General features: G+C 35.8%; 7 protein-coding genes across 10 annotated transcripts in view; 4 read left to right on the top strand and 3 right to left on the bottom strand.

Moving 5' to 3' along the window:
- Positions 1–8,308, bottom strand: part of LOC111371549 (protein GFS12) — an 11,989-nt gene extending 3,681 nt beyond the window's left edge. The window contains exons 1-12 of one of the 2 annotated variants that reach the window (XM_022993601.1): positions 7,903–7,986; positions 7,125–7,320; positions 6,341–6,431; positions 4,290–6,266; positions 3,819–4,146; positions 3,504–3,719; positions 3,312–3,384; positions 3,023–3,228; positions 2,870–2,932; positions 1,715–1,923; positions 1,435–1,546; positions 341–862 (exon numbers count right to left, since the gene is read on the bottom strand). In XM_022993601.1, coding sequence (XP_022849369.1) covers positions 341–862; positions 1,435–1,546; positions 1,715–1,923; positions 2,870–2,932; positions 3,023–3,228; positions 3,312–3,384; positions 3,504–3,719; positions 3,819–4,146; positions 4,290–6,266; positions 6,341–6,348 — 3,714 coding nt within the window. In that variant the 5' untranslated portion in view covers positions 6,349–6,431; positions 7,125–7,320; positions 7,903–7,986. Of the gene's footprint in view, positions 1–340; positions 863–1,434; positions 1,547–1,714; positions 1,924–2,869; positions 2,933–3,022; positions 3,229–3,311; positions 3,385–3,503; positions 3,720–3,818; positions 4,147–4,289; positions 6,432–7,124; positions 7,321–7,902; positions 7,989–8,066 lie in introns of those variants that run through there. The other variant, XM_022993600.1, reaches the window with a different exon arrangement.
- Positions 8,309–24,406: 16,098 nt separating this feature from the next.
- On the top strand, positions 24,407–26,430 carry LOC111371223 (probable E3 ubiquitin-protein ligase RHA4A). Its single transcript, XM_022993117.1, has 3 exons — positions 24,407–24,767; positions 24,942–25,027; positions 26,108–26,430. The coding sequence occupies exons 1-3, from the start codon at positions 24,549–24,551 to the stop codon at positions 26,259–26,261; spliced, it is 459 nt and encodes a 152-aa protein (XP_022848885.1). The 5' UTR covers positions 24,407–24,548; the 3' UTR covers positions 26,262–26,430.
- A 3,592-nt stretch (positions 26,431–30,022) lies between these two features.
- On the top strand, positions 30,023–32,012 carry LOC111371093 (zinc finger MYM-type protein 1-like). Its single transcript, XM_022993005.1, has 5 exons — positions 30,023–30,233; positions 30,352–30,534; positions 30,647–30,766; positions 30,868–31,149; positions 31,243–32,012. The coding sequence occupies exons 1-5, from the start codon at positions 30,023–30,025 to the stop codon at positions 32,010–32,012; spliced, it is 1,566 nt and encodes a 521-aa protein (XP_022848773.1).
- A 1,112-nt stretch (positions 32,013–33,124) lies between these two features.
- On the bottom strand, positions 33,125–35,025 carry LOC111371548. Its single transcript, XM_022993599.1, has 2 exons — positions 34,135–35,025; positions 33,125–34,040 (listed from the first exon to the last, which is right to left on the bottom strand). Exons 1-2 carry the CDS (start codon positions 34,904–34,906, stop codon positions 33,937–33,939), a joined length of 876 nt encoding a protein of 291 aa, XP_022849367.1. The 5' UTR covers positions 34,907–35,025; the 3' UTR covers positions 33,125–33,936.
- Positions 35,026–36,425: 1,400 nt separating this feature from the next.
- On the bottom strand, positions 36,426–40,404 carry LOC111371547 (solute carrier family 25 member 44-like). Of its 2 annotated transcripts, XM_022993598.1 has the most exons (7): positions 40,109–40,173; positions 39,353–39,433; positions 38,847–39,228; positions 37,856–38,052; positions 37,556–37,697; positions 37,297–37,456; positions 36,426–36,745 (listed from the first exon to the last, which is right to left on the bottom strand). In XM_022993598.1, exons 3-7 carry the CDS (start codon positions 39,135–39,137, stop codon positions 36,720–36,722), a joined length of 816 nt encoding a protein of 271 aa, XP_022849366.1. In that variant the 5' UTR covers positions 39,138–39,228; positions 39,353–39,433; positions 40,109–40,173; the 3' UTR covers positions 36,426–36,719. The 2 variants fall into 2 exon arrangements, with proteins under 2 accessions (XP_022849366.1, XP_022849365.1); XM_022993597.1 differs by lacking the exon at positions 39,353–39,433 and having other exon boundaries at positions 40,109–40,404.
- An 18,273-nt stretch (positions 40,405–58,677) lies between these two features.
- On the top strand, positions 58,678–61,379 carry LOC111371546 (zinc finger BED domain-containing protein RICESLEEPER 1-like). Its single transcript, XM_022993596.1, has 2 exons — positions 58,678–58,742; positions 59,263–61,379. Exon 2 carries the CDS (start codon positions 59,263–59,265, stop codon positions 61,108–61,110), a length of 1,848 nt encoding a protein of 615 aa, XP_022849364.1. The 5' UTR covers positions 58,678–58,742; the 3' UTR covers positions 61,111–61,379.
- Positions 61,380–67,934: 6,555 nt separating this feature from the next.
- The window catches only part of LOC111371545 (uncharacterized GPI-anchored protein At1g61900-like), a 9,085-nt gene continuing 5,935 nt past the window's right edge, over positions 67,935–71,084 (top strand). The window contains exons 1-3 of one of the 2 annotated variants that reach the window (XR_002698602.1): positions 67,935–68,317; positions 69,566–69,696; positions 70,908–71,084. The exon at positions 70,908–71,084 is cut by the window's right edge and continues 678 nt beyond it. Coding sequence is in view for 1 of the 2 variants with exons in the window: in XM_022993595.1 (XP_022849363.1) it covers positions 69,663–69,696; positions 70,908–71,084 (211 nt within the window). In the remaining variant the exon portion in view is untranslated. The remainder of the gene's footprint in view (positions 68,318–69,565; positions 69,697–70,907) is intronic. The other variant, XM_022993595.1, reaches the window with a different exon arrangement.

Genomic DNA, 71,084 nt, shown 5'->3' with positions numbered 1-71,084 from the left:
TGTTGCATCTTCTGTACCAAATAAGAATTTTCCTTCCACCATTTAGTTTTTATCCCATCCCTCCTATGAGAGATGCTTTTAATGGTTGAGTGGGTTCAGGCTTCATTATTTTTGTGCTACGTACTTCACATTATACATTATACAATTCAGTTTTACATTTTTTATCCATATGCGTTTAAAAAAAAAGTAAAAACCACGATGATTATGATAGAGAAAACAAATAAAGTCATCCTTCATTGCTGTTTCACTATTGCAAAAAACTACTTATTAAGTCTTGAAATTCAAAAAGGTCAATTATTAGACAGAAAATCTGATTCAACCATGGAGAACAGAAGCAAACCTCTTCATGGCCATTATAGCCAGAGACACATTCAACTCTTGACAGCTCCCACTTCTGAATGGTTCCTTTAAATCCTGGTCCAATTCCTGCAGTGAAAACTGTACACTCGTCTTGGCAAACAGCAAAAGATCTCAGAGCTCCGTGATGAGCACGTATGGATTGTATGATAGATGCTCTTATCTTCCATGGAAGTTCGTCCTTAGGGCCACCAGCACGGCCAGTGAAGTTGAGTTCATTCCAACTAGCTGCTGGACTAGGGAACCAATACCAAGGTTCCTGAATTCCTGAATTTGAGCTTGTGATACTGCTCTCAGTTAGATTTTGATGGTGTGCAGACAAATGTTTATTTGGTAGGAAGTTTTTGGTGCCTCTTTTTCCTTGAGATTGTGATGTTGACCATCCAACCCCATTGAGCAAGAGTTTAGCAGGTGTGTTATTGGCAGATAGGCCCTTGTTAAAAGTGGGTCTTCTACCATTTACATTTTCCGAACTACTTTGAGATGGCTCCCCTGCATGCTCCCACTGAACCACAACAGGTTTCAGAAGATGTGCACATGTACAGAGTTAAAAAGGGGAAAATAGAGTTCAAAAGTAGCACTCTTACTTGAGGGTCAATAATTGAATTATTACTCATCAAGTTCAAAATAAGAGATAACTTAACTTTGAGATTCATTTTTCTCTTTTATTTGAGGTATCACATACTTTCGCAAATAAAGTTTTCATGCATAATTTACGGTTGTTTACTTGAGATTTATTTGGAATCTTGATCCCAAATGATGAAGTGTCAAGACTCTACAGGTCATTCCATTCGCCGTCATTTTAGAAAAATTTATCAATTCATAAAACACAAGCAATTTTTCCAGCATTTTATAGTTCTTAAGCAAACTTTAATAGTGATTCTCTGAAATTCTAGATTCAGTTCTTACTTTTTCCTCTTCATTGTTTTCATACAATTTGACAGGCACTCCATTTTAGTCCAAAAATTGTAAGAGTGCTACTGCAATTAAAATGCAACTGTGCATATAAGAATTAGTATTCACATAATGAAAAAAAAAAAAACCAAATTCTTGGAAGCATAAAATAAGCATTTACACCTTCCAATTGTGATGCCGTAAAAGGAATTTCTCAAGAAGTAACCATGTGGCACAACACTGGCGAAGTTTCTCTATTCCAAGTAGAGAAGCAAATGTAGGATACAGAAGTAACCTGAAAACATTTCCGAATTCATATGAGCACGTAATTTCTTATGTGATTAAAATCTAGAGAAAGGTCCTAATCAAGTTGGTTTTACCTGGTCAATCCTAAAATTTAATATATATCAAAATATTTAATATAATTCCATATAGAACATGGTGTTAAGCAAGAGAGACTCACACAAGGTCCATGCGGCTTTCAATACATTCTTCCTCGTCCACTTTCGTTCCAGGTCCCTTTAGGCTTTCTCTGAATTGAATAGAATGGTTATCTTTTCCCTGTGAAAAAGCAAGCTCATCAAATAATTCCTTGAGTTTTGGAAGGACATGCAATGCTGTTAGATCTGGCCCAATCTGCAGACAAACCCTGATAAGACTCTTAGCAGCACCCTGGCAAATAAAGTAATTCAGCATTAATGAACTTTTTTGTAAGTTGCTTGACTGTATTAAAATGTTCAGAAGAGAAACAAAAGCATATGATTAGGCCTCGAAAACGAAATAACATAAATAGAGGGTAAAACGTATTCTAGGACTGTTGTTTTCCATATATAATGATTCAACAGAAGATGTAACCATCTCATGAAAGATTTGCATAAGCTATGCTCATCAAGAACTTCCTAATAAGACCATATCTAATTCCGTATATATAATACTGGTTGCAAAGCAATAAATTCCAAGTGTAGCTCATAACTCCACAACGTCAACTTATAAGATGTGTCAATTTAAACAGTCTTTCACCAATTTGTATGTCAATATCCGCACTAACTTTTTTCTCACAATTTATTGATGAAAACTGTCTCCTAATTATTTCACATTAATCTCTGAATTCTTATTTTATGATTTTCACTTTTTCTAAATATCCTTTAATTCCAGCATAAACATAATCATCATTATTATCAAATTTAATATCGCATATGAACCTGACTAGGAATTAGCAAACACATTTTTACGAGTAGAAGCATATGCATATGTATGAAAGGATGTGCCTGAATTTCAAGCTACTCTCAAGTTTATGAACGTCATTTTCTCTTCATTTACATATAAAATAGGGATATAACAAAGGAGGGAGGGGATTCTGATGGTTGGTAGACTCCTTGCAATTTGCAAGTCTGCAAATTTCTTGTCTCATAGCCACATCTTCCATAAATAATTTCATTTCTGCATGCAATCATATATGGTCTTTTTACATCCAAGACAGGCATAAAAGAAAAAAATGATTTGTCATGATGTATAAGGAGAAATAGGAAATGAAAATGAAAGAACCGCTCAAAGAAATCTTTAAATTTTGGTAAGAGTATGATCACATTGAGTTGAGAACCCAAAAAATTATGAGTACCTGAAGCACCCGATTTTCCGCATCCTTGCTCATGAGAATCTTGACATATAGGCAATTTCCTTCCTGCACAAGTATGTTAGCAAATTCAATGTTATATTAGTTATTCAACCAATGGGGAACTACACAATCCAAAATAGATGTCTAATGTTATACTTCAATCAGCTCCTTGACAATCATGTCGTTTGGCAACACTGAAACAAGGCCATCCAATGCTGCCAGACAATCTATTAACGCCAAAGAACCCCAGCTCTGCACAGGTTCGGTCTTATTTGCATGTGAATTAAAGATGCAAGAAAGAATGAAGTTTCGTAATAGAGGAAGAATATGTTTCACGATGAAGTTTTCTCCAAAAAGACCACCTGAAAATTATATAGAATCAAGTTAGAAGTGGAAGTAAAACATTATTAGAACAGTACCAGTTTGCTCAATACACAGAACATACCAATTCTAATCACTACATCAACTCCATCGTTGCATATGCCTTTCCCAAAATAGAGTATCAGAGGCAAAATTGTCTGGAAGATTAAAATACGTAAGGGAATAAATCTTGGATAAGAAGTATATTTCTACAATCGAGAAATGAAAGTATTTTTCTTTTCAATAACATAATATAAAACATGAGATACAATTAGACCTGATAAACTGTAATTGGTACACCAAGTTCTTCACTTGATCCAATCAGTAGGACAGCAGCAGCAGCAGCTGAATTCTTATGAGGAGCAACACAAAGGTTTGATATTATAAGTGGATGTATTGCCTCCAGATATGCTTGTTTACCTATGCGGTTCCATATCTCCTGCATAAATGAGCCTTGAAGAAGAGAAACCTTCAGACGTGAACAGCCTGTAGCCTGAAACAAAATCATTTTTTGTATGTGAAGAGAAGCAGAGAAACGAAGAAAATGGGAATGAAAGAAGATAAAAGATTGAAATTGAAGTGAAGAACTAGCCTGTAGAATTTTCTGAATAGATGGTACAATAAGTTTCTTCACTGCTTCTAGATTTAGACACTTAAGGAATTCAGCAAGCAATATATAAGCCCATTCAGCTTCGGTATCTGAGACAGGAGTCAGTACAAGTGGTAAGCAATAAGGAGCACACATTTCAGTACCAAATGTTCCCATTGCTTTGAAAGCTCCTTGTTTTGCAAAAGTTGCGGCATAACGAAGGCGGGATTCATCTTTTGCCAGAAGGTGAAATGGGGCCAAAAACAAGTATGACGACTTGACTGATTGTGGGAAGTACGGAGATTCCAAAAGGCACTGAGCAGAAGGCCTCCTGATCATGAAAGAAAAAGGAAGGACTGAGCTAAAACTGAACTGCCACTGCAACTTCAGTAATTCTTATAAATAAGAAAATTGAAAACACTTGAACATGTCGACATAAAACTTTTAAGAGGGAAGGGGAATAGGGAACTTTACCTGTTCCATTCCTTCTGAATGCAGGCTTCAACGAAGATTTGTGTATGATGGGGGAGTTCTTGCATGGATCTTGGTAAGAGACCACTTTCCAAGTACAAATGTAATGAGTTTGGGTCAAAAAGCGGCTTCCTCAACTGAAGTTCAGCTAAAATACACCCAACAGCAAATATATCATCTGCAATGTGTTTGGAAGAAATCTTTGAGCGGGAAGCTGTTTGCCTCCAGAGAAATAGTTCTTGATATCCCATAGAATTGTGATCATCCAACTCAATATTTTCAAGAAGAAAATTTATATCAATAGTTGAGCTCCCTCCATGAATTCTTTGATGAGGCTCTCTAGATGTAATCTTTACAGAACTGTCCCTAAAATGATCTTCAGTTGAGGAGACACCTTTCAAACACTCATATGAATAAACATTGTGGAGAGGATTCAAATGCCATGAATTCTCACAAAATGATGCTGCTTCTTCCAATTCATGTAAATTGGTTTCAATAGGCAGAGCTTGCATGCCTGCAAGACTGTTCAATTTAGCTAAACTATTGTTCTGCTCACAAGTTCCCCTGGTAATAGTTCTACGTGGAGGGTGAGGTTGAGTAAAGAGTTGACGGCGTCCTGTTGACCTGCACAATTTGGAAGCTGATGCGGGCAACATTACATTCTTGGAAGTAATAGCAGCCTGACCTGACATTTTATAGCCAAAAGTAACATCAATCCAATTATGTATCAGGCATGAAACACGGTTACTTTCTAAAGCATCTCTGTGCAACTTAACGAACTCTTCTGGAGTGCCAGCCCATGAAGGTACAGCCAAATCAGGCATGCCAGAATGTAGTGAATAAAATATGCGGGGATCAGAATAAAATTCAGGAATGCACTCGTCAGGGGTCCATCGATATAATCTTTGCATGTTAGAAGGATACTCATTTGGTTCATAAACTGAACGAACAGCTATTCGCAATACACTCAAAGGTAATCTCCTAGCTTTATAACTGCAAACAGCCAGTTCTGAGAGGCATTCATCTGACACGTGATGAGGAATTTCAGATGTTGAGTAAGTAAAGTCCAACTGTTCATCACCTTTTGCCAAGCGCCACTTGCTCTTGCTTAGATCTCTCCACCCAGCATCACTATTTTCATCAGGTTTCACATTAAAATCTACAACCCAGGGCATGACAGTATAAAATGTGTGGTCCCCCCACCTTCTTCCTGCTAGTCTGTTCAAAATGAGCAGATATTCAAAATTACTCAACTCTCCTTTCCACCAGCTATTGAAACCAGAATGCCAATCCATAGTTTCAGAGAGCTTTAAATCAGCAAAAAGTCCATAAGAAGAGCATCCTTCAAAACAAACACCGCCATTTGAAGGATAATAGTATTCTTCACTTGTTGGATTCACCTTGGAGTTTAGCAGCTGTTTCTCACCAAATTGTAGCCAACACCAAGAAGATTCTGTCAACAATAAGTTGGATGGGCATAAATTACCATGAGCAACCCCCAATCCATGCATGTAAGCCAGAGCAGAAAGTATCTGGTAGATTAAAAGTTTCACATGCCAGTCAGACTTCACAGCACCAGGGCTATAGTGTAAAATGTTTTCCAGGGTATATGGAGTCTTTGGAAGTGCTATGATAATTTGACTGCGTAACTTTAGCATTCCTAAAATAGGAATAATGTTTGGGTGTCTAATGCATCCAGGAAAACCATTCTCCTCAAATGATGGTAACCCAACCAAACTAAGAAAGTTTATGCCATCTCGTCCAGCAGCCTTTCCTTCTATCAGGAGACTAAGCGAACGCAAAATGTGATCTTCAACTGAGCCAGATATAAAACCTGAAGCAAACTCTTCAAAGATTTCATAGGAAGCATGGCCAATCTGAGCAGTTGGAGCCAATGAAGTAATTGTCCTTGAGCAATTAAAACAACTGGAGAATCTACAAGTTGAAATTTCACATCCTGGCCCAAAAAGGAATATATTTCTGCCATCATTAGAGATATACTGAGATTCAGAATCTAATGAAGTAGTTTTTTCACCAGAAATTCCAACACTGACCTCTGCATTGTCTTGCTTTAGTTCCAGCAACAACCTTTGATCTCTTGTACAGTCAATACCACCTCCAGTTTCTTTTGAACAACGCTCGTCACTGCAGAGAAGAAAGCAAATTTCAATGCTGTCAGAATCACAAATTCAACGAAAATAAAGATGATTCATTTTTAAAAACTCAGGACATTGCTTATGATTTGACATCAGGAAATTTTACATCATCTTTATCTGCAGCTTCTACAGCAACGAAAAACTCTCTCATTACACCATGTATTGCTACTGTATATAGAGTATTACCTATAAAGTGAGCTGTATAGGAATTCCATCCACATCATTTAGGTTGAGAAGGGAATGTTTGAATTTTTGTAGTATCCCATATGGAATGGTTGGAATCCTTGATATTTGATTTGAAATCCATAAATAGGTAAAGCATAAACTCTTAAAGTTCTTCCATTTGAAAGCACCATCAAAGAGTTCCATTACTCATATTATTTTGTAAAGAAAATAATAAAATTTGTAAAGAAATAAAGAAGAGGAGAAAAAGTTCATCCAACTTGAGTATAAATTGTTTCAGATTCAGAAATATGAAGCTGACTTCATACTCTGAAGAAGTGTGGACACTGATTGTTGGAAAACATAGTTACAATATGTCTCAAAACAGAGCCTTTCTGGTGCAAACTTGAAGAGCTGTAACTCTTAAAAAATGGTTCTTAAACAACTTCTAAGAAATGGTTGAACTTAACGATATTAACTGTGTGCCAGTAGATGAGTAAATGAGGAGAAAGGAATTGACCTATCTATTCCTGCTAAATCATTTATAACCAGTCAAATCTTGGCAAAAAGGGAGAAAGATAGGCCAGGAGGGAAGCTGAATATTTTGCCAATTCACTGCTTTTTTTCAATAAAGCCCGAATTTCCTCTCAATTTCTTCTAGTCAAGCTCTTGTAGAACCTTAGTCTTCTCACACACCTAACCTGATTCCAGAGAACCTATACCAGCACAAATTATAAACAGAGATTTGAGGCACTTGGTTGAGCATCTAGATGTACATCCAATCGTCTAGAATTTGGTTGAAAAGCATTTAGGGGGTGTCCATATTTTAGCACTAATTGATAAACTACTATCCACGAGAATGTTTCTTAAACAAGTATATGATAAACATGCTTTTAATTCTTTGTTCTATTTCCAAGTTTCCATCTAATTTTTGTATATTATGATATACAATTTCCAACAACAGTTTCTTCCATCCTAAGCATATTTGAGCCGAAAATTAGAAGTATATATGTCAAGAAAAAACCGAAGAGTAAAGGTATTCGTGCTTCTTTTTCATATGGATTTAATAGCAATCCTAATAAGCATTTAGTTGAATCTTGACATTCACCAAGCCTATAGCATTTATCACCTACATAATAATATAATCCAAAAACAAATCTCAACTTTCCGACAAATAATTTTTTTTAAATACAAAGAAAACAAATTCAATCCACACAAATCATACTACAATTACTGCTAAATTCCAATAAAGCCAACTGAACAACAAAATTTGCACAAAATATAGTAAGAGATTATACATGTATTTGGCCAAGCAATCATCTTTGCAATAAGGCATATAGTTCAATGTGAATCGTGGTGAAGCCTTTCCACTGGAACTGGACATCTACATAAAAAAGCAAAATCAATAAATAATCAAATACATAAATTCATGTTAATATATGTATAGATGGCTGAAGTGTACCTGAACGACGGCGGATGAACCGAAAGGGAGAGGGGAATCGGATAGACCATAAAGGAAGGTTAGTTTGCAATTGAAATCAGCTTCAATTCGGCGTTGAAGGCACTCGAAACACATTTTTCTCTGATTTTCCATTTTCATAATTTCTTTCAATTTGTATTTCAATTCAAGATCTTAGCCCTGAAGCTGATCCATTTTTACCAGCATAAACGAAGAAGACAGTAACAGCTCATGTTTATTATTATTATTTTTCTTTGAAATGAACAAGAATAGAGTTAATTGTCCAATAATATATGTGTCTCCGAAATTTAAAATATTAAATTTTAGTCACTAAACATTACATTAAATTATATTACATTTTATTTTTCTCTCTCCTATTTTCAACCACACAATCTTTCATAAAATAATATTATACGTAAATCAAAAATTTTTACTTCCTTTTTAACCACTCATTTTTCAAAAAAATCATTATTCCACCTATTTTTACATCAAAAAATGGGGGCCAAACAGGGGCTAATCAAACATTAGATGTTACACATAACATCCCCTACAAAAATTGATAAAATGAGTGACGAAATACATAAATGACGTCCCACCAAGTCGTTATCAAATCGCTATGTAAGAGAGTGCCTTTTATTGCTTTGAAAAACATCTTTAATTGCTCATTATGTTTTGAAAAATGCCTTTCATTGTTCATTGGACTTTGAAGTTGTCGAAATTTGGTCATTAAACTCATAAAAATGACATTGACCTATTGTTCTAAAATGTATACAGCAAGCACAGCGTTGCATACAAATAATGAAGTGGTCAAATGAGTTTGAATAGTCAATATTGTTGACGTCAAAATTTGCAAGGATAATTTTGAATCAACTTTAAGAAAAAAAGCGATTTATTCTTGAAAAAGACCATAAAAAATGTCTTTAAAGTGTGATTGTGACATGAGTCGTTATATGAATTCACTTGCCTTTTATAAGAGTCCTATTCAACTATTTATACATAGTTCAAGTTGAAATTACATCAAATCAGTCAAATCAACAATAGTGCCGAGCTCGAAACTCGGGTCGTCGAATTCTCCTGTGATTGGTCGATGAGGCCGATGGTCATGTGTCAATGTGTTACCCAGGTAATGATGACTTGCAAGGGGCTGGAGTTCGAGGACTTGGAATTGGTTGTTCCGGGCGACGATGATGTCACTTGTGGTAAGTGTATCTGATTGATAGGATGATGTGACAAAGGATAATCATGATATTTTTCTGAGATAACGGCGGGATTTTCCGACCTGGGAGAAGGAACCAAACACCCATTTGCTTGAGGTAGGTTTAACGAACTGTTTTAACTTAGATTGGAGTTCGGTTGTCAACAGTTACTCCCCAGGTCAGCTCTACCGCAGGTGGGCTGACCTCAGTGATGCTTTCTCCAAGAAATACATTTATTGTTGTGACAAGTGTCATCTTTTGATGGGGATGAGCTGTATGCCATTTATAAGTAGCTTCTTCAGCAAGCTTGGCTAAAACTACGTCGTTTTGTCTCTCAGGCTTTTGAGCTGTTTATTTTTTCCCTCCATTTCTGGATGGACGGTTCAGATCACGCCCTCTCAGCTTCTCTTTCTTTAAATTCCTTTTTGGCCAGTCATTTCTCCTCCTATTTCGCTGGTTTATTTTCTCAAATATTCAGGCAATCTCCTGAGTTCGTATTTCCATATTCGAGTGAGGTCGTTTTCCCAGTTCATTTCCTAGGTATTCTTTTGTTCTTATCTGCTTCCTCCTTTCAGTTTGTGCTTTGTTTCCTAGTTTATACATGAGTTTGGACGAGTCTAGAGTTCATTCCTAGGGCAACCAACAGGAAGAGTCAGTCCCCTTCTCAACGAGTTCGTCTTCTAGTTGTAGGGAAGTTTTCACCCCTGTTCTTATTTCCATAATTAACCCGATCAACTTAGGGCGTCCTATCACGGACTTCGGATGTGAGGGTTCCAAGGGAGCGGGTAGATCCAGTAAGGATGTTGAGGAGAGTAATTATGGGGAGTGGGGGTGAGTTCTTACAGGTCGATTGTAACAGGGGATATGTTAGCCAGCTGGCGAGCTAAATACGCCATCCCTAGTTCGGTAGTGATGATAATACCAGAACCATCTGACTGGGCTGACACTCCTCCTAAGGGATGTGTTGCTCTGAACTCGACTATCCTTCAGGCCGGCCTTAGGCTTCCCTTTCCTAGGGCGATTCGAAAATTCCTTTCTTCTTGGGGCATAGCCCCCACGCAGCTATGCCCTAACGGGTGGCGAACCTTAATAGCCGCCCTTATTCTGTGGAACCAAATGGGAAATCCCGAGCTAAATGTCCAGCAGTTCGATACTTTGTTTACTTTTAAGGAGGATGGGAAGAACTCGGGTTCGTGGTACACAAGCGTTAGGCCTAGGAAATGGAAGGAAGAGTGGTTCTATGTATCAGGGGAGTGACAGTTTCATTCTGTCAAGGTGAATAGGGAGGACATGGTTCTCGGTATTTTTCCTTTGTACAGATTACAAGAAGGAGACGTTAACCAAAGATACAGAGAGACGAGCTGAGGTAATAAGATCATTACCTAAAAATCAAAGGTCCTGTAAGTGTGTGATCTCATATTCGAACTTATACCGGGCCGATTTGTTGCAAGTACGAGCTTCAAGTTCGACTCCATCCAGATCAGGTAATATTTTGACCCTCATTAACGGTTGTGGTTTCTTTATATATATATATATATATATATATACATATTTATTGAGTGTTTCACTGTTTTCTCAGATCGTCAAGACGAGATGCAGGGCTACAAGGCAGCAAAGACAGTGGCTACGGCCAAAGGAAAAAAAAGAGATGTCCCAGAACAGTTGGATAGCCGTTCTGAAGAGGTGGAGGAGGAGGTTTCACTGAAGAGAAACCGATCCGCGCCCTCGGTAGCACTAAGGATTCCTGGGGCAGTGCCTTTACCGAGCCCTACCCTGTCGTCTCCTTCTTTGCCTTCCCCAGCTGCACCCTCTGCTGTCGGGACCAGTTCTGTGAACTTGCAGGATAGGTGCCCAGATTTACAGAGGTCGAGCTAGGAAAGTTTGGTGGGACACTGACCAGAGATATTTTTAGATTATCTCCGAGCTCCTTCTCCTTCCAGGGGGATGACTGCCGCACTCACTTCACCATTGAGGGAGTCGGCCAATCTGTTTACCCGGAGCTGGGGTGAGAGAGAGAGTAGGGCTATCTGAATGAGATGTCCATTGGTGAGGCCTTGGTCACTGCTCAACTCCATGGTAACCGATCAATTTTATACATGATGGCAGTGGCGGATAAGGTATACTTCTTACTTTATGGTTTTTTTTTTTTTTTTTGAGCAACTGTTTTAATGACTTACTTAATTTTTGATTTTTGAAAAATAGGTGAAGTCTGAGATGGACAAACTTATAGAGGCAAAGGATCAGGCCTTCAGTCTTTATAACAGCATGGAGGCTGAAAAGGCCCAGTTTGCTCTGAGGGAGAAGGAGTATGAAGAGAAGCTGAATCAGATGGGGATCGAGCTGAACTCCAGGATCGATGTCGAGGAACGGTTGATGGGGGAGATCAGGGTATTGAGGGCCTCGGAGGAAGAGGCCAAAGCTCGAGCTGAGGAGGAATGCGACAAAGTTAGGGAGGCCATCCAGAAGGTACAAGAGGCCACCGAAAGGGCAAAGCAAGCCACCAAAAGGGCTGAAGAGGCTGAAGCCAAGGTTAACAGAGCGGTGGAGGCTTGGAAGGAGTCCTTCGAGTTTGACGTCGTAGCCCAGAATGTCTATGTGGTAGCACTGGAGGAGCTGGTGGGTCACATTAGGAAGGAGAAGCCTGATATTGACGTGGCCTTTCTGGATGAGACGCTGGAGGGACAGAAGGAGGAGTTGCGGAGGTTGTCTGACACTGCTAGAGTCTGGGTATTACCGACAGCCCAGGATGTTGAGGATAGTACCCCAGCCCCCCAAGACCCCTAGGCAGTTAAAAAAAAACATTATTTTTCGTATTTAGTTTTGCAATATGTTTTTGGCTTATGAGTGAACTTTGTTTTGACATTTTGTTAGGAATGGATAACTGTTTATGCTCAGTAGGGTTTCTTTAGTAGAGATCTTTTTTTTTTTTTTTTGACAATACCTCACAAACTTAGCTAAATTTGTAAGAGTGTCACAGTAGCATATAGAATTACCTTGAATGAATTTTACCTAGTTGTGCAGTACCTACTTTCCAAACCAGGCTTATGTATTGGGCATTTTTACTAAGTGCAGTACCACGTACGGCTTTAGCTCGACCTGCTTGTGGAGCAGGGCATTGAAAATTTCCACTAAGGATTGCAGTACGTACGGCCTTATCTCGGCCTACGTATGGAGCAAGGCTCTATAAGATTCTTTAGGAGGAATTTCCACTAAGTGTCGTAGCACATACGACCTTAGATCGGTCTGCGTATGGAGCAGGGCTTTACAACATTCCTAAGGAGAAATTTTCCACTAAGTGTCGCAGCACATACGACCTTAAATCGGCCTGCGTATAGAGCAGGGCTTTATAACATTCCTTAGGAGGAATTTTTCACTAAGTGTCGTAGCACATACGACCTTAGATCGGCTTGCGTATGGAGCAAGGCTTTATAACATTTCTTAGGAGGAATTTTGACCTTAGATCGGCCTGCGTATGGAGCAGGGCTTTATAACATTCCTTAGAAGGAATTTTCCACTAAGTGTCGCATCACATACGACTTTAGATCGGCCTGCATATGGAGCAACGCTTTATAAGATTCCTTAGGAGGAATTTTTCACTAAGTGTCGCAGCACATACGATCTTAGATCGGCCTGCGTATGGAGCAGGACTTTACAAGATTCCTTAGGAGGAATTTTCCACTAAGTGTGGCAGCACATACGACCTTAGATCGGCCTGCGTATGGAGCAAGATTTTGTAAGATTCTGACAGATTGCTGAATAAAATGTACAAAAATAGGAAGTCCCTTTTTATTGACGTGATTGACCTTACAAGGGGGCTTTATATGGGCTTTTCCCATTCACTGATAGTACTGCTTAAGGTGTTCGGCATTCCAAGGATGGGGTAAGGGTCTACCCCCAAGTCTTCCAGTTCATATGCCTCTTTTAGCAGGACCTTTGTTATCAAATAGGGACCTTCCCAATTCGGATCCAGGCATCCAATGTCGATCTCTCTTGTGGGGAAGAATACCTTCCGTAAGACGAGGAATCCTACCTCAAATTCTCCTTTTCGCACTTTTTGATTGTAGTACTTGACGTTTCGCATTTGTAAACGGCATTCTTGAGTTTTGCATTGTTCCTTTTCTCCTCAATTAGGTCGAGTTCCCTACGAAGAGCTATGTGGTTCCTTTCTTCGTCATAATCAGCTATGTGCAGCGAGGGAATGCTGACTTCTAGTGGGATCACAGCCTCTACGCCGAAAGCTAGTGAGAACGGGGTTTCTCCTGTGCTTGTCCTTGCAGTAGTGCAATAAGACCATAGCACACTGGGGAGTCCTTCGGCCCATCCTCCTTTAAACGAGTCAAGTTTTGCTTTCAATATGTGGTTAATAATCTTGTTAATGGCTTCGACTTGACCATTTGCTTGTGGATGGTTCGGTGATGAGAAATGTTTCGTGATGCCGAACTCTTCGCAGAAATCTGAAAGTCGTGTGTTGTCGAACTGTTTTCCATTGTCCGTAACAATGGAGTGAGGTATGTCGAACCTGCAATCACTGATTTCTACAAAAAGTTGGTTGTTTTTTGTTTGGTGATGGTGGCAAGTGGCTCTGCCTCAGCCCATTTAGTGAAGTAATCCACTGCAACGATGACGAATTTTACCCTTCCTTTTCCAATGGGAATGAGTCCAATTAGGTTGACCCCCCATTTTGCAAAGGGCCAATGTGCTATTACTGGGTTCAGTTCGCGCGGTGGAGTATTTATGATGGGGTCGAGGCGCTGGCACTTATCGCATCTTTTGATAAGTTCAAGGGAATCATGTCTTATTGCAAGCCAAAAGTATCATTGTCGTATGATCTTGTGGGCTAGTGAGAGTCCACCAGAATGATTTCCACATATTCCTTCGTGAACGTCCTGTAGGGCGTGCTGAGCTTCTCCTTCGTTCAAGCACCTTAACAAGGGCGTAGAATATCCCCGTTTGTATAGTATATTATCAATGAGTGTGTACCTGGCCGATCTTATTCAGAGCTTTCTAGCCTCTGCAAGGTTTTCGGGATATTTCTCGATTTTCAGGTAAGCGATGATCTCGTCCTGCCAAGTTGGTTTAGGGTCTATCATCATAAGGATCACTTTAGCCAGTTCAGTGGACGGTAAGGATATTCTTTTTACGGGGATGCTATCGAACTCTTCGATTCCCTCACTGGTGGCCATCGGCATGACCGTTCTAACTTGGGTGATGTTGAACCTTTCAAGTTCTTTTTTCACAACTCATAGGTAATTGTCCATCCTATCTTCTTTCGCCATATATACATCGTTGACCTGATTCACGACTAGTTGGGAGTCGCTGTGTAGGAGGAGGTCGGAGATCCCTAACCTTGAGGCCATCCTTGCTCCGGCAATGAGAGCTTCATACTCAGCCTCATTATTTGAGGCTTTAAAGTCAAATGACAAGGCTTCATAGAATATACAGTGATCATGGCTGATTAATACGATGCCGGCTCCAAATCGTTCTCCGATGGATGAACCGTCAACATAAAATTTCCAAGGAGTTTCTTTCTATTGTTCCTCAATTGGGACGTTGCAAAACTCAGAGACAAAGTCAGCGAGTGCTTGGCCCTTTATGGAGAAACGAGGCGTGTATTTGATGTCGAATTATCCGAGTTCTACTGCCCATTTTTCCATCCGACCAGAGGTGTCAGGCCTTTGTAGTGTTTGGCTCAATGGAGAGTTGGTAAGGATCTCAATGGGGTGTTCCAAGAAATATGGCCTCAGTTTTCGCGCTGCCATCAGCAGGGTGAATGCCAGTTTCTCTACAGGTGAATATCTGAGCTCAGCTTCGTGAAGCACTTTGCTTACGTAATAAACCGGGTGTTGAACGCCATTTTCTTCTCGGGTTAGAATGGCACTAATGGCATGCTCTGAAATAGATAAATATAGCTTCAGAGCCTCTCCTACCTTAGGTTTTGAAAGCAACGGAGGTCGGGCTACTTGTCTCTTTAGCTCGTAAAGGCGTCCTGGCATTCTTTGGTCCATTCGAACTTCTTTCCTTCTCATAATGTGTCGAAGAAGGGTTTACAACAGTCCGTAGATTTGGAGACGAACCGACTGAGGGCAGCAACCCTTCCGGTTAAACTTTGTACCTCTCTGAGTTTGGTTGGAGGCTTCATTTGGATGACAGCTTGTATTTTTTCAGGATTTGCCTCGATTTCTCGGTTGTTTACAATGTAACCTAGGAATCTTCCAAAACTGACCCCGAAAGCACATTTCCTTGGGTTCAACTTCATTCCATACTTTCTCAGTATATCAAACATTTCGGTCAGGTGTTGACAATGGTCCTTCGCCTTGATGCTTTTGACTAGCATATTATCAACATACACTTCCATTGTCTTTCCGATCTACTGAAAAACATGGAATTCACAAGTCGTTGGTAGGTGGCGTCAGCATTTTTGAGACCAAATGGCATTACTCTGTAGCAGTAAAGACCTCGGTCAATTACAAACAAGGTATGTTCCTGATCCGGGCCGTACATCGATATCTGGTTGTATCCGAAATACGCATCCATGAAGCTGAGTAGTTCCTGTCCGGCAGTGGTGTCCACCATTTGATCTATTCTCGACAATGGAAAGCTGTCTTTGGGACATGCTTTGTTGAGATCAGTGAAATCTATGCATACCATCCAATCTCCGTTGTGTTTTTTCACAAGGACCAGATTCGCGACTCACTTCGGGTATTTCGGTTCACGGAGGAAACCGTTGTTCAACAGCTTTTGTACCTCCTTGTTGAGTGCTTCATATCTTTCAGGGTTTAGAGGTCGTCATTTTTGCTACTTTGGCCGAACTGAAGGATCCACCTGTAATTTGTGGCATGCAATACTGGGATCTATTCCTCTCATGTCACTGTGATCCCAGGCGAAGACATCAAGGTTTTGTTTAAGGAAAGCCACGATCTTGCTTCGGGTGGAGGGCTGCAACTCGCACCCGACTTTGAACTCCTTTGTTTGGTCCTTGGCACAGAATCGAACTCCTTCTAGTTCTTCAACTGGTTCTTCGCCTTCGATCCTGGTCCGTAGTTCTAAGGGAATGAGTTCGGATTCCCATAGTTTTCTATATGTACTCCCGGGGAGCTGCGTTGATGGCTGGCACAGGCTTTCCATTGACATCTTTCAACGAGCTCCGGTTTCCTTTGACTTTCCCCACACTATGGGGTGTGGAGAACTTGATAGAATAGTGATATAGGGAAACTGCTACTCTCGGGCTGAAAAGTAGGGGCTGTCCCATCACAGCGTCATAAGGGGAGGGAGTGTCGAGCACTACGAACTCAGAGTTTATCTTCACCTGTCGGGGTACTGATCCTGACTCAACTTTGAGTTTGATTGATCCTTTGGCAGAAGTCAAGGCTCCGCTTAATTCTAGGACCATAATTGGGTATGGTCGAAGGAAGTTAGCAGGGATACCCATCCATTTAAGGGTGTTGCTGAATAGGATGTTCAGAGCGCTTCCTATATCCACCAAGACTTTGGGGATGGTTACCCCGACCACAGGCAACGAGATTACCAGAACTCCTTGGTAAGGAAGTGGGTCCGCCTTCTTCTCATCAAAGGATTGTTGCTCATTTGTGGCTTTTTTGAGGTTCTTTTCAGTTATGCTAATCTCCGAGAGATCCGCAACGATTGGTCTCTTTGATCTGGCTTCCTCGGCATACATGTTTGTCCTACTCCTTAGCATGTTGACTTGTGGCCTTGCCAGTCGACGTTGCAGGCCCTTACAGTAGCTTGATCTCCTTGGATAATTCCAGTCCCGTAAAGGGTGGAGAATTTCATGCAATAATGATAAATTGACGTGGCAGCTTTTAGTTCGTGCAAAATGGGTCGTCTCAATATTGCATTGTAATTGGATGGCAAATCGACCACCACAAAATTCGCTAGGATCCTTCTTTGGCGAGGAGCTTCGCCCAGCTCCACAATAAGGACGATCTGACCTAAGGCTTCAATAGGATCCCCAGAAAATCCATGCAGCTTCCTTAGGTACGGTTGGATGTAGCGGTCTGATATTTCCAACTGCCTCAATGTTTGAGAGTACAGTAAGTTGACCGAACTTCCATTGTCCACTAGAGTGCGGTGGACTTTTACTCCGGCAACTGTCATTGTGATCACCAGGGCGTCACTCTGGTCTTGAAGGATTCCTTCAGAATCTTCTTCCGTGAACCAGAACGATTCAGGGTCTATGCCGGCCTTGAAGGTTCGATTCCAGTAGTTCGGCATGGTTTTGGCACTTCGGACTTACCTTCACCTGGCCCTTCTGGATCCCTCAATATACTGATTTCTGCCCACCGTCATTTTGATTTCGGCATGTGGGGGTGGGTTACGGTTAGGGATTGCCTACTGGGCTCGTGTGGGAGCCCCCTGCAGCAGTGGCTGCTACGTCGTAGGTCGATCTGCTTCTTTTGGCTTGGCAACAAACTCCTATAACCGACCTCTTCGAATTAAGGATTCAACTTCCTCTTTTAAGTCCCGACAGTTATCAGTGTCATGGCCCATCGTCCTGTGGTATCGACGGTATCATCGCTGGCGTTGTCCTGCCTATCCGTCCTTTAGGATTATAGGTCTGCGAAATGCCTCTTTTGTATTGACCTGCGTGAATATCTCTTCCAAGGAGGCTTTGAGTGGATGGTACTCCCGAAACTTGTATGGCTGAGCCCTGGGACATTCTCTTTCTCTCCTGTCCTTCTTTCTTTTAGGCTGGGGACTGCGGCTTGGTTTTTTTCTTTCACCGTATCGCTGAGGTCAATTTCGCGTCTTGCTACCTCTTGGTTAGAGGTTGCTTCTTCAGCGCTTATGTATTTCTCAGCTCGATTCAGGAACTCGTGATAAGTCCTTAGACCGTCCTCATGTACTAACCACCAGAATCTCATTTTGGGTCTTAGTCCTGCTAATATGGCCATGAGTGTCGCATCGTCAGATATTTTTTCCACTTCCATGGATTGCTTGTTGAACCTACTCAAATAGCTTTTGAGGGATTCACTTCTTCCCTGTTTGATGCTCACTAGACCTTTTTTGGGTGTGGTTCTAGCCTTGGAGCCCATGAACTGGGCCAAGAATGCCATGGACAGATCATCCCAATTCTTTACCTACCTCTCGTGTAGTCTCCTAAACCATCTTTGGGCTTTGTCTCCCAAAGTCAGGGGAAATGTCCAGCACATAATTGCATTGCTTGCCCTCTGTAGTTCCATCCACGAGGTGTATTTGTCAAGATGGCTGAAAGGATCACCATCCCTTTCGTATACGGCGATCTAGGGAATTTTCAATTTTTCAGGTAATGGTTTCATAAGGACATCCTCAGTGAAGGGGGAATGTCGTTTGATTTGGTAACCTTCAAGGCCATCTTTGTTTTTAGCCTCCAATTCGACGATGCATTTTTCAAGCGTGGTTAGTTCGGGTTCTGTTTCTTCTAAAGTACATTTCAAGTCGGTTTGTCCTTGCGTAGGAGTCAGCAAGTACTAGGTCCCCAATTTGTCGAACACACTTGTAGTGCTCCTCACCCCGGGTTCCTTAGTTTTGTCCTCGTCAGTTTGACTTCTTGATAATTCTCCTCTTAAAAAGTAGAGAGTCCTCCTGGTGGGGGGACGCCTTGCCTTTGTCCTTATAGGGGATTCCACCTTGGTATTTAGTGGGGATGAATGGGCTTGACTCCTTTCTATTCGTCCCACTGTATTTGTTAATTTTTCCAGGGCTTCCCTCATTGCGGTCATTTGAGGGTCCTGTCGTTTTGGAGAATTCGGTGGTATATTCGTTTCATGAAGGTGATTGTGAGATGGATTTCTGGAACTTGAGCAATGACTCATGGCTCTTGAAATTTTGTGGAGTGAATGAAAATATTTTTCACAATTAGGGCCTTCCTTCTAGTACCAAACTGTTGACATCAAAATTAGCAATGATAATTTTGAATCAACTTTAAGAAAAAATGCGATTTATTTTTGAAAAAGACCACAAAAAATGTCTTTAAAGTGTGATTGTGTCATGAGTCGTTATATGAATTCACTTGCCTTTTACAAGAGTCCTATTCAACTATTTATACATAGTTCCAGCCGAAATTACATCAAATCAGCAATAGTGCCGAGCTCAAAACTCGGGTCGTCGAATTCTCCTGTGACTGGTCGATGAGGCCGGTGGTCATGTGTCAATGTGTTAACCAAGTAATGATGACCTATAAGGGGCTGGAGTTCGAGGACTTGGAGTTGGTTGTTCCGGGCGGCGATGATGTCACCTATGGCAAGTGTGTCTGATTGATAGGGTGATGTGACAAGGGATAATCATGATATTTTTCTGAGATAAGGGCGGGATTTTCCTACCTGGGAAAAGGAACCGAACTCCCATTTGCTTGAGGTGGGTTTAACGAACTATTTTAACTTAGATCGGAGTTCGGTTGTCAACAAATATCATGATGAATGATTACTCAATTGTACAATAGTTAAATTTAATTTTAACAAAGAGATACACAATAAATTTGGATTTTCAAATGATTTTGTTTCATTGTTAAAATTAAATTTAACTATAGTGTAATGGAATAATTATTCCTTGTAGGATCGACAATTAGAAATCATTTGTCCACTTTTTACTTGTACACGATTCGCACTTGCTATACAATTTATAGCAAACAACACGCCAACATAATTTTTATAAATTTAGAAACAAAAATTCGTCTACCTCAAAGTTCAATGAGCAATTGAAGACATTTTCTAAAGTATAATGAGCAAGTTTAGTAAGTAATAAAAAACACTTTTTTACATGGCAATTTGTCAACATTATGACAAGAAGTCACATGTACATTTCGTCAGCCACATTACCAATTCCGGATGTTTTATACAAATTTTATGCCAATGAATAATGTCTAGCGTTTGAATAAATTTAGTGACCAAAACTCAAAGTCGTAATCTCAAGTGAGCAATCAAAGGCACATTCATGAGTTCATTGATTATTGAGACAATTAACTAAAATATACTTGCTTATTTGAGCAATTTTAACTTATTTTTAAACAAATCAAATAACATGGTATTAGAGGGATAATTGCAACTGCAATCTTAAATCTTTTATTTTTTGCATACTATACACAAATCTTTCATTTATGCCACCTATAGTCTTAAACCTTTAATTTAATTGAATCACAAGGACAAATGAACGATTTTCATCAGTTGATTAGAAAAAAAAAAAAAAAATTGAACTCTTTCGACCAATTTTGACTAATTTTAAAAGAGTGAAAATACAAATTTACATTTCTCCAAAAAGAAAAAAATGAAACCTGCCCCCACCCCTGAATCTTCATCTTTTTCAACATTCCATCCTACCCCAAATCAAATCAAAACCAGAAAATCCATCGAACCATCTTCGAGCATCAATTACAATTTAGTGTACAGCCCCTCACACTAGAGTGTAAAATTCTAGCATAAAAATGGCTTTATTCCTCCGAGCATCGCCCATATATGAGATCCATAGCTGATTAAGAAATTTTGAAATCGCTAGGCTTTAATCCAGCAAGCCAATAAAATATAGTTGTATCAATGATGATTAAGCGTATTCTATATGCAGCGAAAACTCTGAAGTTACTCCATTCAATGGTTCTTTAACGTTATTAAGTTATAGCATCTCTTTGTTTACAGAAGGAACTTCCTCGATACTTAAATATCCCCGTTCGCAAAATAATTTAAAAAAACAGTTATTGTTTATTATCCATTGTTAATTTAACTATTCCATTGGAAATCGATCGTCATTAGAGACAGAATTTGACTATCGCTAAAATTTCATCGCTAAAGCCACGCATTCTAGTAGTGAGAATTGGGATAATTCTTGTGTGTCGCAACTTTTCAACGAAAATAGAATTAATTAATTAATTAAAAGGCCAAGATTAATTGCAATCTTACAAAATTAATTGTTGCTTCTAAACACACACTTCGCGTTGAAAAATTAAAGTAAGATTAACAAAGTAGTTCAAGCTTCGATAGCATTAAAGCTAGAAGATTTTCTTTACAAGAAGGGCAAAAATGATCCAACCTCATTATCTTCACGACTGAAAAATCCTAGACAAACACTGAGTTATAAGGTGGTCATGTTTGCATTGGCACATTATAAACAAAAAGTATCCTGAAGTACAAAATAAAACCTATAATTTTAGACAGGCTCAGCCAAAACTAACCGTTGATGAATTTGATCGGAAGGTTTGACCAATCAAAAATATACGTGCACACCTATGACATCCAAAGGGCCTTTGGGAGTTTTGGGTACCTATTATGGGGTTTTTTGAAGGATTGATTTTGAACGTTTACAAGGGATTATTTATTTATTATTTTTTTTTTTTTTTAAGTAGCGATTTTAAAACAATCTAACCCATGAAAGTTTTGAAGTTTTTTTTTTTTAAATAAAATTATGTATATGTCCTTAATGAAATTTTCAATTTATTATTCCTTATATGAATTTTATTTTTTATTTCTTTACATATAAGTGAACAAAAATTGAAATATTTACTAATAATAAAATTTTCAATTATAAATATTTATAGCTATTAGGGTGCGTAAAGAAAATAAATTCTAGATAATTCAATTGTATAAAACTTATTTGGATGAAAAATGTCAATTAAATGTGTTTAATTGATTTAATTTTTAATCTAAAAAATAGTATAATTGTCCTTTTTTATTGTTGGGTAGATGAAAGGGAGAGTATAGATGAGAGAGAGAGAGAGAGTATGAATTCCCTAAAAGATAAAATATTACTCTTAGAAAATATTTTCCTTGATTTTGAGAAAAATATGATCACGTGACTAAAAGTAAGAAAATATTTTTTTATGGAAAAAATAGTAAACAAAGAGTACAAAAATAGGAACTTGGATGGAAAAATCACATTTTTCTTGAAAAATATTGGCAATCAAATGGACCCTTAATAAATTTTACAATTATAAGCAATTTTTTAATTATAAGTAACTTTTTATATTTTATTAAATAAAGTTATCTTCTTCGTAGTATTTTTTTAATTTTATAAATAATTTTTTAACATAAAAGTGAGTTTTTATCTTACATGTAAGTTTTTTACTTAGAAGTAAAAATTTTATTTACAAAGTATTTTTTTTTTTTTTTAATAACATTGAAGAATGACAACAAGAAATGCACTCCAAGTTACAACACTAAAAAACCTCCCAACATCAATGCTCCAGAAAACTAATAAGAACAATTTTTCAACCTGTCATAAACGATGCTAACCAGAAACAGCCAAAAACAAAAAAACAAAAAACACTACCAAGAAAGCCTTAAATGTGTTGTACAAATCTCTTATGTTTACCCCCAAGGCCTGAAAAAAATAGATGATAAGTCACATTATCACGGAGAACGAAAGACCTCAACTTGTTGTCAAAAGTCATCCTGACGATCAAACTGGGGTTCATTGTGTCAACGGGGCCAAGAGTGATTGCATAACAAAATTGATTCAAAACCAGCCTAACTTGGCCTCCTCAACTAAATGATGAGTTCTAATCTGTACTGTTCATATACCAATTGCACATCATAACCAACTGATCAAGAAGAGAGCAATAACAAGTGGGTTTTTGAAGTGCTAATGGGACCAACATTCTTTATTGGTGCACAAATAACATATGTATATTTTTATACTTGTTTGTACACTGCAGATATTTAAGTGTACAAGTGAATTCTAAAGTTGATTTCTTCCATTTGCAAGTATTTTACTGCAAACGAGTCTTAGGATATTGGTGAAAAACAAAAGCGGGCACCTTTTTTTAATTAAATAAACACGTTTAGGGTTTAGTGGACAAAGATTGTGAGATCTTTAGCAAAATACTCAGCTCGATGTCTGTCTCTTTCATGTCACACCTGCAATATCATTAGTACCAACCATCATCATTAATCAACATCTAGGATATAGAAACCATGAAAGTGGTCTATTGTGTAAGCATATATGTGTATACCTACATCTATAGAAACACGCATATACATGTATTATTTATCAATTCGACACGTAGTCCAAGCAAAATATCTCTCGTAAATGAGTAGTGTTAATGGGATTTGATGTTTTTTACTTCTTTTTAATCGTTGAATTATCGAGACAGCAAGCAGTATCAAGTAAGGCCCTTTTCATCCATTTGAAGAAAGGAGAGAACCCAAAGAGTCCATCTTCCTTTTAGTGGTTGAATCTGTGAAAGGATATTTACAACGTTGAATATATATAAAATAAATAAAAATATAAGAACTTGGACAGTTCCTTCTAAAAATATAACCTCAACACTTAATATACTATTAGAACCCATTAAACTTAAATTAAAAGCTCATTTCGACGAAGATTCAAAATGAATACACAAATTCCAAGATGAATGTACTCAAACGAGCCATCATCTTACATGACATGATTCTATTAATCCCTGTGAATTGGACTGCTGGGCACAATATTTCAATAATTAGAACAACTTAATTAAGCTAGTGGAATTAGCTAAGCAAATTCGGCTATAAATAGACTATAAATAAAAATGGCCAATGAACAAAATTGAGAAATACTAGTCCCTAATGAGACAATGCAACAACAGACAGTAAAAGCTTTCCATGACTACTTACTCAAGGTGATATTATTAGCTATGTGGAGTGTGCTTTACACAGTTATCATGAAAAAAAGTGTAATCTTTATAATTCAGAAACGTGTCAAGTGGCTAAAGTTGATTTGATCCCACCTCTCTAATATTTGTCTTACTGCCCAATTTCCCTTCTACTCGGTACCTTCACGTCACTGAGATTGTCTTTCATCCTTGCATTGAACCTACTTATCAATTCTCCTGCTACTCAATTGAGTGATGACCCTTCTACTCGGTACCGTACGGTACTAAGCCAAACTTTCCTCATTGCTCGACTAGTGGGTCAAGTCAATCTCCCTCTTGCATTCTGCACAATCCATTCTCTCGTGACACAAATGACCTATACTCTCTAGACTAGGCAAACCAATTATTATCTATGTCATGAGCATTGTGAGGAGATTTTGAAGGAGATCGGGATGAATGCTTACTGGGGCCATTATATTTAGTGGGCTTGTCTCGTCCACCAAAAAGGAAGAACAAGGAATATATCGCCTGATCTTGAAAAGTTCTTTCCAGGCCTATTATTACTTATTTATTACAAAGTTGCATTAAATTATTTTACTTTTAAGTGTCAAAAATATCTTCTCTCCCCCACACTCAGACAGAATATCATAGACTCCATAAATATAAGACATAGTTTGAACAAAATTCTCTTGTTATACATCAAACTGAATTTTGGGTTTGTATCCTTGCGATTAATTGATGGAGGGTCCTCAATCTTCAAGTCCTTCTCATCAATATCCCCAAGCAATTCAACTTAGGCTTTACCAGGCTTTTATATTCTCAATTCCTATACTCTGCTCCATCATTCTATTTCTGTTATTCTACTTGTTCTACCTCAAGAGAAGGGCTTCGAACTTCTCGGCAAATCCACCGGTTCTCCCGAGGACTATTCACGATGCCGCGCCTAACGTTACAACAGTAAGAACCACCCCTTCCATCGTGAATCTTATTTTATAAAGCTCATTTAAAAGTTGTAAGTATTTGATTTAGTCTTTAATATGCAACCTTAGAGGCGAAACTTGAACGTATAACCTTTGTATGCTCTTAATATATACTATGTTTCAACTGATGATTGTCTTGTTTCATGTCCAGTCATTTGATTCAGATTTGAAAGCAGAGCTGAAAAACCAGCTTTCCACAATCTTGTTTGATGAATATCTAAAAGCAAGGGATTCACTGTAAGTTCTCAACCAAACAACTCAAAAATGACTTTTAACGATCAAATTTAACATCGTTAAAAGTGAAATTTGTTTCGATATGGATAAATCAATCATGTGCTAGTGCATTGATCATAAATATATTGTAGAATGGAAACGAACGATTCAGGTTGATTACTGTTGAAAATTTGAGACCTAAAAGTGCCCCAGAAAAGGACATGTCCCTAAGCCCAATTAAAGGCCATACACTAGTTTATTTTCTTTTGTACAATGATGGTTTGTAGTAGCTTTCGCAGCGTTGAACCTCTTCCACTTGCACGACATGAATATATCTTATTCTTAGCCTGTCACACTTGATCGTTCATCTATTATTACATATCGGGATTCTCTTGTTACTAATTAATTGTGACTCATTTGTGGTCAAAGTGTTATACTAGTTTAGACGATATTCCCTTTTCAACATACGTCCATCCATATTATGTTGTAACGGGAAAGAATGTTAGATTGCGGACGGGGAAAAATATCGTTGGTTAAAAAAAAGAAAAAGTTTTGAATTTGTGAGTAATATTATTTTATTAAAAACTCTATGGTTGAAATGATTTTAAATTTACTGTTTAAAAATGCATTTTTTTCCAAACAATAAAGCTCAAACAAGGGATAAATAATGGGCCTGTTTGGGCCCGATTTTTTCACCCAAAAAATTGATTTGACCGTTATTTCACTATTTCATCCGTCATATTTAACTTCTTCTCTCACAGGTGGACTCCACTTTTCTTCTAACGGTCAAAAATCAATTCTCAAAATCACTCCTAAACAGCCTCAATACTTTTTTTAAGTCAAACTCTATAACCTTGCCAAGGTTCTACATGATTGTAATTAATTAAATTGGCTAAAAAGTGCTTAATTCTATCCACATAAATATTTGCTTGGTATAGTTCGTTAGAATCTCTAACAGCGTCCACTCTTTCTCAAGTTGTTTTTGAGCGAATTATTATTCTTTTATTCTATGTTTCTCATGAAAGTTAAAGAGAATAACTGAATATATTGAATGATGTTATAAATAAGATGAATTTAAATTTGGAATTATAATTATAATTGCAGGTGTTGTGTGTGCTTAGGAGAATTTGAGATAAAAGAGGAGTTGCTTCAAGTGACAGCATGCAAGCATGTGTTTCACGTAGATTGTATTCGACATTGGCTTCAATCCCATTCAACTTGTCCACTTTGTAGAGCCCCCGTTGCAGCCACCTCATAGAGAAATCCATTTCGCAAAGTTGTACATGTAACACTAGCCACAATAATTACGATTACAATTACAATTACAATTACAATTACAAGAAGAGATGAATTGAAACCAACGACTAGTACTGATCGAGGATCGTCAAGTTCTTGCTAGCTAGCTAGTAGCATACATCACATATACGAAAGCGTGACTTTAAAAAATTATCAGTAATTCACAGATTTTTGCATATTTTAAGATAAAAAATAAAATAGTTTATAACTCAAAATGGTTCTCGATTTTCTTTAAGCCAAATTAGAAAGATAGAAAGGAAATTTATGTATTTTTAGATAATATTAGTGAAGTAGGGGTATTTAATGGAGCGAGTAGAGGCATTCAACTCGTTTACTACCTGACACAGCTCGTCATGTTTTGACGGCTTGCTTTACTAAAGTGTGGCACACCCACTCACTAATTTTTCATTTTTTTTTTAAAAAAATTGAAAAGTGCTTTTCACTCAATATAACGAGCGAGCTCATGAGTCAACTCGTGCAAGCCTTCGCTGCTCGGCTACCGCACTTAACACTTCTAAAAAGAATCTTTTCCCAATTAATTTCGAGTTGATTCAAAATATCATAAAGTTGATTTTAATGCATCATGCCTTCATATGAAACAGAGTTTTTCTGGATAAATGACACAAAAACATAAATATCAATGAACTTTGACAATGAGAACTTAGTCATGATGTCCAACAAGATAATAAAAAATGCCCGAGCATTAAAATGACTAAAGTACCCTTATCAATATCTTATAAATAGGTCAATGCACTGCAAAAAATTCGGGATTTGAATTTATCTATTTTTTTAAAAGAAAAGAATAAAGCCAATCAAATAGGCTAAAAAAGGGACTTAGAAACAGGCTGATTTGGTAGAAAGTGGTTGGCTATTTTTTTCTTTAATTTTTCAAAGTGTCTAATTATGTTTCGACACGTGTCTACTCTATTTTTTACCCTGTTTTTGAACTTGTCCTTGTAGCATTATTGGGGGAAAAAAATGAGGGTTTCGAGAGGAAAAATCCGGGGAAATTAAGAGAACTCTTGAAATATTTTAATAAAAAGGAGCACATTGTGAAATTTCCACATTAATTAATCTACTTGTTGATGTAGCCTATAATTATGCTACCCAACATCATTATTTTAATTATTTGTTCAAAATCTCATTTTTGTGTGACCCACTGGCACAATCACGGTGTCAAACAATATGGATTATCATTCAAATTCCAATTGGTTGAAAGATATGATTCATGTGAAATAAGTGCTAATCTCATTTCCAATTATGTTCTTCATGACTTTGAGCTATTGATTTATCGAGGTATATTTGAAACCACTTTCAAATCACAACTCCACCAATGTCAAGGATTCACGGCATCATTACTCAAGTGTACTAATGTCACAATACAATCTCTTATTACCTAAGAATGATAAATACATTTTTGATCATCCAACAATTCTCATGTAATTCTGTCATATCTAATTAATATTGTATTAGCATTCAATATCACTATAGTATGGCGATTTATACCTAAGGTTTTATAATGATCTCAAGTTGAAGGATCAATTTCATAATCACTATTGAGAAATAATCAAGTAACACTGCGATGGTTATTCGTGTGAAATCTCTATGACGGGTCTTAAATAATTGGTCAAAGTTGGTCAAATCAATTTATTAAAACCAAATTTCCAGCATCGTCACCTTTTTCTGATTTTATTTTCTCCCATGATCTACCTCATACTAATAATGTTTGAAGTGTTTAGACGTGTATGATGTATCAACTATGCTATGCTATTTTTGTTTCAAATTATCTAACTTATAAAAATATATGTGTTTGGTGAATATCATATTTGAGAACTCAAGTTTTTGAATAATGTTACGTGTACATCAGGATGTCCACCTTCCTCACTTGGAGGGGGACCCATTTGGAATACAATATGATTTATCTAAAGTAGGTCATGAGGGGGTGGACACTATTTGATGTACAAGTAGCATTATTCAAAAAAAAAAATTCTTACTTTTTCACCTAAGATATTGAACAGAGATGAGCTGGTAATACCTATGAATCTATATGAAGGTTATGTTTGGGAAGTGTTTATGAACGGTATAAGTTATACACTTTTGATTAAATCACTTTCTATCTACACCTTTCGTAGAACTTAAGTACAACTCACTTTTCCATTACTTATTTCTATTTATTTATAAACACTTCACAAACAATTTAGTTCAGCTAACATGATTTAGGGCCTTGTGCTCCCAAGCTGAGCCAAGGAATTCATCTCGAGTCGTGATAGCTTTAATGTAGACTTCTTCTTGTTCTCCTTGACAAGGTTCTCAAGCCACGTTAGCACCAGATATGCATGATCTCAGCCAGGGCCGGACCTGATGAGAGGCCCAAGAGGCCTCTGCCTCAGGCCCAGATTTTTAGGGGGCCCAAAATTTTTCCCTTTCATTTTTTTTTTATTCTTCTTTTTAATAGAGATGGCAGTCGGGAGACGGAGACCACCGTCCACCACTTACCCTGCGTCCCTGCAAAATTCAAAAATCAAAGCCCTTCTAAAAGAGGAAAGTGCAAAGGCGAGGCCGCAACCGGTCGGCGCCGGGCGGCTACAGCCCTGAGGCACGGTTGACGGCTCTCTTCTCGCCAATGATTTCAGAAAATCAACAACCCTTAACCAGTTAAGTTTAACCCTTTCTCATTCTACAGTGCCGGCAGTTACTTGTAATTATTTAATTTATTTCACATTGTGATTTGGCGGATTTGCGACTTTGCCTGTGCGACTATGCCTGCGCTAGCGCTTGCTGAAACAACTCTTTTTTATTTTCTCATCTTCATCAATTCATATGAGTAATGCTATTATGCTATGCATTAAGAGAAAATGAAGCTTATAAGTAAATTATAAGCTTAGCCATACATGCTCAGATGCTCTTTTATTTCAACTGAACCTTTAGGCTTTAGTTTCTGCTTTCGCGTTCCTTTTCTCGTAGGCTACTGGCTGTGAATTGTGATAGACCGGTAGTGTGATGAATGATGATAAGTTTGTTGAGTGAGGTCGGGTATGGAGAACTGGAGAAGCCCTGACTCGTATCTTGGTAGGGCAAATTCAGGTTTTTGTTTCAACTAAACGGCTGAACCTTTATACTTTAGTTTCTGCTTTTGCGTTCCTTTCCTCGTAGGCTACTGGCTGTGAATTGTGATAGGCTGATAGTGTGATGATAAGTTTGTTGAGTTGGGTCAGGTATGGAGAACTGGAGAAGCCCTGACTCGTATCTTGGTGGGGCAAATTCAGATGGCATGATTTGCAACTGGATTTTCTATATTTGGGAAGGGTAGAAATGTAGAATTTCTTGCCTCATTCCATTTTCAAAAGGGCCTGTTTTTCCCACATCCACTCATTCAAATTGTAATAAATCTAAATTTTTAGTTGAGCTCTAGTTTAATAATCACATTAGACAATATTAATGTACTAATATTTTTGGACCACTTTGGGATCCTTGCAGGTTATTGATAGTTGTTGAATGACTTGAATCAAATACCATGGCTCTTAAATATGCATCTAGAGCTCAAAAAAAGAAAAAGAGAGAAAGAGTAGAGGCATTAATTCGAAGCCAGACTGGAGATATGGAGAAGTACTTTAATAACAAGAAACAAAAAGAGAAGGAAGGAACACCAGAAAAATTATTGATTGAGAAACAACAGATCAGAATGATAATGACAATGTGGATGAACGGAAAGAGAACGAGGAAATGATTGAACCTGCCAATGTGGATGAATCAAAGCAAAATGAGGCAGATAATATTCAACATGAAGATTTAAATCAAGAGAATTGTTTTTCTTTAAATTTTGAAGATCCCGGAAATTGGAAGGACATCCACATTGATCAAAAGACGAGGGACTTTTTAGTTGAAATAGGTCCAAAAAGAGTTGATGGCATCTTGTTTCCCAAAGATAGTCAAGGTAGACATTTTGAATCGTCACACTATAAGCGGCTACTTGCAAATGGGCAGATAACTGATTGTGTATTCCATTTCTTTAGACAAGATATTTTGTTTTTGCTGCAAGTTGTTTAAAACAGAAAGAACGATGAAAAGTATTGGTCAATTGGGTAACGAGGGATATAAAGATTGGCATAATATGCATCGTCGCCTTACAAATCATGAAGAGTCTAAGGAGCATATAGGCTCCATGACTAGTTGGATGGAACTAGAAAATAGACATACAATTGGCCATCAACAAAGAAAGAGAGCATTGGAGACAAGTACTAACGAGGATAATTGCTATTAAACGACTTGCTAAAAATATTTTGGCATTTCGCCGAGATTGTGAGCAACTTTACGTGGAGAACAATGGACTTTTTTTGCAAATAATAGAAATGGTTGCTGAATTTGATCCAATAATAAGAGAAAACATTCGACGTGCTCAAGCACGTGAGATTCAGTATACATATCTTGGTCCTAAAATTCAAAATGAATTGATACAAACTTTGGCAGGCGAGGTGAGAAGTGCAATTGTCACAAAAGTAAAACATGCAAAATATTTTTCTGTCATAAACATGCAAAATATTTTTCTGTCATACTTGATTGTACTCCAGATGCGAGTCATGAGGAGCAAATGTCTCTGGTAATACGATGTGTGGATGAATCAATGGACTCTTCGATGGTACAAGAATATTGGATTGAATTTTTGAAAGTGGACAATACATCAGGACTGGGACTTTTTACTGAACTTACAAATGTGTTAACGAATCTTGACCTTGATGTTGACAATAGAAGAGGTCAAGGGTATGATAATGGAGCTAACATGAGCAGGAGACATAAAGGTGTACAAAAAAGGTTACTTGAAATAAATCCTAGAGCTTTCTATACTCCATGTGGTTGTCATAGCCTGAATCTAGCATTATGTGACATGAAAAATTGTTGTTCTAAAGCTATGTCATTCTTTGGAGTGATATAACGCATCTATACAGTGTTCTCTTCTTCTCCCAAACAATGGAAAATTTTTAAATATAAGATTGAAGGTCTCACACTTAAGCCATTGTCCCAAACACGTTGGGAAAGTCATGTGGAAAGTGTCAAACCTATAAAAGAGCAATCTATACAAATAAGAGACGCCTTACTTGACTTAGCAAACATTGTTGAAGATCCTAAAACAAAGAGTGAAGCTGAGTCATTAGCAACATATGAACTTGAAAATTTTGAGTTCTTACTTGGTATGGTCATTTGGTATAAGTTATTGCATGCTTTCAATACTGTAAGTAAATTTTTTCAAGCAGAAAATATGGATATTGATGTAGCCATCAAGCTTTTAGAAGCACTTATTTTGTTTCTCGAAAATTATAGAGAATCTGGATTTGCCAGTGCCATGGATGAAGCTAAACAAATAGCAGTTGAAATGGGAATTGAAGCTGTTTTTCGAGAGAAACGTAATATTCGAAGAAAGATGCAGTTTGATGAAAATGGCAGTGAAGAGGTAACACTATCAGCTGAAGAATTTTTTCGAGTTGATTATTTTCTCTTTATAATTGACCAAGCTCGATCTTCACTTCAAACTCAGTTTGAACAATTTAAACATTATGAAGAGACATTTGGATTTTTGTTTAATTCGGAGAGATTAAAGAGTATGGATGTTAACCGTTTGTTGAAATCTTGTAAGAATCTTGAGCAATATTTGAGCCATAATGGACATTCAGACATTATTGGTGATGACTTATGTACGGAGTTGTTAGTTTTGAAGTGATATTTACCTGGAAAAATAAAAAGAGCAATTGATGTGCTAAATTACTTGAAGAAAATGAATGGTTGTTTTCCGAATGCTTGCATTGCTTACAAGATTTTGCTCACTATACCGATTTCAATTACATCAGCAGAAAGAAGTTTCTTCAAATTGAAATTGATCAAGACTTATATTCAATCAACCATGTCACAGCAAAGATTGAATGGATTAGCTATGTTGTCCATTGAAAAAGAAATGGTTAAACAACTCGACTATACAAAATTGATTGATATTTTTTCCTCAAAAACCGCAAAACGAGTTGTATTTAAGTGATGGTTTAGAACATTTTCTTATACATCTTTGTATTGGTATTTGATTATAATATAAATATTTTGAATTTCATTTTTATTTGTTGCTTTATTATGGATTTTATGTTAAAAATTTAGTTCCTTAAAACTCTTATAAATAATATGAAAAAAAAAAATCATTGTTTGCTATGAAGTAGGGGCCCAAATTCTGAATCTCGCCTCAGGCTCCGCGAAACACAGGTACGGCACTGATCCCAGCACCAGATCCTCTACGAGGCGCTAGAACTAGCAGGAACCTTTTGCGATCAAAACTTTCTTGAAGAGAATGAGACAATTATGCAGGAAAGGCTCCTTGATAAAAGGTTAATTTACTAGCACACCGACATACAGTAGCACCTATGGAACTATGAGAAAATGGAATTAACGAACAATCTTCTAGTTTTCGTCGATTCACTCATGAATGCTAGAAATCTAGGTATCAAAACACTCCTTGAATCACATGGAATCAAGGGCGGATCCAGATTTTTTGGGCCCATGGGCTAAAAAATTGACATAATACAAAAATATATGTGACCACCATACAAGCTAGTTTGACAATGAAGAGGAATTCTACATTAGAATGAAAACATACTGCACGTCTGCGTCTACACATTCAAAAATATATTACACCTTTCAAATTCGAAAATGACTCAATGGCGTCGGTTGACAATGAAGAGGAATTCTGCATTAGAATAAACTTTTACTCCACAACTCTAATTAACTAAGGGGATTGCATTAAAAATTTCCCTTCGACTCTAAAAAACATTGAGAAATGGATTCAAAGAAAAATTCAAAATATATTAACTTTTATTTCAAAAACAACACAATGCTGCTTAAGATATACAAAGAAGGTATATAGCTAATTACATTTGTTTATTTACCCACCCAACCAAAGGTCCAAATTCCCATTCTGGTTTTCCCATTTCCGTTATATTTGGAACCCAGAACCTTAAAAATATTCAGACTTTAGAATTCCAGTGGAACATCAGTCAATCCTCCAAGACTTGAACAATTTAACCCCATTCCAGTGCCAGCTACAGTTGAGGTAAGGGGATTTTTCCTTAATTTTTCAGAAGCTTTACGGGGGAATGAGAGAGGCGAGTTGGAGATTGAAACGTTGAAAGAAATTGGATCACGGGGTTGTAGCGTGTAGAGGGAGATTAGATGGATATTAGGTATGGATTTGGAGCTTTGAGCCAATAATTCTCTCTTTTTTTGGGGGGTCGTAAACTTTGATTTGGGCTTAAGTAGTTGGGCTAATATTGTTTTGGTTGGACACGGGATGATGATTAAATAGATATGGGCTCAGGTTAAAAAAAATAAAAATTAAGAACTTAGTGGATTTGGGCTAGGGCGAGCACGGCTGTAGTTCGGGCTAGCCCGTGCCTAGATCCGCCCTGCGTGGAATATCGAGGATTTGATTTTGTTGTGTGTCAGAATAAAAACATTTTTGTCAACATAATTTGTGGGCCTCTGGGATTAGAAAAACATGTTCAGTGACTGTCTAGACTACTTTTTATTCTTAGAACTAGTAAGTGTTTTGCAGCGTGTAGGAGTTAAAACAAAGAAGTGTAGATAATTCTGATCAAAATTCCATAGGCTCACAATAAAGTTAAATGAAAAACGAGTACAATAACCATAAAAGACTCAAGTAGCAATGAGGATTGTCTGAGACTCATGCCTGTGTTCATACCAATCCCTGCACCTGAAGCATGAAATATAACTCACTTGTGAGTAATTGATCGAATTTAATTTAGAACAAGCTGGAGTTTGTAGTTTATACAGTAGAAAATTCTTACCACACTGTATAGTAGAGTTGTTGGAGGCTGAGCAAATGCAGACCATCCCTTCAGTTTCGACATCAAAACCGCACATCCCACCGGTTTTCACACATCGATCACAACCAGTGTCCGGGACGCTATACGACAGTTTAATTCCGTAAAGCCAATCTAACGGTCCAACACCCTTCAAACTATCCACATTGTACACACTAGTGTAATGCGAGCAATCCAATATATTCATGCTCATGAACTTCACCGTATTGTACGATGTAAAACAGCACGGAGGAGTGCTATTCGACAGAAGATGAAACAATTTGAAAGCAGTACACGAGCCGTAGAGTTCGTCACAAGAATGGCCTGAAAAGTTGAAGCAAAGGGACTTGTAATGGTTCAGCACAGGTGAATCAATGGAGCAATTCAGGAGAACAAATATGGTATCGGGCGAAGGAGGGATAGTGACAGATTGAATATCTGTCATTACAAAGTCATGATGTGGTTGTAATATTGAGCAAGTAGACATGGCTGGATCGAAAATGACCATGGATTTTTTGTTGTAGTCTATCGACTGCACCTTGTAATTTCCGGACGGGGTGATGAAAAAAAGGTCGGTCGTGCAATTCAGCATGTGCCGGAACTGTGGAGCACCGCAGCCGTCGTCTACACCAAAAGGGTATTTTATAGGAATGTTGTTGCAGAAATTTCTGCATACAGAATGAACTTGCAATGGTTCAAGGAATAGAAACAAGATTAATATGTTGAAGTTGAAGAAGGGCTGTTTTGGAGTGGCCATTTACCGTTGCTGTTCTTGAGAAACCAAAAAGAATTGAAAATTTCAATGTGCATAGTAAGAAGAACAAAGAGCGATTGCTTTCGCCAAACTCTGCTACTTTTGATGATTAAAGGAAGAAAGAGGAATTAATCAACGGCTCACTGCAAGTGGTTCAATATCAGGGTGCTTTTTTGACCGTTTTAACATATATGGGATCCACATGTTGAAAAAAGGAGTGAAATGTTGGAAGCTGTAATTGATTAATACTGGTTTTTTCATGTTGCTTCGTTTGTATTGGTTAACAGGCTGGTGCAGGATTCGGCGGGTTATTTATTTTGAGTACCAGTTGGCCAGGATTCTGCATAATGTGAATGGCAATTCTGTTATTCCTTCCTGTCTTAGGTGTTGAGTAAAAATTGCTAAATGTGGATGCTGTCCTTGTAACTCTTGTAACAAATGGTTGTGGTCAGTTTTTTAAAAAAGTATAAAGCGTAACTAAACGTTATAAAACTTCAATTTTTCTCCTGACACCTACGTCCAGAAGGAATAACAGCATTGCAATTCACACTAGGCATGGTGACCAATTTTCAAGCTTTACAAGCCTATGCGAGTTTAGGCGAGACGTAGGCATAAAAAAGGTGTTTTTATAATTTTTAATATTAATATTTTTAATTATTTAAATAATAAAATGATATATAACAAACATCTAAAATTATAAAATATTATATTTACTTAATAATTCTCACATCAGTCAATTATCCAATTTTCAAGTTTTGAAATGTAAAGACTAGACTATTTTTTATAGTTTCAACTTTTGACTTTCAATTAGATAGATTCTACTTAAAATTTTCTAACGTTTTCATTTTTTTACTTTTGTGCAGATAAAATCATTTAAGAATGTGAAACCAAGGTCAAGTAAAAAACTTTTAAAAGAGGGGGAAAAAATAAAAAAGAAAGAATTTAATAGTAGTGCTCATTGTCAAGGCCTGACATTAGTCTTGCGCCTAGGTGGAGCCTAGGCTCTGCTTAAACGGATTTTTTAGAACACTTGTTGTGGTACTAAAGTGGTACGCAAGCATGAAGTGAAGGTTATGACAATGTGTTCAAACCGCTTTTTACACACATTTAGTGAAATCCACGAGTACTACATGTTCACCTCGCTCATTTCTATCTAGTAAAACTTTAAACCATATATAAATATTTTCCAAACATGCTTATGAAAGCTGGTTATTGTTGGCCTAAAAGAAAATTGGTTATTTAGTGTTAAATTTTGATGCAAGGATCCAGCCACTCCGACCAAATGACTTTAAACCTTCAAAAATAGAACAGGTGAATAGATAGAAGGAAGAAAAAAACTAGACAAGCCATTGACCAGCATGGTAGTGCATCGTCCTATTCAATAAGGCACAAGAAATCACGTATTCTTGATAACAGAAAGATGATCCCATGTTGTCCGTCTCTGTCCCCAGCCAGACCACTAAATTGTTCGAAAACTCCATTTTCTCTAGCAAGTATACTCTAAAACATAAGCAGATTTTGTGCTCGAATTCAGAATGGAACACTATATGCACTTTGGTGTTAAACTCAATGGCAGCCTATTAGCATAAGGTCATATTGAACTCTAGGACAAAACACATTCTCATCTAATCAACTGAGAAGGGAATTAATTTTAAAATAGAAAATGAAAAAATAATTCTCCAAACCCATTATGTTCTAGTTATGGGCAGCACCTTCTATCTCATCTACGGCTCTACTCCACAGAAGTATAGTGATGATTGATTTGCACGCGTTGCCTCTGATTCACAAAATTGTAGAGTTACAGCCTCCTTGCTCATCAAGCTTGCTTCACAGACAATCTCTCTGATAAGAAAGAAAATAAGAAATTAACAATGTCTAAGTAGGGAGAATAAACTAGTGAAAAACATAGAATCAAAATAAGGACAGACTATCAGTACAAGCAAATACTGGCCAAGAAAATCCGATAACACTCAATACCAACTGTACTGATTAGAGTTCTACTACGTGTACATTGTGGTAGACATTAAGTTTGACACTGTTTAACACGGCAGAAATCATGGTCATTGATTTTAGCAACACTCATTTTAATCAATGGCACAGTTTTCTACACATCACACAATGTCAAACTTAATATACACTAGGAATGTACGACTAGTTTAATTATACTGATTAATATTTTGGAAGCAAGAGTTGTGGGAGCAGGAGGTGCTGGGGGGATATATTAATGAGAGAATATAAAAATTCAGTCAATATCATCATTTTTGCAAGTGGAGGTGAGCGTGTGTCGGTTTTTACATTCAAGAGATCTAAATGGCAAACTACTGCTCAAGAATTCAAAAACGAACTGCCAACATCTGCCTCTGCACTAATGAACGACAAAGATATCAACATACTTATCAATTCATAAGTAACAATCATTGTAGTCCCATAGAGTGACATATTTAGAAACCGGGGTCCAAATCCTCTGTAGAAGCCTCTCCATCCATCTTCTTTAAGAAGTGTCTTTGCAGTCTTCATTACAGAAGGTCTTCCAACACCATAATCATCAATAACCTAGATCAATGAAGATACAATGTAAACATTAGTAGTAATTTTCCCCTTTTAGTGGGGATGAGAAAAGAAAGCAGACAATATTATTGTGAATTTCATTACCTGTAATCTCGTCTTTACGGTATCTATGGGAGTAGTAATAATTGAAGAACAAGCACCAGCAGTCATTCCTGCTGTAGCTTGAACAGTGATCATTTCTACATGAGATGGTTTCTTTTCTGAATCATCTTTGTAGCCCACGCTCCTATGGTCATAACCAAGATGACATAGAGAAAGCTAGCATCAGAAAGATGTATTGCCAATAATGGATGCCCAAATGAACTTGACACAAATGGCTAAAATATCCTAGAGACAACAAATAAAGCACGAAGAATGGCTCTTAACACAAGATAACAGATATACCTCCAAATGATGTGTTGGGCAGCACCATAGGCACCCCACCAAAGTGCTGAAGCAGGGGATTGGGTAATGGCTGTTAATCCAAAACCTCTATACATGCCACGGAACCCCTCAGCTGCTAGTACTTTGCGTACAACATCAAATGGGCCACTGCAAGGCGTACTCCCTGGAAGCCCTTGAACCATTAACCTTTGGCAGATCTGGATAAACAAGATTATGCAATTCAGAAGCATGAATCAAAAAGTAAATATATGACAGTAATTCAGAGAGTGTTGTAATGCATAGATCTCATATAATAGTGAAAAAAAGACAGGTTGCAGGAGACTTGAGGATTCATTTCCAGTTATAATCGATCCTACGCACTAACAAACACGTCCACTATTACATGCATTTTTCACCATCACACCATGACATCAAACCCACTTCTTTCTTGAGGAGAAATAACAATTTATTGATTGAAGGACCCTGGGTAAAATTTGCGGAGATATCCACTAAACTAAAATCAAGACAAAACTACTATTTACCAATTGAGAACAATAATTGGAACCGGAACAACATTAGAATCCCTTAGATGTACAGGCATATAATGATGCGAGAAATTTTACCTTTTTTCCCATAATTCATAAATAAGTTTCTCTTTTCCTTAAAAAGATTTTACTTTTTCTTTCCTCCATATTACCCAAACAGTGGGTGACACTCTTCTTTCACACCTAGCAGTTTAAAGAGCCATCAGTGCATCAAATATTAGGCAATTTTTTAGATGCGCTTGGGAAAAAGAACTTAGGGACTGTGCTACAAACACTTGATGAATTCTTAAGAACCAGCAGCTTTTCAAAACTACAAGACATAGTTTTTGGAGATTCTTAAAAGATCAGACACACACAAAAAAAATAAAATAAAAAAATAAATTCTCACACATCACAAAAATAAGTAAAACTTTGAGGAATACCAATATGCATTCTCTAGAAGGGTATGAAATAATTAGAATACCCACCACGTCCAAAGGCACAAAGTATAAGCAGGAAACTAAATTGGAGATCATTCCTGCAACACCATTTGCAATGCCGACACGAGTTGCCTCCGGCATATTCATGTTTTCCGTATATTTGAGCGTCATATCCTTTGACACTTCAAGTGAAGTCAAAGCCAGGACTCGACCAGGCAATGATCCAATGGCAGATGTGCCAAAGCCTCTAAAAATACCAGGAATGCCATCAGTCCTGACAATGCGACTGAAAACTGATAATCCAGTCATTTGAGAAAGCCCAGAACCAGCTACTTGCATCCTCGTCTTCACGACTGCTGTTGGATGTATTAAAGCAGACTGAACAGTGAATAAAATAGCCCCAATTACATGGAACCTTGTCTTATCCAACCTACAATTGAGTCAATTAACCAGACCATCAGATTCAGGACACCAAATATTATATAGTCATCACAATATTGAGCATATTTTATTAAGAGAATGACAAGAACGGTAGTATTAAACAAATCCTTAACGAGAAACTAATCTCCCTGAAAGTCTGCCCTCAAGTCACAGATTTACAGAAGGAGAAGAAAAAGTACACTACACATTGAGCCCTTCATGACAAGAAAATTCAACCATCTACATCAGCTACAAAAAAAGTAACCCTAACTTCTAGTTTTAAATGGATTTTATAAAGCGAGCAAGCAATCTAACAGTTCAGCAACTCTAAATTTTCTCACGCAGCTGCTTACCCATGTGGTAAACTAGATAGTCCAATTCAAGAAAGAAGGTACTTTGTTATAGCAACTATCAAAGTCACACCAATTTCGTTTTTCATGATAATTTCTAGATTCGTCCAATAGTTGTGATTTTACAAGGAGTAATGCTATTCACAGTGACGCCTACCGGCAATGCATCAATTAACAAACTCTCACCTGTATGCCACGACTAAAGGAAGTGTTCACTACGAATAGCAATATTCTTTTACCTGTTATGTAGTTAATGAACTCAGATACATAGCAAAGTAAACACCTTTTTCCTAAGATCAACTATCCAAAAGAGGAGAAATTCAAAATAGCACTTCTTCCTCCGGCAAGGCAAAAATAAAATAAAAAACTACAGACCCTATAATGGCAATCAAAAGGGTAAGCCCAGTTTAGTAACATAACCAATCATCGAAAAAACTTCGAATAATAAGAGCAACTGCCACCCAAATCATAATACAGAAGCAACATATAGATAATATAAATCATTTATCAATTATATCATGAGTGTGTACAAATAATTACCGATCCCAGTTGATGTCAGTGTCAGCAAGAGAAAGTTCTGGAGTTGTTGCTTCTACAGTTTCCATAGCCATTACTATAAAATAGTTTGTGTACGATATTTGATTATAAGCAACAACTTTGAGAATGATGCTATGATTTTAGGCGTCAAGTAAACAGAATGATCAAGGTGGTAAAGAATAGTAGAGAAACTTCCAGCTCTTGCCACTTTGCTATTGGAATTTTAAATACACGAAAGGGAAAGATGAAAATAGAGAGAAGAGGGTTGTGGCTTGTGGGTCGGAGTGGGGTGCGTGGAGGGGGTACAGTTCTCCCGTTTTTAGGGCAATTTGTATGGAAATTCCATTTTTACGTACTTATAATTCTTAAAATTTCTCAATGTTAAGAATTCTCAATTTGTATGGAATTTCCATTTTTTACGTATTTATAACTCTTAAAATTTCCCATGAGCTAGGGCTAACAACGAAATCGTCAAATCAAACCAAAATCGTCAAAGTTTTGGTTTTAAACCGAATCAAAATATTTCGAGATAGTTTGGTCTAAGTTTCAATATTTGACAACCGTCAAATCTTTAAAAAAAAAAAAAATTCAAAAGTAAATTAATTTAAATTTTATCCAACTCAATTAAAATTAAACATAATCTAATTAAATATATACTTCCATATTAAACATAACTCAATTAGACTCAGTACCAAAGACAATTATTTATCTCAATTAGTTAATGGGAAATTTGGTCAACTAGCCTAGTAGGGCAATGAGTTTATGGCCTTTGACCAACATAAAAACAAAATTAAAAATATTTTAATTGGTGAAATTACAATGTTGCGCTTCAATTTATATCAAAATATTCCACCAATTTATTTCAATTCACCTTGTTCCTTCTCTTCATTTTCACTATGAAACCCTATTCCCCAAACTTGAATACTTTCATCGTCTTCTTTACCTTAATTTTCAATACATTTCAAGATTAAAAAAAAAACTTTTTTTCTTTTATTCAAGCTCATTTCACATTACTTTCCGTCTCATTGGTACAAGCTAATACAACAAAAAATGTAATTTTTCATTCAATTTTTTCATTTTGAAATGTGATTTTGTTCATTCATTAGTGTAGGTTTAGAATGGAAAAAGTGTAAATAGGCATATTTTTTTAATGATTTCATAGTTTATTTGTATATTTGATTTAGTTTTAGTTGAGTTTTTTTTTAATATGGATTGAATTTTGATACATTTGGATTTTTAAAGATAATAGGTTAAAAAGAAATTCATTTATTAGCATTGTCATAAACGAAAATTATGATTTGCAAATTTGCTATTTTTTGATATGTACTGGGATTTAGAGAGTTGCACTCTGGGTACTTTTATTTTAAGCAATTTGAGCTTTCTAGTAAAATTCTTTGTGTTATGCTTTACTGTATTTAGTAATTTCCTTTGAATCCTATTATTGAACTTTACATTTGTTGATTTCAAAATTTTCTAAACAGAAATGCAATGTATAATGTGCTCTAATGGTTACAAATTGAATGAAATTTATTGAAATAGCAATATTATGGAGCAATACAATTCCAAGTATTTATGTTGTTGGCATAATTTTTGCATGTGTTGCTATGTGGATCCTTATCTATACATGCCGCTATTTGATTTGCTAAAAATTAGATTATTGGTAGATTTTGATAAAAGTCAATAATATTAAAACAATTGAGATTGTTTAAGAGTGAAAAAAACACTTATTTTGGTTACGATGGATGTGGCAGCTCGTGGTCTTGATATTATTCATGTTGCTTATGTTATCACATATAAGGAGAGGTTGAAATTTTCCTACGCATTTAAGATAAAGATGAGCTGGTGTTTTTCTCTAGGACGAAACGACTTCTCAATCTACTTACTGTAGTCCAAGAAACTTTGATCTCTCCAATGACATTAATGATTATGTACATTGGATTAGTCGTACAGGTAGTGCTAGGAAAACATGATTGGCTATCATTTTCTATAACAAACAACAATTTGTCACTAGGACTGATTTGATCCAGGAAACTAATCAGAAATTACCAATTGTTTGATTCAGTTTGCAAGTCGAGCTCCATAGGTGGCCGTGATTTTAGAAGAGATAACTCTTATAATCGGAGTGGGGGAAAGCACTTATTAGTATAGTGATGGTGGCGGAAATAATAACAATTATAGTGGTAGGAGATATGGTTCTAGGGTGACTAGAGCTTAGGATTAATATTTTACAGTACCCTTCAAAATTATTTTGTTTTAGGGCATATAAGTTTTATATTAGAATTCTAGGATTTTGATGTTTTGGACAATGCAAAAAAAGTTGTAGGCTACATTTGAAAATGGGCATATTAGTAGGATAACTTTATTCTAGGAGATGGATTTTTACTGTTGTACATGTTTGCGTTTAGTTAATATTGGTGTGTATCTTTACGGTGTTATGCCTCAAGAAAACGGCACAAGTGTTATTACTGTACTTATAAGCATCCATGAGAACTTGACATTACATGAATTATAAGCTTTCATTAGAACGGCACCAGTATCGTTGTTGGACTAATAAGTGTCTATGAGAACGGAACAAATGACATTACTGGACTTATAAGCTTCCATGAGAACGATGTAAGTGTTGTTATTGAATTGATAATGTCCATAAAAACGGCACAATATGTCGTTACTGAATTATAAGCATCCATTATAATTTATGTCATTTTAATCGTTCTTTATCACATGGTCAACCTATATATCTTACATTTGTTAAGTGGCCCATTGCTTGAGGTCGTTACATTGAAAACAAATCAAAATATAAGAGAGAATAATAGAACAGCACAAGTGCCTTTACTGAGATGAAAATGGCATGTGTGTCATTGTGTTTGTAAATACAAATGCAAGCAACCACATCTTATCCAAGCCTTGAGAACCAATCGTTGAAATCATTTACATTTTATGCCTTACATATGTTAGGTGGCCCATTGCTTAAGGTCGTTACGTTGAAAACAAATCAAAATATAAGAGAAAATAATAGAAAGGCACAAGTGCCTTACTGAGATGAAATCAAACTGTGTATCGTTATGTTTGTAAATACAAATATAAGCAACCAAGTCTTATATGTAGTGATGGCAACGGGGCAGGGCACCCCCACCCCCCATTTGGCCAAAACCCCGCCCCGCCTTGCCTTAAACGGGGCAAGGTGGGGCACGGGGCGGGGACGGGGCAACTTTTTGCCCCGTTTGTTGCCCCGTTTAAATTTTTTATTTTTTTTACATTTTCAAAGTTTCGAATTATATTATTATTAGAGAATAAAATACAAATTTAAAATGAGTTTTTGACGGATGAATTATCTAGAAATAAAATTAATTTTAATTTTTTTAAAAACTTTTTCTTCACGGGGCCGACCTGAGCCCCGCGACGAGGTGACCATTTACGCCCCGCCCCACTCCCAGTGACGGGGCGGGTTTTTTTTGCCCTATTTGGGGCGGGGCGGGGCGGGGCGGGGCGGGGCGCCATCACTACTTTTATGTGCATTGAGAACCAATTCATTGAAATCATTTGCATTTTAAGATGGACATGACATTTACAAAATTTAAGAGAAATGTTCATTACTTAATCGAAATTTAAGCTTTTATCAACTCGATAACATATGATTTATGTCATTTCAACCATCATTTATCTCATGGTCAGCTTTTATATTTTAGATACGTTAGGGGGTCCATTCACTAAGGTCATAGAGCTAATAAAGAAAACAAGAGAAGATTATAGAACCATACTTGTGTCATTATTGAAATGAGAACTTCTATTAAAACGATATAATTGTTGTTATGCTAGGTGTTAATGAGAATGGCACTTATATTATTATTGAGATGAGAACGTCTATTAGAACAGTATTATGTCGTTACGACACTTTGACAATCACTAAGATGCCATTTATTAGAATGGTATAATTGTCGTTATATTTGTAAATATACTTATCCATAAGACGACACTTCCGTTGTTACTGAGATGAAAAGTTATGAAAAAGCGACACAAGTGCCATTTACAAAAATGAAAAGGTCTTTGAGAATAGCATCAGTGTTGTTACTAAGATCAAAAGTTTTAAGAGAATGATACGAGTGACGTTATCAAAATACAAAATTGTCCATGAGAAAGGCACAAGCGTTGTTACTGTGAAGAAAATGACAATTGTGTTGTTCTATCTATAAATACAAGTATAAGTACCCTGAAAACCAATAAGTTGAACTTATTTCAGTTGCAATACAGAGATGAAGTTTATAAAAGTTTAGAAATGTGCTCATTAGTTGTATTTTATGACAAATCAATAAAATGACTTGTGATTCTACCAATTCAATATCATATAATATATGTTAATTCAATAGTTCTTTGTCACATGATCAATCTTTCTCACTTTTAAGGTTAAGGAATCCAATGTTTAAGATCGTTGTGTTGAAAAATAAGCAAAATATTGAAGAAATCAACAAAACGGCACTTGTGTCATTCTATCTATAAACATGAGTATAAATGGCCACAACCCATCCATACCCCCCAAAAACAATAATTTTAACTCATTTTAGTCGCAGTATGGATATACCGTTTACAAAACTTGAGAGATATGTTAATTATTTATATTTTTTAATGAATCAATGCAATGATATGAGATTTCACAAACTCGATATCATATAATCTATGTGAATTCAATTGTCTTTTATCACATAGTCAACCTATCTCACTTTTTAAAGTTAGGAGATTCAATGCTTGAGTTCATTGCATTGAAAAATAAGCAAAATTTTAGAGAAATCAATAGAACGATACAAGTGCCGTTAAAAAACATTTGTTTTGTTCAGCCTATTAACATGAATATAAATAGCCACAACTCATCCAAACTCCGAAAATTTGTAAGTTGAACTCATTTTAGTTACAATATGGACATTCCACTTACAAAAATTAAGAGATGTACTCAATAGTTATATTTTCTACCGAATTAATACAAAGAGTTATGATTCCACCAACTCGATATCATATAATCTATATCAATTCAATCATTATTTGTCACACGATCAACCTTTATAACTTTTTAAGTTAGGGGATCCAATGCTTGAGATCGTTGAGTTGGAAAAGAAACAAAATATTAGAAAAAATGCTCTATCTATAAGCACGATTATAAATTGTCACGGCCCATCCATGTCCCAAAAACCAATATGTTGAACTCATTTCGATTGTAATATGGACTTGTCATTTACAATAGTTGAAAGATGTGTTCATTAATTATATTTTCTAACGAATCAACACAATAACTTGTGATTTCACGACCTCGATATCATATAATCCATGTCAATTCAACTGTTCTTTATCACATGATCAACTTTTCTGACTTTTTTGTTGGATCCTACTCACTAGATATATTTTCTAACGAATCAGCACAATGACTTGTGATTTCACCAACTCGATATCATATAATTTATGTCAATTCAACTATTCTTTGTTACATGATCAACTTTTCTACTTTTAGGTCCAATATTTAGAGCACTAAAAAAGAAGAAAAATAATGGTAAAATCAACAGAACAATACAAGTGCTGTAGAACGATACTTGTGTCATTTTATCTATAAACTTGAGTATAAATAGTCACAACTCATCCATATCTCGAAAACCAATTAGTTGAACTCATTCAATTGTAATATCGACATGCAGTTTATAAAAGTAGAGATATGTACTCACTGATTATATTTTTTAGCTGATCAATACGATGACTTGTTATTCCTCCAATTCAATATTATATAATCTATGTTAATTTAATCGTTTTTTATCACATGATTAACCTTTTCAATTGTCGTAAGTTAGAGAATCCTGTGTTTGAGGTCGTTGCATTCAAAATAATGAATATATTGGATAAATCAATAGAACAATACAAGTGCCATTATTGATAATAAAAACGATAGTTGTGTCATTCTGTTTATAAACACGAGTATAAGCAACCACGATCCATCTATGCCTCGATAATCAATAAGTTGAACTCATTTAAATTGTAAGATGGGCATACCATTACAATATTTGAGAGATATGCTAATTACTTAATCAATATAAAAGCAACAAAATGGCACAAATATCGTTATTATGATGAAAATGACACAAGTGCCCGTTACATGTGTAAACACGTATGAATAAATTATATCATATAGATTTTGTCATTAGTTGCTATTAAATCAATAATATATAATTTTTGAACATCATTTTTATATTTTCCAGGTAAAATAATCAAAACTACCCTAGTGATGTTTTATTATAAAAAAAAGATGTGTCTATTGTTCATGTGATACCCACAAGCGTACTGGATCGTCAACAAGTAATAGATTTGAGTGAGTTTAGAGAATCGTCCTACATGGAATAAATTGTAATTCAAGTTTACTAGTCATGTAAGGAATTCAAATTATGAAAAAAAAAATAGTTTGATTTGATTTATGCAAAATTAATCTAAGAAAGATGTAAAAATATGATTTTTATCAAATTATGGATGATTATATTGGATTTTGTCTCCACTTGTTGTTATCTATTCCAATTCTTGATTCGTAATCTAGTTCCGTTCATACAGTCTTGATAATCGATAATGCTATGACATATAATTTTCTTTTCCAAGATAAATTAATTTTTTTTAATCACAACCTGAATCTATTCCTAGCCTGAATTCTAATGGTTAGAATGCATTAAAGTTTAGATTATCTCAATGATTGACACAAGTGACTGTATGTGACCAGGTCAATCTCAAGTCACAACCGATCACAAAACCATCATAACTGATCATAGAACCATTACAGCCTACACCATCACCAATGAACCATAAATCAAAAAATTATCTCACCCCCACCACCACGAGCACCATTGCATCTATACTACTGTCTCCACAATTACCACCACCACAACACCCACAAAATTGCCGCATCACAACCGCACAGCACCCCACCACCATCTCATCTCTCTCTTTCTACACCATGCCAACACCCCACCAAAAAAATTCATAAACCCACCTCCGTCACCATAGCACACTACCGGGCCAGCACCTACAAAACCATAGCAAAATATGCTGCAAAATAACCTTAAAATCACCAAAGAAACCTACACTGGCGATTGCAATGCTGCAGGAACCTTCACAAGCGGTGGATTGCCGCTATGATACGCAACATTGGAGGAAATTTCAGATCCACAAGTGGCACTACAGCACCTTAACTTCGCCACAATGAGCTTGCAGCAATGCACACTCGCTGAAATCTGCAATGAATGCAACTGCTGCAAGTAGTGGTTGTGACCGTCGCTCGCAGTGCCATTGTGAGCAGTTGCAGTCATCGATGCAATAGGCGATCAGTCTCGCAAAGTTCTGGCAAGAGAAGCAGTAGGTGGCCAGAATCTAGAAGGTGGGGTGTGGAAGAAGTCGTCGACCTGATTTTTGGGTAAGAGAGTGACCATCTGATTTTTGGGAAAGAGAGAGATTGTGTGAGTTAGAAATGAATCAAGGTCTGGGGTGTAACATAAGTGTTCGTGGTGATAGGGTGGGTAGACGTAATTGATTTGTTTTAATTAATTTAGAAACTAGGATTTACCACATAATTACTGAAATTTAATCTTCCACCCACTTGCTTTGGAAATGTAATCTTTAAAAGAATGGTTCTAGGTAATTTCCTCTTAACTTTATCAAAATTTATTAAAAATATGATTTTAATTAGTAATAGCAAAAAAAAATCTACGCCCACCCCCAATGGAGCAAAAAAAAAAAAAAAACTGCCCCCGCCCCAGGGCCCCCTGTTGCTCGCTCGCCTTGTGAAGAGGAAATAAATAGCATAACTCCAAAATTTGAAAATGTAAATAAAAAAAAAAAGAAGAAGAAGAAGAAGTTAAACAGGGCAAGTCGTTGCCCTGCTCGCGCTTTGCTGCCATCCGTAATTTTAATCCATCAAACAGGGGCATGATATTATCTTATTTAAACTATTTTCCAACAAAGTCTCAATAGACTTTTAGTTCACTTGCACCAAAAGCATTGATTTAGCCCACGTTTGGCTCCCATTATATGTAAATAAAAATGGATGAAATAGTATTTTTTTGAAAGATGAGTGGTTGATAAAGAAGAAAAAAATTTCGATTTACGTGTAATATTATTTTATGGGATATTGTGTGGTTAGAAATAAAAGAAAGAAAAATGGAATGTAATGGAATAAAATTTAATGGGGGCCAAATGTGTGCTTAACATACTTGACAACTGTGTAGCAAAATTATTAATCATGTGATCAAAATTATTTGATAATTGTTGAATTAATGAGTATGTGCTATTAGATCAATCATATAATAATATATCTTTACCTAAGCACAAAATATCATTCAAAATTGGGACGTAGAGTTCTACCATATGGACATGAACATGTGGTCCATGTCCATCTAGAGCGGAGATATGGTGCCCTGCTATTTGTCGAGTCCAAGAAGAATAACTCTTGGGATGTAATGACAATGGGAAAGGGCATTTCTCCCTATCCCTTATCAAGGATTTTCAGGAGACATAAATGAGTGAAAAAAAATTTATTTTTTATTTCACTTATATAAATTACTTTATAATTTTTACTTTTTAAATGCAATTTTAAATATAAGCATATTAAAATAAGAAGGATTAATAGTAGAAAACCCCCTAAAAATGTTTCCATGTGCAATATACCTCATACATATTGAAAATTACAGAAACCCCCCTTATTTGAAACTGTTTGTGCAAAAAACTCTCATACCATCCAATTTCATTAGTTTAACCGTTAAAAACATAAAAATCACCAAAATTAAAAAGAAATAATTGTAATTGTGATCTCAAACTCTTTATTTTATTTTTATAAATTATACTTGAATCTTTTATTTGTACCACCCATAATTTCAAACTTTTAAAACTTTATCTTCTTCGACAGTCCCACCACTTTCCACACACTTCTTCTTTCCCCACACCATCGCATCCCACCCCAAACCAAACAAAAAACCAACAAAATTCTTCCCCCATTATCTACTCTCTCAAACCCCCCCCCCCCTCATATCGCCAATGCCCAACCCAAAATCAACCGTTTTTTTCCATTTTCAATCCGAACCCCCCTCCTCAATCAAAGATTTGAAAAATACCCACTGTTGACATCTGAACTCCGATCTGGTAAAAACAAGTTTGCTAAATCCACCTCAGTTAAACGTAAGTTCGGCCCACACTCTCAGGTCGGAGTTACCCGCTGTTATCTTAGAAAAATATCATGATTACCCCTTATTACATCACCCTATCAATCAGAGACACTTGCCACAGGTGATATCATCGGCGCCCATGACAACCAATTCAAAGTCCTCGAATTTCAGTTCCTTACAGGTCATCATTACCTGGGTAATACATTGACATATAACCGCCGGCCTCATTGACCAATCACAGGAGAATTCGGTGACCTGAGTTCCAAGTTCGGCACTGTTGCTGATTTGATTGATTTGATATAATTTCGGCTGAAACTATGTATAAATAGTTGAATATGACCCTTGTAAAGGTAGAGCAAATTCAGATAACGACTTATGGCACTATCACATCTTTGTGATCTTTTCTAAGTATAAATCGTCTTTTTTCTTAAAGTTGATTCAAAATTATCCTTGCTAATTTTGACATCAACACCCACCATGAAGAATAATGGGTAATCTGAAAATGGGTTTTGTATTTTTTGACTATTCCTTTATGGGTAATTTTGTTGAACAATACCCACCAAGATAGGATAATTTCTTTGCCTGGACAACCAGAAAATGCAGGGCTGATGAAGGAGAGGTGAAAACATAAATGTTTGTACTGCAAATAGCCATTCTTACCTGGTTAGAGATATCAGAGTGATCCCTGTGAGTCATGCCTTCACCAATGGCACTCTTCAATAAATTGATACAATTTAGCCCCCGTTTGGCTTCCATTTTTTCAAATTAAAATAGGTGGAATAATATTTTTTGAAGAATGAGTGGTTAAAAAAAAGAAAAAGTTTTCGATATATGGGTAATATTATTTTATGAAAAATTGTATGATTGAAAATATGAGAAAGAAAAATGAGATTTTATTTAATGGGGGCTAAACAGGGGCTTAATATGGAGTTCATGTTATTGGTCCCAAGTGAAACCAGTCAAATCAGGCAAAGTTTAAATACCTTCATCAAACGACACAAGGATAGCAGCACACTGATTGGAGGATATATTTGTTCGTTTCGAATATATAGACTTGAATTTAGGCTTGTTTCGTGGTCCACAAAATTCAAGAGAAATGGGTCATTAGTTTTACTTAATTCTGAGTATTAATTGGCTTGTTTTCTTGTATTATTTTGTGGGCAATTCTTACTCTATGTCTAGTGTAGATCAAGAAAAAAATTGGATAATTTCTTAGAAAAATTGCAGCAGCAGTCTCAAACCTTTTTAATTTTTTCGGACTTTACCCTAACATTCATTTGTGTTAGCAAAGTTTTTTAACCTTTCATAAGTATGTGTTTGAGGTCCAAATGGATGGTTTGACCGTTAGTTGACCCAAAAATTGACTTTGACTCCAAATTTGATTAATTATAAAAGGATAAAATGGTAACTTTACATTTTTTTACATAAAGAATTCAATAAAAAAAACCAAAAAATGAAAAAACTCTACCCCAACCCCCACACAAAACCACCTACCCACTGTACCCTACCCCAAAATAAAAAAAATAAAAAAACAAAACACAGACAACCGTTGGCATTGTCGTCGCCACCACCCACATAATGTCGGATAAACCACCGGATCTTGACACCACCAATACCACCTCATCCCACTCTACAAACTCATACCAAAAAAGAATATAAATTCTTCGGTTCCATCATCTTCTTCCTTCAATATCTTCCTTATTACTATCATTTTTTGAAGCATCAGTCGATGAACTGTATTTTTACTGTCTTTGAGTAGCCGTTGCCTCTTTCAGCACACGGCGTGCCTCGGCCCGCCTATGAATCTATGAAAACGTTTCTCGAATCTCATCTAGGTCCTTCTCCAGCAAAAGAAATTTTCCAGCGCCCAAATTGCCTCGCAAAATGACTCCCGTAAGCAAAAGACAAAACAACATCAGCTTCCCATTATGCATAAGCCTCTGGATTTGCCACCTATGGCAAAGGCTCAAGAATCAATCCATCGTGATGCTCAATCTGGATTAAAATGGGTTCAGAAAAAGGATTGTTTAAGCGAAAATAAGATCTAAAAAAGGGGATTTTTGAAGTTGATCACTAAAATGAAATGGGTTTCTTGAATAATGAGATTGAGAGAATAAGATGAAAGGGGAAAGGGTTGAGAAGGTGAAGAATTGATTTTCAGACGGCGAATAATTAGTTACGAAGTGATTATACATAGTAAAGTGATGGTGGAGGTTGTGGTGGCTTTGTCCTGGTGTTTTTCGACGAAGAGATGAAGGAAATGACCAGGAGAATGTGTTCGGGGATAGGATTTGGTTTTGGGGGTAGGTTTTTACTTTTCTTTTGTTTTTATTTTAATTGTTAATATTTAGAAAAATACAACATTTTTAATTTGGTTCAAATTGGTCAAATTTTGAAACTTCTAGCCAACTAACTGTCAAATTGATCATTTGGACCTCAGATGTATATTTATGAAAGGTTAAGGACCTTCGCTGGTATAAGATGAATGTTAGGCTAAAGTCTGTAAAAATTAAAAAGGTTTGGGACCGCTTCTGCAATTTTCCCTAATTTCTTTGCATGGACAACCAAAAAATGTTGGGTTCAATTAGTATTCAGGTTATGTGATTGTGATAAGCAATCTGGAAGGACTCTTTTTTCCATCGTATTCAGCGTCATTACTCAGTGTTGGTTTTTTAAAGTCTAGCATGTATAAAAAGTTTGAGTATAATATACAAAAAAAATTAAAGTTTAGGTTCTAGAATTGTAATTATTCTTTTTTAATTTTGGCATTTTTTCCATTTTTAATGGTTAAACTAACAGACTTGACGATATGGAGGTATTTCGAACAAAACGTTTCAAATAGGGGGTTTTCTACGATTTCTAATAGGTAAAGGGTATATTACACATGGATAAGTTTTTGGGGGGTTTTTTTCATTATTAACCCAAAATAAGAACATCAAATTCTCCATCCTATCCGCTGAATCTAGGTTTGGGCTACAAAATTGAAAAATCGACCAAACCAATCGACTCGGGTCGATTTGACACAGGTAATTGTTTTGGTTTGGTTTTCTTTTAAACAAACTCACGATGGATCAGTTCAGTCATGGTTTAAAATTTCAATCCGTTGGTTAACGAACCAACTCAACTCACTTACATGTTTACATTTTTTTAATTTAAGAAAAATAAAAATTAAAAGATAAGCCATAATCTCATAACTATACCTCGTTTCCCTCTCATGTCTAATTTATGATGTTGCGGGTAAGTAATAGCATTGAATGTAACGCCCCGAATTCTAATAACCCGAAACGTTACGAAACATGAATATACCTTGAAATAAACAATTTTAATATAACGAGAAATTCTGTAAAAGATTGAATAACATTTAATCAAAAGATAAATTTAAATATGCGAAACATTTGAAAACATATCATTCATCCAAAAATTATTAGAACAGTTAAAACTAATTGAAAATTTATAATGCACTCACAATTGGGTCAAAAATGAATAACCCATTATTAGTTCTAGTGTTTTTGAAAATTAAAATACTTTATGACGAGGATCCGTTGGTCCAATAGCAAATCCATCCACCGCCGTCCAGCATACTAATTATTACCTGAAAATTGTAAATAAAGAGATGAGTATAACGAATTATATTCAATGAGATACTTGCTACTCCACATTCAAGTCAAACATGAAATTACAAATAAATTATCTTACCAACATAACATGAGAATTATCACACCATGACAAATGATAATTCTAGCAAGCGCTGCAAAATAACGTGAAGGCTAAATTGTGCCTTGAAAATAACGTGAAGGCTAAATTGTGCCTTAAAATGTATCATGATTTCTCCCGAAGGAGCCTGAATTGAAGTAATTAAATTCATAATAACGTATTTGAAAAGATGTGGAAAAACCACTAATAGCACTGAGTATCTCACATTTTGAAGATGAAAGTGGAGAATAAAATTGCAGAAATGTGATTGCAATTCCAAAGCCTTAAAAAATCTAAATAATATAGAGGAATATTTTAAAGAGGGAGAGGTAATGAACGTGTAGTAGAATGTGGTTTTAGTGCTCTATTTATACTGTTGAAGTCGGGTAATCACGTGGGGGAAGTGAAATTTCAACCATATTTAAATTCGTATTTCATGCAATCTTCTGAGAAATTGATTCATAATTCCCGATTGATATAGTATGACTGGAGATTAATTATTGGTTTTCTGCCAATTTCTATATCAATTACAATTACAACAAGGAAATGATAGGTATTACACTGCATGACTTTTACACGTGGACGGGGAAAACAAATATGCCTCCTATTTGCATAATTTACTCTAATACAAACATCTTAAATTGTCAATCTCCTAATGGCCGAAAATTATAAAATGTATGCTTATTAATTAAATTAGAATTTCAGTTCAATCTTCCCAAAATTTGTTCCAATTAGGGGACACGATGATTACTAATTATATGGACACGTGAAAGTTGTAATGAAATGCATGGGTTACTCATGTACTAAAGTCTAACATCAAATAATTCAAATTCCTTTGATTTGCATTTAACTAAATTTGGAAGCAGGAATTACGTTTTAATTGATTACATCTTAACTAAAAATGTATAATTATTAATGCTTAACATAAAGACTTTGTTTAACCAAAACTTAAAATTCTAATTTATTTAGCTAAACTAGTGGTGGCAATCAACTGGCGAAAAATATAATCCTTTAAAACTCTTATAACCATAATATTCTTTAGACGGCTAAAACTCGGGTTTAACTTGACCAAATTAAATTTTTCTTGAGTCCATAATTCGCCATTTATTATGAGCTTCAAAATGAACCCAATATTGGTAGAGTAATTCTAACTCTTTCAATAGTTAACTATTTGGCCCATTTAATAAAGTATAAAATAATTTGATATTTTTTTTTTTAATTTGGTCCCTCAACTAATAAGATAACTATAGAGATAATCAATTAACTTGCATAAGAACTTAACCAAACATTGCATTCCTATTAAATGGCAAATAAAAATATATGCGAATTTAAGTTAAAAATTCGGGATTCTTCATTGAAACTTTCCTTTTACAGTTATACTTAACATTTTTTTTATTACTCGGGCAACCAAATTACACAATAAATTAAAAAAACAACAAATTTTTTAAGTTTTCTATTGATCTGTCTCTATTAACTTGATTTTATTTATTAGTCAATAATTCTTATAATATAAAATTATTTGGTCATTTTAGTTGTTGTAATCTAAATGGCCCAAAATTCTGATAATTTTTTTAATGGGAAAATTACCTAGAATCTTGGGTTTAAAAACCATATTTCATAAATAAGAGAGATTAAGTTTAATTTCATAATTCAGGTGGTAATTAGAAATTATTAAATAAATATATTCCTAATAATTCAACCTACTCACCCCTAACTCCCACACACCACACCCAGTCTCTTTTTCTCTCGCCTTCTCCTGATTATCGGACAGGCGATCGAGGTTACCAGCAGACCACTGGAGGGTGACGGTTCAATTCTCCTTAATAGATATAAGAATAGGCCTCTGGCCGGTGAAGGTACTCTAAGAAAATCCTAGGAATAATCCTGTATAAAGCAATCTAAAATTCGTTTTATTAATTCTGTGACCCCTTAGTAGATATACGTAATCAGTGTGCGGATAAATCTTGAGAGGTTTTTGATAAGTGTGTTTTTACATACTTATTTAGCTCACAAATATGACTTAAACATGGACAAAGTAGTTAAATTGTGACTTAATCTCATTAAATTCATGCAATGTAAGTATTTCTATGAAAAAGATGGAATTCAGAAGAAAAGAGCAAAAAAAAGACCAAAACGGAATAAAGCGATAGTTCGGGGATCAAAGGTGCAAATATTGAAAAGTTGAGCTAAAGTGCAGAACGAGAATGAAAATATGCCAAGTATGAGCTTGAGGACGATACAAGACGATCGGAGGAAGAAAGAAATAATATTGGACTGAACTGAAGAAAAGTGAAAGATGAAGGACTAAATTGCAATTAATCAAAAGATGAGCCGAGCAAGTGATCAAGGAATTGATTGACCTAAACATCAATTAGGAGTCAATATTTGATGATGGAACAAAGGAAAGAAAGAAAAGAGAAAACGAAGTTCAGGGACCAAAACAGCAAAGTTGAAAGTTACAACCTTGCGGCCGCACAGAACTGTGTCATGCGGCCGCACAGAAGGTTGCAGGGATTCCATGGGCCATTTCACTTGACCCATGCGGCCATATGGCTATAAAAAACAAAAAAATTTCCGAACTTGCGTTTTTTATTGAAACTCTTTCGAGGCTCCGTGAAGACATGATATAAAAGTCAGAATTCATCAGAAATAGGAGAGAACGTCCAGGGAGAAGAAAATTACAACTTTTGGATGCAAGAAATACGATCTTGAAGCCGATTCCACAAGAATTCAAGCGATTTTTCAAGGCTTTATTCAAGATTTCAAGAAATTTTCATACGGGTGCTATTCTTTCAATTTATTAATTTCGTTTTTTATTCTGTAATTATGAATATTCTAGGCTAGGTTTTCAATTCACTAGGTGATCGATGAACCATTGTTTGTTATTTTAATTCCATATTTCATGATTTTTATATAAAGACTCGTTTGGACAATTTGATTGGTTTATATGCATTGATTTTCTTCCGCAATTAGTGGCCAATGATTGTGTAAGTGTTGATGACTTATTTCTTACATTCGAGAGAAGTGGAATAGGTTCGATAAGGTATAAATCAACATAGGGTCCGATAGGGATAGAGATATACCTCTATACTTTATGCAATTCTCTAATTGTTCACAAAATCACATGCATTCTTGTATATTTGCATCATCCATAGAGATATAGGCTGGTGGTGTGCAAGAATAGGTCTAATATATATCGAGAGAATATGTTAGATAGATTTAGGAACATTGAATTGGCAAATTTTCATCAGGTTATTGATTTTATGAAATTAGGGTTTTTATAGCTTCAATTGGGGATTCGTGATTCTAGTGACTTTATTTTGATTCATTTCCATAAATTAACTTTTGAATTTGCATAATTTCATTTACTTGAGTGTTTGAGTCATTTAATTAGAGAAATTTCAAGATTAGGGTTCCTAATTGAGAAATTAGGGTTTTTAATTGAAATTAGGGCTTTTTGCATTTGGACCATATTTTCAGTCAATTAGACTCGATTAAGGCTAGATTATATAGAATTGAACTACTCAATCTCTGTGGGACGATATTCGGACTTTTAAAATTACACTTTATTACTTGTCACGATCCGTATACTTGCGTTAATTTTAAATCAAAAGAATTATTTCGTGAATAGTTTTCAACAAAATTTTGTAGCAAATCGAACCTCTAAATGGTTAGTGCAGAAGTTGTTCATATTTACTTCTGAATTGGTTAAATTTATTGTTCCCTTCATTGCTTTTAATGCTTTTTCCGTTATTAGGTGGAAAACTAGGTTTTTATTACAAAGACCATGAAATTTTTCCTCTTCTAGACTATGAAATCATGGAAAAAGCTTTGATTCGTGAGAAAATCCCAAAAATGATTGGAGAAGAAAGTGAAAAAAATTGGATCTATTTTCATTTATTGGACAGTAATACGTTTATCTTGGGGCGTGTGAGTAGTATCAGTGGACCGCCGACGATATGGGCTTTCTCCGATGGTAGCACCTATAAATCCAGTGTCAGGACAAGGGCAACGATTGGCGATGACGCGACGGTAGAGACGACTCATGGTTTTAATTTTATTCTTTTAACCTTCCAGTTTTTCATCTTTTTTCCAGATTTTATGTTTTTGAAAATTGTTTGGGGTTTCTTTGTGGATCATGGAGTTGACTATTGAACATCTTTAGATAGAAAGATTGTTAATCCTAAATGCATTCTTTGTGGATCGTGGAGTTGACTATTGGACATCTTTCATGGTGGTCTTGGTCATGGTACTGGTGTCGATCACGATGCTATTAGGTTATACGATGCAGTGCCAATAGTTCTGTTGTTGGTAGTATATGTGGTTCTGGTGAGATGTTGTACGTTTGGTTGCCAGTGTTAGGAATGATGGTGAGCGACTAAATTTATCTTCATTGTGACTATTTGTGACCAGATTTGTGTTAAATGTGACTATATATGATTTGGTTACATATAGTCACACTGAAAACAAATTTGAACATGAACACATAAGATCATAGTTCATTCATTACGGGTCACAATTCGCAGTTAAGGTCACAATTTACTAGTCACGGGTTTGAGTTCATAGGTCGCAGCTATTTCATATAAGTCACAAATCAGTGTAAACGGATCACATATTAATATTAACAAGTCACATGTCTTTTTGTAGAAGTCATAGATCAAATTTATAGGTCACATTTTATATTACGAGTCCCAGGTAAAAATCACAGGTTAAAAATTATATTTTATATGTCACAATGTACACAAGTCATTGCCCAAAAAACGAAAAAAAAGATTTATGAATTTAATATATTTAATTACAAAATATTTTTTCGATTAATTATTTCATAACTAAAATTTTAACAGTATTCGATTTTTGAAATTTAAAACTTTATTCTTAATTTTGAAATTGATCATATGCATATTCATCCCACTTGATAGGTTACGGATCACAATGTACACAAGTCACAGATCTAATGGAACTGGTTACAAGTCATTACCAAAGAAGAAGGGAAAAGAAAAGATAGTCGGCAGAAAGGTGAGCGGTCACTGGAATAGTCGTCGGAGCCATCGTCGGGAGGTTCCCGAAATATTCGCTGAAGACGTCGTCGGAGAAGTCGTCGAAGGTGGGGTGGGGTCGACAGTGCAGTCACCAAAAGTGAGGTAGGGTGGAAGGAGAAAGAGAAGGGTTTGATATGATGGGTAGATGGGTTTGAGGTGAGGTGAGATAAGTAGATTAATTATAATATATTATAATTAAATATTTAATAATCACATGATTTTTGAAAGAATTTTAGAAATTTGTTAGTCAAATGTGATTTTTAAATGGAGGATTTATGTGATGTTCCATTTTCCTAAAAGAATTCAATTTGTACTAAAAGTCTAAACTGAATAACTGAACCAAACTAATAAAATCGGTACGGTTTGATTCGATTCAAATTAAGAGTTAGAATAGGTTAGAATTCGTTCATATCGAATAAGTTGATTTTGATTTTGGGTTAGAGTCAAATCGACCCAAACTAAACCACGGCCCGATTGCCTGAGTCCATATTTAGATTACCGTAAGCAACCTTGACCGAGCTGAGTTCTCACCCAAAATGGAGTATGGCAATTGGGTTCGGGTCGGGTCCTTTGACGATGCATTCTCCTCCATTGGATGGTTGCGATCAATTCTTCCCGCGCTTTTTGCCCTATTTAATGACAAAACATTTGGCAATAACCAAATTCCAATCCCTCGGATACATTTTCTCACAGTGGAATCAATAGAATCCTCATCAGTTGCTTGTTCACTGCCAGGTTCTCACTCAATCAATTGTCATTTTTTTGGTTTTTAAATTTCAATTTTATAGAGATTTTGTCATAATCTAATGGAGTTTCAGAAATCACTTAATGCCAGTAAAAGTTTGTACTTCACCAATTTTTTTTTTAATTTATTTATTTTTAGGCAAAGTTACTTTCTGCTAAAAAAAATGAACAGAAAATGATTCACGACATAGTTTTAAGTTGCTTTCTTTAAGCGCTTCATCAAATATTGAAAGAAAATATAAAAAAGTAAAAATGCTTTGATATCTGTTCTTGAACAGTCACGTAGTTAAGTTTTGATGGCTTTTTGTGAAAATAACTTTTCATATTTTTGGAATTTTTAGGGCTTAGCTCATTTTTTATAGGCTGACTTGAGGAAGCCAAATAATTTGTCTTAAATTTTTTTCCCTTCCTGCATTATTTATCTAAAATCCTGAATAGACTTTCAGTTCTAGAGTATTAAATGATATGCATATTAATATAATATTCTGAATAGCTGGTTTTTGTTTTTAAGATGTCAGGACAGAAAAGGTTAAATGGTTTTTCTCGTACTCAAATGAGCTACAGAGCACGAGATTATGAAAGCGATTATGGCAATGAAGATAAAATTTCAAAAGTAGAGGGAATTAGCAGAGCTTTTGCAAAGATGACTTGTATCAATAGCAACTTTCAACTTAAGATGATAGAATCCTCTGCTTTCAGAGAATTCTTTGGACATCTTACCCCACGTTTCCAACTGGGTACGCTTGAGTCTCTCAAAGCCGATTGCTTGAAAATTTACAGAGAAGAGGGAAGAAAAATTAAGGAGATCTTGAGAAATCGGGATGGACAGGTAAGTCTGTCGGTTGAGAAATTGAAAAGTCGGGATAGAAATTGCTATATGTGTCTAGCTGCTCATTTCCTTGACGATACTTGGAAAATGAATAGATGGGTTCTCTTAGTATGGATTGCTAATAGTTATAACCTATTAGTTCCCGTTCTGAAGTCTCTTAACTATTGGGAGATTGAGGAAAAGATTTCCAGTTTCACGTTCAAAACTGATACTGATATTGATGAAACAGTCAATAAAGTTAAAGATCACATTCAGAAAAAGAAGGCACTCTGGCTTAATGGACGTTTATTTCATGTTCGTTGTTGGACCAATTTGATTGATTCAATGGTGTGGGATGCATTTGATCAGATATCAGATACCATTGACAAAATTGACGAGTTTGTAAATTCAGCAGTGCTGGATTCATATTATCAACATAATGCAACTAATCGGACACAACTAAGGAGTGACAATGGTCATGATTGTATTAATTGGCGGGGGACATTACCTCACTGGCACCTCAATTGCTCAATGTTAAAAGAGGCTTTGGAGTTGCATTCTCGGGAAGATTATTCTTCACTACATGTACCTCATAATTATCTGCTATCTGCTGATGAGTGGAAGAAAGTTGAAGTTATTTGCAAACTTGTGGATAAGTTAAAGAACATCAGAAGAATTCTTTTTGAAACCAAGTATATAAATGCGAGCATCTTATTGAGTAATCTTCTGGAACTTCATGTGAGTTTGAGTTACGAGGCTTCAATTGCAGATAGTTACAGTAGTGTGATATTTACAAAAATGCTTCTAAAGTTGGATAATTATGGGAAGGATTCATTTCTAGTGCTAGCTGTTGCAACAGTAATGGACCCTCGATGTAAAATGATGTACATAGAGTACTTATCATCGAAGTTTGCTACACGTGATTGCAACTTAAAGCTTTCAACTGTTTCAGAGGCGGTGCGTGTCCTTTATGATAATTATGCTGCCAGTACTCCTCAACAATGGGCGGATTCCACGAGTGATTCAGATTATTCCTACTGCGATACAGATACTTCAGAGTCTGAAAAGGAGGATTATCCCAGCAAGAAAAGGAAGGCAGGGATTTCAAAATGTGAAGTTGAAGGATATGAAAACTTAGAGAATACAGAGGAGATACCAAATCACGACCTGGAAGAAAAAAATAACCCAAAGAAAAGAGAGGTGATTTCCAAATGTGAGGAGGAAGGAAATAACAACATAAAGAGTCATTTACACGGCTACCAACAATTTGTTCAATCTACCATTCGGCCTCCAAAATCTGACCTGGAACTATATCTTGGCGAACCTGTCGTACCGTGGAGCCAAGAATTGAACTTACTGGATTGGTGGAAAGTTGCTAGTCCAAAATATCCCATTCTATGTAAGATGGCTCGTGATGTTTTGTCGATTCTGTTATCTTCCTCTGATGCATTGTTCGGTGAAGAAAGAAAGGTAGACAGTTGCATAACATCCCATGGACCAGCTCTGGTGAATGCCTTGATGTGCGTCCGGAGTTGGCTCCCAAAGAACTGAATGATTGTCAAACCAGTATGATAGTAATCTCTCAATTTGACCTCTTCTCGTAGAATCCTAGATGTGGTTTTGCAGTGTCGACTTGGTGTAACTTTTTGCAGAAATAGTTTGTAGAGGTGATAATTTTCACTTCAATAACTGCTTTCAAGATTGCCAATCATTTTCTACTGTTCTCATCTCACATCTTATATATATTGAGTGTTGAGACATTAAAATATTGTTTTATTCCAAAATCACATCAAACGCTTGAAAATATATCGAAGATGGAAAACCCCGTGTCCAGCTACATAATCCTCGGTGTTAATAGCATTTGTTAGAGCTAGCAAGAAATGAAAGCCATGTTTATGAGTGGCTTCTTTGAACCAAATAAGCCGTTGACAATGAACATTGAGGAGTTCAGTCTTGAACTTCACACCATTTTTTATTTTTTACTTTTTGTGAAGAACTTTTCACAAGAGGTGGCCAACCAAATAATTCAGTCATGGACTTTGCTGGACGGACAGGGCCACGTGGCCTTATCTGTCTAGGGCACTGAATTGGCGTCGCACGACTCTCCCTATTTGGACAGGGCTTATGTCAGTCATGGACTTTGCTGGACGGATAGGGTCACGTGGCCTTATCCATCTAGGGCGTTGAATTGGCGCCGCACGGCTCCCCCTATTTGGACAAGGCCACGTAAGCCCTGTCCAAACAGAATTACCCTTCGGTCATTATGCCTGTTAAGTTTCTATAAGAGTTGAAATCTAAGGGTTGCCTAAATATCTTACTAAGAACTATATTGGCCAACATATTTGCTTATTATGGCAACTATTGAATTAAATTAGTAAGTAAATAAATTTTTCTATTTTTAAGTGGCAGCTCCTATGAGAATTAGGGCTGGATAAATCTTTCGAATTAAATTGGGTTCGAATCGAGCGGAACTTCTTAAATCAGATACCCGAACGGGTATTTGAGTCGAGGATTGACAAGTTTGATTCAATTCTCGATTATAGTACAATAATCGAATAACCGAATAAAATCGGCAATCTATTTTTTTCTTGATTTTATACAATTTCTCAGTTTCTTTAAATGGGTGGGTTGTGGGTGATAATGAATGAAGGCAATACAACTTCTTCAAAAGTTGAGTGTTTGTTAACCATTCTATATTGTGCCTCATAATTCAAAATGTCTGCATCCGTCATTGATAATGGGGGCCAAACAGGCGATAATATATGATTAAAAATGAAAAAAATTTAGTTTTAGAAAATGGGGACTAAGCACGAACTTTTTATTAGTATAATGAATCCAATAGAAATTTTAAGATTCGTCACTGAAAAGTTATTGACAAGATTTAATTGACTAGATTCAATTAATCCATAATTTTTCTTTTCTTTTCTTTTCTTTTCTTTTTCTATTTGTTATGTCAAAATATAATAGGCATTATTGTACAATGCTACAGTCCTCATCTTACCAAGCAACTAGTTCATAATGTGAAAGAAAATTGAGATTACATTCTTTATTCACAGAAATCTTTTTAAAAAAAAAAAAAATTATGCATCAAAAGGAAAAGACAGTCAAATACCCACAATTTGTACGAGTGTTGTTATTACAGGTGACGATGAAACGCTTATTAGAAGTACAGTAGACGAAAAAATACTAGAAAAGACCACTTTCTTGTACGGTCGGAGAACTGGGATTTTGTTTAAACGGGAACATATACTGCATAAGTTTACTTATGATTTGTTTGAGTCCATTTTTTGGAATAATATATTTTGTAATTGTAATTTTTTGGAGAATATGTAGTTATAAAGTAAGAATTTTTTTTGAATTTAAGCGTAAAATTATTTTATTGAAAGAGTGTACGATTAAAAATACATTTGGGAAAAAAAAGTGTTTTTAAAAAACTTAAGGGATTAAAAATAATTTTTTTAGTAGATTGTAATAGAAGTTTCTGAAATGTGTAGTTAAAAAGTTGTGGGACCCATAAAAGTGTGGTTAATATTGATTGTTTTATTTTAACTTACATTAAAATTAGATTTTAATTCATACCAAACAGACTCTGGATTTCAATCAATTCGTGGGTATGTGTATATTTAATTTCAATAAAGTCATAAGTACAGAAAAATTTAACAGAACTTATACTGATGTTGATGTGGCAAAATGTAAGTGGATTTTTTTCTTCTTTTTTTCTCATCTTCCAGTAATATCGCGCCATATGTTGTCTGTAAGATTTTTCTAACAAAAAATTCTTATTTGTAGCACGATTCATTTAATTTAAATTTTACTCTCATTATCTTTTTGCCTTTGCAAAGCAAATTAATGCGTTTGTACTGGAGTTCCTGTACAAACAGTTTTATAGGTGCTAATTGGCCGTACTTATATGATTGAATTTATTTATTTATTTTTTGCCAACACCCAATGAAAAATTGGCAAGTGTCTTCATGTATAAAACTTTGTCAAACATCCCCGTACAAATAGTATTTCTCTTGCAAAGCTCAGTTTGCTTCAACACGACTTTTGTTCTTCGTTGGCAAAGGATCTAAGAAAAAGTTGCTATTAGAACTCAACTACTTCAAGTCGAAAAATCACTTTTTAAGTAGTCTTAAAGCTATCATCCACTTATCACCTTTATGGGCTCACTTTATTTCTTGCTTTTTTAACATTCTTAAATATGAACTTAAAGCTTATTTTTGTGATAATTGCTTTTTATTTTTTGATTTGGGTTGATTCTTTAGCTCATTATGTACAGAAAGTGACTATGGAAGATGCGAAGATTTGAGAACTAGTTATATGGTGTTGAAGGTTGAGGACAAGAATGCTATGTGAGGAATTTTGAGAATGAAGAAGTGAAGAGGTGGAGTGGTGATAATTAACGTTTAGAACTTAGGTTTTGTTTGTCATTTGGTTGATTGGACATTCCTTCCTCAGCATTAAAGATTGGGTTTAGAGAGACATCGACAAACAGCATAGTTGGAAGATATGACTTTATAGAGAGTAGATTCTCGCGTACTCCTCGACAATCGACTGCATCTCAGCACATGATTCAGTTGTACATGGGTGAGACTAGTGAATTGAGTGCTTAAAGTTTTTTTGACTGAAATTGGGGACGGACAATTAGGCTTAAAAAGTTTATGGAGCCGTGGAAATCGCATTTCACATATGGTAATTTTTGAGAGTTTGATGGTTTGATTGAGTTAATTTTTTTAACGATCTTAACTTGCTACATAAAATTTTCGTAAGTCACATCAACAACGAAGGGAACGGAAGTTGGAGGTTGATGGTATGAGTGTAACTCTCAAAGACGAGTGATTATTGTGAATCATTTTGAAGTTTGATGAGTTAATCGTGACTATAGTATAAGTTGGATGAGTAACGAAATATTTTACTTTGATGGTTTAGCTGATTTGTAATTTTTTTTCTAACAACAATAACTACCGCGTGAATTTTCATTTTACTGGTCAGCAATGAGAGGAACAGAATTTAGTAGATGATGATGGAGTGCAAAAGAACATAGTTCGGTGAGTATTGTGAATCACTTTAAAATTTAGTAAGTGAACCATGATTATTGTAGAAGTTGGGTGATTATTTAAATATTTAACTCAAGCTACGAGCTATATTTCTATTGTTGAATGCACAATGCCTTTCAGAGTGGATCAACATAGAGGCTAGAAAAGTACATTCGATAGGAATTGGGTTGTCAATAGGTAGATGGTTTGAAAATTCATAATTATCATCTAACATTATCCAACATGTTAGCTAACTTTTAAGTGAAAATTTCATAATCCAGGTATACTATTTACACCAATTTAGAAATCACGTAGATAGTTAAATTCAAAATTCGGGTATATATTTAATTAATTGAATATATTTATTAAATAAATATAATAAAGTCACAGTTATACGATTAATGGTCACAGATTCATAATTATAAATCACAGATTTATTTACTGGTCACATCATCAAATTAGTTGGTTACAGATTATTTCGAAGTCACAAATAAAATTTTTTATAGGCCATAGATTATTTCGAGGTCACAAATCAAAAATTTTATATGTCAAAGTTTATTTCATTAGTCATAGATCAAAAAATTAAAGGTTACAATTTATTTATGGGTCACGTATTTTCAAATTTATTGGTCACAGATTCCAAATAGTTTGTCACATGCACCAAACACCCTCACCACCGGTCTCAATCCAACACCAATCTTGGTTACAAATCACCAACTCACAATCGTCGCTTGCACCACACCAACGCAACCACCACACCATCGCCTGTACCGCACCACCACCTCACAACCGTCACTTGCACAACACCATCACAACCACTACCAACAACAACAAAAACGACACAAACACACCACTGTCGTCGCCCCCCACCACCTGCTAAATTCAATAAAACCCCAAATAGTTGGTCACATGCACCAAACACCCTCACCACCGGTCCCAATCCAGCACCAATCTTGATTACAAATCACCAGCTCACAATCGTCGCTTGCACCACACCAGCGCAACCACCACACCATGGCCTGCACCGCACCACCACCTCACAACCGTCACTTGCCCAACACCATCACAACCACTACCAACAACAACAAAAATGACACAAACACATCGTTGCCGTCACCCCCAACCACCTGCCATTCAATAAAATCCTAAACTATCAGATCCACCACCACAAATCGTCACCCCACGAAACACCAGCATCGCCACATTACCACAACCTACATCACCACCAAACACCCTAGCACTCCCACAAAATAGATCGGAAAAAAGCCCAAAAATCATCTCAATGCTATTAAAGCAACCCTTCAAACCGGCAATTAACACAAACCACCAACTTGCACCACCACCACAACTATCAACAAGCAATCACAATAAATTTTATCAAAAAATCACCAACAAGACCACCGCCACACCTTATGTTTTCCTCCCCGATCTGCAACATCAACCACTTCTCTATCGTTGGAGTTTTATGTCGACTTTAAGTTGTCGGACTGACGACGAAGAGAAAGGAGAAGGGAGAGGAAAGAGTGAAGAGACCAACACCAACCTGCCTCCACTTTACACCACCACCACACCTTCTCTTCTTTACCTGATCTGCAGCACCATCACTTGTCAATTGCCAAAGCTTCATGTCAGTGCGGGCGACGTCAGAGAGCATGGAGAAGGAAAGGAGAGAGTAAAAAGACCAACACCTACCTACCTAAACCTTATATCACCACCACACCTTTTCTTTCTCCGTCCCGATCTGTAGTTCCACTGCTTGTCCATCATCGGAGCTTTATGTCAATTGGCAACGTCAAACAGCATGATAAAGGGAAGGAGAGACCGAAGAAAGAGAGAGAGAGATTTAAGTTTTGAAAGGGATTGGGAATGAATTGGGTGGGATTGATTAATATAATAATAATAATAATAATAATAATGATAATATTATTATTATTATTATTATTATTATTAAAATATATAATTATTACCCGATTCATGATTAATTAAAGTTTGTAAATGATTTTTGAAAATAAATCTTCAAACACCGACTACTGTGTAATTTCCACAATCTTTAAATTCTTACTCATAAGGAATCAGGCTGTTAAATGGGCCCCGACCACTTTGGACTAACAAATATCATCTACCACTATAAAACATGTTAGCTAGTCTTCAAATTCTTACTTATAAGTAAATAAGTACATTTAAAATGAAATTTCTTAATGTTATAGCTAAAATAAATTACTTAGAAAGTATTAACGAGTTGTTGATCCTACTACAATTTTACCTCCCTAACTAGCCTCCTAAGGCTCCTTATGTTATGGAGGTTATTTGGCATTGTGATGCACTTTTTATCTGGGGTGAATTAAGGTTAATATGGATATAATTGCTTGCAGGAGTCCTGGGCTTACTGATACTAGTCGAGGTATTATGTTTCTCAATTCTCTCGAATGGTTGTTTTGTCTTCGAGGTTAAGGGTAACTATGCTATTTGTGTCATCAACTATGCTTGGACCATGATTGGAGGAAGCCTGGTTGATGAGCGATTCGACTTATTTAGTGGATATGATCTTAAAAAGTTTTTTTGGATGTGAGGTCCAAAATATACTTTGCCCTTGTTTGAGCCTCATTCATTTCAAAAGAATTCATTTTTGAATAGTGCATTAATGAAAAAGTGTGTCGTTAAAAAATAAGGAAAAATTTTGAATTTATGTGTAATATTATTTTATTGAAAAATATGTAATTAAAATTATTTTAAAATACTATTTAAAAATGTATTTTTGTCCAAAGAATGGAGCTCAAACATGAGATAAATGCTTAGGCCAACTTATTCAGATAGACATGGTAGTCAACTAGTATATCACTATAAGGGTGGGTAATGAATCCTATAGTATCATGATCTCATCGCATCATCTCTCATATTTAGCGATGAACAATTCTTTATTTTATTTATACGTTTATTTATTTTTGGAACATTAAACATGCCTCATTATAGGTGTGCTGACACGTAGTTTGGTTGCATGTGATCATAAAATGTTGGTATGTGCATATAATGAATGTTGCTTATTTAACTAGAAGTCGAAAATATCCTCGTGCACATTATTGTTTCACAACTACTTTATTAAAAAATAGAATCATATTATACGTATAGATTTTCTTCATATAATTATTTCACAGATGACAAAACATCATCGAAAGATGGAAAAAAAAAAGAGAGGAATGGGCTGCCGCCATGGCAACATCACGTATGAGACCCGTGAAACCTCCCCTATACTTAGGGAATAAATCCTAAAAAATAAGATCAAATAGTAACACATCCAGATCAAAATAATAATAATAATGAAAAATTACACAAAAATAACTTATACTTGAGAGTAGACAAACATACTCCAAATAAAGCGGGTAACGATGAAAGCTAATTCTCCATAGTCACCCTACTTTATCACCTTAAACTTTCCCAAACCCTTCCTCCTAGGGTTTTTCTCCTTTACAAATCATACAGATCCATATGCATTATCATATAAGTTCATTTGATGAAAGCTAAAATTGATTTTTTGAGAATTAATGATCTTGTGAAGTTTCTAATTCCATTCAGTTCGCGGATTAGCTCGTCCTGCGCCTGAAATCAAAGGAGCAGGTTGATCTCTTGCTCTCTTCCCGCACTATTCTCCCACTGAAAAGAGCAATTGAGAATCTGGAGCACCTTTCTGAACGCCCGTCAACGGGAAATGAGTCTCTTTTACTCAGGTACTATAGTAGTCCATCCTCTATCTGTCATAGATATCTGTTGTTAAATGTTTACGCAGTGATTTTGTTAGCCGAGCTTTTAGTAGTGTTGTACTACGATTGGATCTCGAGGGGTTTAGCTGAATGACATTCGTGATAGTAAATTTGAAGATATATTTCTGGAATAATTAGTAAATGTTTAGTGGGATTTTTCTTCTGAGGCTTCATGGTTTTTGGAACACTTGAAGAATTAAAGAAGAGAAAATACAGTTCTCTCTTTTCTCTCTTTGGTTTTGTTTTTGCTTTTTTTTTTTTTCTTTTTTTTTTTTTCGTTTTCGTTTTTGTTTTTGATTTTGATTTTGTTTTGTTTTTGTTTTTGTTTTTGTTTTTGTTTTTTTGGGAAAATAAAGCTACTTTTTTTTATTAGGATTTGATGAATATATATTTATGGTTTCAGGTATTTTTGAAATTCATTTTTATGAGCTGCTTATAACTAAAAATGAAGGACGAAATGGAGATTTTTTTAAAAAATTGAGAAAAAGTGAGAAAATGTAAGATGAAGCGAAATAGTAATTCTTATATCATGATTTCCTGTCACTGGAAAACAAGATTCAATTGAAGTTTACACAATAAGATGCATTTATTGGGCTTACATCTTTAGTAGGGTTACAATATGTTTTCTGGGAGTTCCAGAAGTTGTACTTCTAGTCTCTATGTTGCTGTATCGTTAGTAGGTTTCGTGGATTGTGTAAAGAACGGTCCTCGAGACAAGGGTAAGTGACCCATTTTTAAATTCGTTGCTTTGGTTCGTAGTGTTCTACTTGAGAAACAATTTTTTATTATTTATTTATTTTTTTTTTAAATATTTTGAATGAAGAAGGAAGGATAAGCACATGGAAGCAAAATAGTGTTAATATCATGATTTCCGCCAGTCTTTCATTAAGTAAGAACTTCCCATCGCGGAATTCAGGAATTGAAAATCCAAAAGTGTTTAAGAAATTTTGATCAATTTTTAATCTTGACAATGAAATATGAAGCAAATACGACCTTTTTCCACCAAACAAGTCAATAGGAAATTTCAATAAGAAGCACTTATTGAATTACAATTTTAGTATAGTTTGTATGATGTATTATCTAGGTTTGCAAATCAGATACATTACAATTTGCTTAAGTATAAACTGATGATCAGATTATCTGCGTACATTTATGGCTTTGCTGGTTCCCTGCATCACCTTCTAAATTTATAGTAATGTTTTCCCTGTTATGTAGGTATTCGATATGCTATGACTAGTATCCGAGGACAGTTTTTAATTACCCCTGGCTTTCTATTCTGAGTCTCCATGTCGCCAGATGGTTAGTAGGGGTTATGGATTGTGTAAAGACTGCTACCCGAGTTAAGGGTAAGTTACCTATTTCAAATTTCACTATGTCGGCCTTGTAGTGTTCTGGGTATTTTTGACAGACTAGGAATAATTATGTGAAATTGTGTGCTAGCATCCTTTAAAGTTTTTTTCTCCTCTCTCTCTCTCTCTCTCTATTAAGAAACTGCTTGAAGTATGTCTCTTTGAATTTTAGTTTGAGCAAGGCTAAGGACCATGAAAATTAGTTGGTATTCTTTTTTTGTGCCATTCAGTTCACTCATTGAAGTTCGTCTATGACAGGAGCTCATGCCATTTTATTCCTTCGTTTCCATCTCTTTTTCTTGCTAATCGTGTGGGATCTCTTGAACATTTCTTTGCTTAGATGGAGCGGTTCCCTAATCTTAAGCCCCTGTTTGAGCCCCATTATTTTAAACTCATTTTCCCTCTTATCTCATTTTCAACCACCAATTCTCCCAATAAAATAATTTTGTATGTAAATCCAAACTTTTTCCAATTTTTTAACCACACATTCTCAAAAAAAATAAAATAATAATAATAAAAAAATACAAAATCTATTCTCAGAAAATGGGGCTCAAAGAGAGGCTAAATTCAATATGCATTCAACATAGTTGTATCTGTGCTGGTAAGCTAGGGATATATGCTGGTAATTCACCTGAATATGCAATGAATGCATTTCATTAGTGATGCTTTTCCTACTGTCCTTTAAGTACAAGTTGCTTATAATGATTATGTTCTATTACATTTGACTTAAAACATCTTGAATCAATGCCCCATTATGTTTTGAGGTTTTATGATGCAGCACCAATAGAACACCCAATGGAATATGAGAAATAATTCAGTAATGAAGAAGAAATCAGAGGTAGAGATGGCAAAAGAAGAAAACAGTAGAAGAAGGAAACAAGTAATGGAGGAAGAGAGGAATTTCGCCACAAGCCACCAAATATTTTATTCAATTATCAACTGTTTCAATTACATTACAAACCAGATTTAAATAGCAAAACAAAACCCTTAAAAAAAAAAAAAAAAACCCTAAAGAGAAAGGGCCAAGCCCATTATATAAGTCCACTAATGTAAATAATAGTCCAACTAAAATAAATAAGAGTCCAAATAAAATAAAACAAATATAGGTGGATGTCCTCATTTTATATGGTAACGTCGAACATGCAATGTTTTCTATTAAAACAATTGAATATATCCTGATTCTAAAGGAATGTTTAATGGTATTGCAGGTTCTTTCTCCCATCAGTTACTAATTTTTGCTGTCTGGTTGTCTAGCTTTCGGAATGTGCTGGCTCTGCAGACACTCCCTGAGCCTAGTCACATTTCTTCCACATCTGTGCTGGCTAGCCCACCAAAAAGTGGAATATTCGAACCCATAGAAATATCACCAGCTGTAATTCCTCATC

The sequence above is a fragment of the Olea europaea genome, chromosome 22 (genome assembly GCF_002742605.1).
Source record: "Olea europaea var. sylvestris chromosome 22, O_europaea_v1, whole genome shotgun sequence".
NCBI lineage: Eukaryota > Viridiplantae > Streptophyta > Magnoliopsida > Lamiales > Oleaceae > Olea > Olea europaea.
This window is presented reverse-complemented; position numbering and strand designations above follow the sequence as displayed.

What these genes read in the sequence shown, in the direction of transcription:
- LOC111371223 (XM_022993117.1), top strand. Translation starts at nt 24,549, where the DNA reads ATGGAGGGTCCTCAATCTTCAAGTCCTTCTCATCAATATCCCCAAGCA. An exon ending in CCGCGCCTAACGTTACAACA is followed by an intron (nt 24,768 to 24,941) that starts GTAAGAACCACC and finishes TTTCATGTCCAG; the next exon opens with TCATTTGATTCAGATTTGAA. An exon ending in CTAAAAGCAAGGGATTCACT is followed by an intron (nt 25,028 to 26,107) that starts GTAAGTTCTCAA and finishes TTATAATTGCAG; the next exon opens with GTGTTGTGTGTGCTTAGGAG.
- LOC111371093 (XM_022993005.1), top strand. Translation starts at nt 30,023, where the DNA reads ATGATTGAACCTGCCAATGTGGATGAATCAAAGCAAAATGAGGCAGAT. An exon ending in AAAGAGAGCATTGGAGACAA is followed by an intron (nt 30,535 to 30,646) that starts GTACTAACGAGG and finishes TGCAAATAATAG; the next exon opens with AAATGGTTGCTGAATTTGAT. An exon ending in AGCTTTCTATACTCCATGTG is followed by an intron (nt 31,150 to 31,242) that starts GTTGTCATAGCC and finishes GCATCTATACAG; the next exon opens with TGTTCTCTTCTTCTCCCAAA.
- LOC111371548 (XM_022993599.1), bottom strand. Translation starts at nt 34,906, where the DNA reads ATGGCCACTCCAAAACAGCCCTTCTTCAACTTCAACATATTAATCTTG. An exon ending in CAACTCTACTATACAGTGTG is followed by an intron (nt 34,041 to 34,134) that starts GTAAGAATTTTC and finishes TTCATGCTTCAG; the next exon opens with GTGCAGGGATTGGTATGAAC.
- LOC111371547 (XM_022993597.1), bottom strand. Translation starts at nt 40,179, where the DNA reads ATGGCTATGGAAACTGTAGAAGCAACAACTCCAGAACTTTCTCTTGCT. An exon ending in ACTGACATCAACTGGGATCG is followed by an intron (nt 39,229 to 40,108) that starts GTAATTATTTGT and finishes ACTCAATTGTAG; the next exon opens with GTTGGATAAGACAAGGTTCC. An exon ending in GCCCAACACATCATTTGGAG is followed by an intron (nt 37,698 to 37,855) that starts GTATATCTGTTA and finishes TTATGACCATAG; the next exon opens with GAGCGTGGGCTACAAAGATG.
- LOC111371546 (XM_022993596.1), top strand. Translation starts at nt 59,263, where the DNA reads ATGTCAGGACAGAAAAGGTTAAATGGTTTTTCTCGTACTCAAATGAGC.